The 60,948-nt window shown below is 42.3% G+C and overlaps 1 protein-coding gene across 1 annotated transcript; it reads left to right on the top strand.

The window, feature by feature from the left end:
* Positions 1-219: 219 nt before the first annotated feature.
* DCAF12 (DDB1 and CUL4 associated factor 12) lies at positions 220-23,188 on the top strand. Its single transcript, XM_054398255.1, has 9 exons — positions 220-297; positions 1,101-1,355; positions 9,065-9,271; positions 10,903-10,963; positions 14,376-14,569; positions 15,571-15,636; positions 16,355-16,517; positions 21,503-21,687; positions 22,457-23,188. Exons 1-9 carry the CDS (start codon positions 220-222, stop codon positions 22,613-22,615), a joined length of 1,368 nt encoding a protein of 455 aa, XP_054254230.1. The 3' UTR covers positions 22,616-23,188.
* The last annotated feature ends 37,760 nt before the right edge of the window (positions 23,189-60,948 follow it).

Here is a 60,948-nt window from a genome sequence, read left to right as displayed (position 1 = left end):
GGGAGCTACCGTAAAGCTGCGACGCTACTGTCGTTAAGAAAGGGGAAAATGTCGTGACGCGCGGTCGGCCGAGCCTGCTCCGGAGAGAGTGACCGGGCCCAGCTTCCCGCAGTTATATGCCCCGTCCCCCGGCGGCCGCATACCCCTTCTGCTCCATGTGGGGCTCGGGCCGGGCTCACGGCCTCTCCTCCTCCTCTTCTTCCTCCTTCTCCTTCTACTATGTCCCGGAAAACAGTTAGCAGGAAGCGGAAGGCGGCGGCTGCCGCCGAGGGGCCCGAGGGGCTCGAAGGAGAGCAGGTAGGCAAAGAGGGCAAGTAACAGGTGTGCGGTAGGGCGTGGGAGGGAAACCCTTGTCGCTCTTACGGGGGCGAGGGAATGAGCCAATGCCTGGGGAAGGAGGTGACCCTTGGCGGGGGTTGCCGTGTCCCGGTGCCTGATTGGGGCGGGGAAGGAGAGCAAGGGTCGTCATGGTGCCTAGGGAAGATATATGGATGGGGAAGAGTAGTCCTCAGCCTAGTGGTGGGAGTTGGCTCAGTGCGATACACCGAGCAGCATCCTCTCACTTCCGCAAGTCCGTAAGCCGGGGGTGTCGGAGGCTCTTCCACGTTCCTGCCGTTCTCCCACGCGCTCTGCCCGGAGCGTTGGCTTCAGCCGTTTGGCCCTTAACAGCCTGGCCACTGCCTCCCCCGGGCTGAGCGATGCAACGAGGCCACCCCATGCCGAGCAGCGATGAGGTCGGTATCAGGAGGCCTTCACGGCATAACCCCAAACCTGCCGGGCGCACAGTGGGGGCTGTCGGGACTGCCCTCTCCTTTTGAAAGTCTTTGGTTTCTTTTTGTTTTTGTAAGTTTCTGGCATTTCAGCGGTGCCGAACCAGTGGGGACTGTTTGAAAATCATTGTAGTCTTACTTCTTTAGTAAATAGTTACTTTTAATTTTACATTACTAGAGGCTGTATTGGCGTTTCCAAGTTGATCTTTGCATGGGTGGTTTGGAAAACTTTGATATTTTGCTGGGGATATCTTTGAATTTGGAAGGATTGTGACTGAAGTTTGTTCTAGTTCTTTACCTAACCCCATCTCTGTCTTTTTTTTTCTACAGTGTGGATGGGATCACCATGTTCGCAAAAGGAAAAGACTGACCCCAGTGAAAAGGTCTATGGTGTACTACCTGAAAGGCAGAGAAATCAGGATGCAGAATGAGTCCAGCTATAGCCGTGTGTTGCATGGATATGCAGCCCAGCAGCTACCCAACCTCCTGAAAGAGAGACAGTTTCATCTTGGAACCCTTAATAAAGTGTTTGCCTCCCAGTGGCTCAACCACCGACAAGTGGTGTGCGGGACAAAATGCAACACAGTAAGTGCTACCTCTCTGTTTCTCTTTCCTCTCTTAATTATTCCACCCCCCTACCCTGAAATGATGCTTACTGTAACTGAAATATATAGACTGCCAAGGAAAATATTAGGAAGTAATTAGGAGCAAAATCTCACACAACTAATTTTGAATGAAGGTAATGCTTAATGATGAGCCACTGTCATCTGAATATGTGGCACTTCACAGATGGCTGCTAACAGTGCCTGGATGCAGCATCTGTCTAATCTGCACAGAGCAATTTACAAATATTTGTGGGAGGGAGAGCAGCAGTGGGGTCAGATCTTTCTTCTTGTCCTGCAAGTGGAAAGTTAATGAACAGTGCTATTATTGCTAGATGGCCACTTTCATGCCTGGCAGGATTATTCTTTGCTTGTTGAGTAGTTTTTCACTGTTTTCAGTGTTCAAATTACTTATTTGTTTATGCACTTTTTTTATACACAATTTTTTCAGACTCAAAGTGATTATTTGTATTTGAAATCTAGGAGAATATTAAAATAACGTCATATGGGATTAATAAATGGAGGGGATCATGCTTCTTAGGTAATACTCTCTACAACAGTTAGTAGCCCAACTTTCTTGGCTGAGGTTGCAATTTCACATATGACCGAATTACTGAAAAGATGCCAAATTTATTCTTGGCAAGTTGTTTTGTACCACAGAAATGAATGAAGTGTTGGAAGGAATGTATAGATCAATCAAATCTTAAACCTCCAAGTCTCTTAGTTGGTTTGACGGCTTCTTTGGCTTAAGATTTTTTATTTTTTAATTTTTTTGTACAATGATCTAACTTGCAAGGGGCAATGTTGGTTTTTTTTTATTTCAGATATTCTGGTGTTCATAGTTGCACAGTGGGAGGCTTTCATGCAGTTGATATTAAGAAGAGAGGCATAACTGTGTAGACAAAAGAGGCTTTTGAACAGGAATAAGCCTGAAAGAGAACCTTTCTGCTTTCTTTCTCCATGTGTGTTCGTTGTCTTGGTCTATTAGCAGCCAGCACTGTTCACACAAAAACTTACAGGAGGCAAAACTCCTGCTGAAACAGAAGCTCTCAAAAATCTTGCTTACTCTAGCAAGATGACTGCATGTTTTATAGAGCTGTAATGGTTTTGCTGTGTTCTGTAACTTCTGTAGTTCCAGTGCTGCTGCAGCAAAGATAAATGGGCAAGTGAGTTGTTCATGCAACCTTGCAGAAAATTGTTTGGGAGCATACAGTCACAGAACTGAACAGGGATTCAGCCATGTTTTTGTTACTACTTTGCACGCTGCAACAAAGTTTGTATTTCTATAGCTAGACTCTGCAATTCAGTTGGTTCTCATCAAATATTAGGCAAAATACATCAATGGCAAAAGATGTCACTTCAGCATTGTGAAAGGTTGTATATGAATTATGAATGCTGTAATAGTTTTAGCTTGGTTGCTTTCTGTTCAGATTTGAACAAGTAGAGTGTTAAACTCTACAGTCTTGACTATGAGATTTTTCTGAGTATGTGAACTAAAAAAGAAGAATTCCTTTGTCGGTTTTCATATACTGAAGTTGTGGCACTCAACTTGGGAGTAAACCAAGTAGAACAACTTGGTTCACCCTTGTGGGTTTTGCTGCATTGGAGTTGCATGTAATTAAAGTTAATGCAGCACAAAATTATAAACCATCACAGTTATTTTAATCAAAGCTTGAATATGACACTGCAAGCTTTTAGCATTTAATTTATGAATTGCCTTTAGCTATGCTGTGCCAGAAGGATTCACTATTTTTAATAACAAAACAAAAATACACCACTGTCACAGAGTAGGTTTGCATTTAGTCACTTGACAGTACTAGTCACTACTAGCACAAAAGAGAATATGGAGCTCTCTGTAAATTGCTCATTTTTGATCAAGATTGTGATTTGTTTGTTTATTTTGGGTAGTCTTTTATCCTTAAAAATATCCCTAGGTATTGTTACATACCTGAAATAGCTTTATTGTTCTCCAGTAGATCCTGGTGCTCAGTTAGCTGTATGTGAATCAAATATTTGAGTTTCTTGAAGGTGCACATTTGTTTTGCGTTGGTTTTTTTCCTTGTAGATTTAGATGTATGGACCCCATAAAAGCGTTTTAAGTGTCTAAAAATTTAAACCTAATCACCTGGGTTTTTCTGAGGCAGGATGTCTGCAAGGATGTCCTTGGTCTAGTATGTGGCAAACTTCTTAATGTTTTTCAAATTGAAATGAAGGAGTGGGCAAACCTCTGATAGGTGCAGGCATTTAGGATGTGTCACCACAGCATCTAAATTACCAAAGGCTGATACTGAGAAGTCTCAGAAGAAAGTACTGTCTGTAATGAGTGTCTTTTGTTCAAGCTTCTTGGGTAAACTTTAAGAGTTAGATAGGAGACAAGTTTATGATAAATGAAAACCCTGAACATGAGATTGTTGAAGTTTGGGGTTTTTTTTACTGTTTCAGGAAATTAGTAAATGGCTTCTAAAAAGCAGTTCCTTCCAGTTATCATTTTGCAGCTTCTTTTTTTCCAGTAGTGCTGTCCAGGATGTAATTCTTTTGCTAACTGTGAAGTTAAGGATGAAAAAATACAAGACCTGTAAATGACTGCCAAAAGACAAGGCGCTTATTATTTTCTAGTTGCTTGAGAACATGTAACTGTCTCAAATCTAATATTTTTGTTTGTCTGATTTTTTTTTTCCCCCCCCTTCTTTTCGAGGCAGGTGTGATAAAGTACATTTATGTTTAAAAATTCTTTACTGAATGCTCTCTTCTGGTTTCTCAGGTGGCTTTTCCAAGACATGAATGAGTTGCTTTCTGAATGACAGCATGATCCATTTTCTCTTTGGTAGATATACATGTTGCCTTGGATGCCCTGCTGTAAATCACCACCTTTTGTATCTTAGAGACTTTTCATTTGTTCAAGAGATCCCATGCCTGTTCTGTGCATCTCATACAGTTAACATTTAATCTCTTAGTTCTAGGGGTGTAGTGGTGAGAATGCAAAGCGCAGTTAATCTTTCATCTGTCAGTGTGGACTCTCTATGGGGAAATTATTTCTACTTGCTTTTCAAGCTAAGTTATCTTCTGGCTTAGCACATGTAATGAAGAACCAAGAAGACTGCTGATTTCTGATTCGAGGGAGGAAATGATAAGTCATGGTCTCACAGTTTGTAACTGTACTCAACAATGATCAAAACTGAGTGTAAGTAAGTTTCCAATGCCTGTCATTGACACTTCCTATGTTTTTGTGGCTTGCAATTATGTAGCTGGGTGTTGCTTCTTGTCTTGCGTATTTGATTGACAGTCAGCTAGTCAACTGCATGTAATACCCATGTCTGTCCTCAGAGTCTGGTAATTTCCATGCCAGTTATGGTGTGGGTGGTAGAGATGCCCTTTAGCAGGCAAAGTCTCTCACTTCTCCATCCTTTGCCATCTGTTGACATGTGTTAACTGTCTGCCAGCCTCCTGAAATAAAACACAGAGGGCACGACACAAACTGGCAAATGTGATTTTGGCAGTGAAGAAAATCAGTAACATCGACATGCGTGCCCATTGACTGATGGTGCTTCAGAGTTTCACAGCACAGTGGAGTGAGTACCTGATTGTATAATCTTGTCTTTGGAAATGTGAATTCAGAATCACTCAGCTTGCTGGCTGCTCTTACCTGTGCTCACTTCTCAGATGTTTTCTTTATATTTTGGATTGTTTCTCTTTGGACCATTTCAAGGAGAATGTGTAAGGCCATTACCTGCTTGTGTCACTTGTACTGCACAATTGGTGAGTAGGTTTTGTGCTAGTATTAGTGAATGTTCTGATCTCTACTGGAAAGGAGGCATGCCAGTTTGATAGCTTAGTCTTTAACGAGCCCATGCTTCTTTGGGGCTTAGCATATTTTAGTATATCTGTATTGCCACAGAATAGAAGAACGTTACACTGAGTGTTTTATGAACATGGAAAAGAGAGATGTTTACAAATCTAAATGAAAGGCAAGACTGGGAACTTGGAAAAAAAACAAGCTGTGCTACTCAGTGTGATCAGTCATGGTGTTTGTATAATGTGTCTGTAAGCATTGTCTTTTGCTGTTTTGTCAGCAAAAAACAAATTTGAGGGAGGACAATTATGTAGTTTTTCAGCTTGGCAGAGAGTGGAATTTTTCAGATGAACTTTAGCTGATCTGGAGTTTTCTTGTTGTAAAAGGTTGTCCCACCTGTTTGCTCTTGCTGGTGCACACATGGCTTGGGGGCCAGCTTGTTGCTATATATTCAGATGGGTTTTCTTGCGGAGCTAGTTTTCACTGAAGGCAGCTGATCTGGCAGTTTACCTGAGCTTTAGTTACTGACACAAGGGTGGTGGGGTTGTTTGGGTGAGGAAGCAGCACATACATTCTCTAAAACAGGCTTCAGCCAATTGTGAAACCTCATTGTGACTGATTCTCCCTGAGTGACCCTTAGTGACTCCCTTAGTTTTTAGCAAGACAGTACATTTATCTGGGGTTTCTTTAAAATGTTAGTGTGAATTAAAAGAATGTCCCTGTAATTTCTGAGAGCAATATGTGAAGAGCTGGAGTAGAGAACATATGATGAGCACTTCTTGCTTGAAGAATAAGGAATCACTTTCATGCCTGGTCTTTGTGCCTTGTAAATCTACATCCATCCTGCCCCTGTAATACAAGCATGCTGTAGCTCAGGACATCACCCTTCTTGTTCCAATTGATTTTCACAATCAACTCAAAACCAGGGCTGTTGGTCCGTCTGCTGTTCTGTGTGATGTTAGCAGAGGAGGACATGAGAGAGAGTCTACCCACTGCCTTGAAATGGCTTTGATAGGCCTCATTTTTAATTTGGCTGTGTGAAGTCAGTGCTTTCAGTTAAAGATGCATGGGAAGGGGACTTTTTTCCCTCCCCTTCTTTTTTCCTTTTTTCCCCTCCCCTTCTTTTTTCCTTTTTTCCCCCTCCCCTTCTTTTTTCCTTTTTTTCCCCCTCCCCTTCTTTTTTCCTTTTTTTCCCCCTCCCCTTCTTTTTTCCTTTTTTTCCCCCTCCCCTTCTTTTTTCCTTTTTTTCCCCCTCCCCTTCTTTTTTCCTTTTTTTCCCCCTCCCCTTCTTTTTTCCTTTTTTTCCCCCTCCCCTTCTTTTTTCCTTTTTTTCCCCCTCCCCTTCTTTTTTCCTTTTTTTCCCCCTCCCCTTCTTTTTTCCTTTTTTTCCCCCTCCCCTTCTTTTTTCCTTTTTTTCCCCCTCCCCTTCTTTTTTCCTTTTTTTCCCCCTCCCCTTCTTTTTTCCTTTTTTTCCCCCTCCCCTTCTTTTTTCCTTTTTTTCCCCCTCCCCTTCTTTTTTCCTTTTTTTCCCCCTCCCCTTCTTTTTTCCTTTTTTTCCCCCTCCCCTTCTTTTTTCCTTTTTTTCCCCCTCCCCTTCTTTTTTCCTTTTTTTCCCCCTCCCCTTCTTTTTTCCTTTTTTTCCCCCTCCCCTTCTTTTTTCCTTTTTTTCCCCCTCCCCTTCTTTTTTCCTTTTTTTCCCCCTCCCCTTCTTTTTTCCTTTTTTTCCCCCTCCCCTTCTTTTTTCCTTTTTTTCCCCCTCCCCTTCTTTTTTCCTTTTTTTCCCCCTCCCCTTCTTTTTTCCTTTTTTTCCCAGTAGAGTTCCTAGAAGTCTTAAAACAGTGTTCAGTTTTTCTGTATTCACAGCTGGGTGCTTATCTTGTTTCTTAACATTTCTCTTTTTGGCTTTAGAAGTCTTAACTGTTTGACTTCTCTTGACTTCTGTTTGCTGGATCTGTGGGAAAGCTTGTGAGTATGAGCTTCTGGCTTCCTGTTCTGCTGCAGGTGATGCAAGAGTCGTGGCATACACAGGCAGTGCTTGTTTATTTTATTCTAGGGAGGTGGTGGTTGTTATTAAACTACTCACAGTGTGCTGGGTTTCATAACAAGCAAAGGGAAAACTTTTTGCTTAGAACTTAGCAGATGAAACTACAAATCCAGTCTCTTCACTGTGTGCAGTTTCTTGTGCTGAGAGGGGGTACTGTTCTTGCTATGGTAATACTGTATAGCTAAGGGAGGAAAGTGAGGGAATGACAATGCAATTCTTCAAGGGCTGATGATGGATTAGAGTGATGTGCAAGCAGGTGAAAGCATGATATATGTCCTCTTGTTGTTTCTAAGACTTGATTTGGAAACTTCTTACAGGGAAATGATGTGGAGGTTGACAATCCAAGGCAGCAGGTGAGGATCTGATGAGTCAACATTTTCAAGTTTTTTTTCAGTTCAATTAATTTAGCTAAAGGAATTCAGCACTAGAGTAAGTATTAACCTTGTATCACACAAGGATATAACAGCAGTGTGGGACTGGAGAATGTGAAGGGTTTTTAATTTAAGCCCTCCTAGCTGTTGAAATGCTCTTCAAAGTATGAAATCTCTTACATCTGAAGCATGATTGATTTTCCCAAGTCTGTGGACATCCTGAGTTGTGGATGTGTTTTCCTAATTAGCATTTCTGGTGCCAGCTTTAGGACCTGCAGATGACACTTTAATCCTAGGTTGTGGAGGGGGTTTTGTTTGTTTGGCTGGTTGTTTCTTAGTGTTTTTTCTCTCAGTAGTTGAAGAAGGCAGGGGGAATTGGGTGTTTCTGCTGGAAGGAAATACTGAGGAGGAAAAGTGAACATGCACTCACAGAGGAAGGACAAGGGAAGATAAGAGAAGAGGTCATTACTGATCCTGATTCTGCAGTGTAGGTGTTAATTTCCAGGGGAGTGGTTAGGGCAGAGGTGTTGCTATCTGCCTGAAGTTTTTGCCAGCTGTCTCAGGTAGTGAACTATGTTGTAAGGCTTGGGATAAGAGAAGATGGCTTCCCACCTACCCAGCTACACTTCAAGTGCTGCCTGACCTCACACCTGTATGCAAAATGAAGACCTGCAAATGAAAATTCAGACCCTGAAGGAGCAGTCATCTGTTTGTAGAGGCTTTGAGCCTGGAAGCATTCAAAACCAGGTTGGGTGGTGCCTTGAGCAACCTGGTATAATAGGAGATGGGGTTTGGTTGATCTTTAATCCAAAACCATTCTATGATATCTGAGTTTTCTGCCAAAGGAAGAGGGACAGCTCCAACTTCTAGTCTTTTTGCAGGATGGAGTACGTATCTAGGTAATTTTTTTAGGTGTTCATGCTGGCAGTACTATGTTTAGTTACTAATCTCTGCATGTCACCAGAAAATAAATTCCAATTATATGAATTTATAAATCATCAATTTGTCAAACCCAAAACTTCATGGTAAGTATCTCATCTGGGAGGCCAGAGGCATGTGCTAAGCTCCCTGAGGTTTGTTGGCTGTTTTCAGGTGGGTCTCTTTCTCACTGTGACACAGGGGAATTGGAAAACAAAGTTGTTCTGTCATGACATTGAATCTAAACTTCTTTCTCCTGTTGTGGCAGTTTAGGCTGGGTCCCCCTGCCAAACCACCACACCTGTTCAAAGTTTTATTAAATTATCCCATGATAAGTTTCTCTTTCTTCCATTGCTACGAAAACCCAGTGGGATGATTGAAATAAAACCCACTATAATTAAGTTTGTTTACTTGTTTTAAGAAGAAATGTATGCATTCTTCAGCCGTGCTTTCAGCATTTATGGATTCCAACTTGAATGTAAACTCATAACAGGGAGCATAATTGATCATCTTGTTCTGATCTGTTAGATGGTGACTTGCATCACCTGTTTTTTTTTTTTTTTCCCCAGTTGTTTGTAGTAGATATCCAGACTGGTCAAATCACCAAGATTCCTATTCTGAAAGATCGTGAACCTGGCGTGGTGAACCAGCAGGGATGTGGTATTCATGCCATTGAGCTCAATGCCTCAAGGACCCTTCTGGCCACAGGTGGAGACAACCCAAACAGTCTTGCAATTTATCGTCTGCCTACACTCGACCCTGTCTGTGTGGGAGATGTAAGTGCAAGTATTGGGGGAAAGTTTTTTTCTGGGACAAGAATTACTACTTTGAAGTGCTGAATGTCAGAGCAAGGTTAACAGAAGTGAATTTATGAGAGGTTGAAAACATTTCTGATTAAGGTGTCTCTTTTAACAAAAATCCTTTCAGTATGAGTGAATACATAAATGTGAGAGAGTTCTTGGCTTTCTGAGTCTGGTTTCTTCTTCCTCACTGTCATTCAGGCCTACTTAAGATTACTTTTGAGCACTGAAAGTGTATCACAAAATCCTGAACGTTAAAGTCTAATTGTCGCAATGCTCTGAAACTTAATTTTTGCGAAGAAGCTCTTTTGAGAAATGGGAAAGATGATGCGAGATGTTGAAGCAGGGAGACTTACTAATTCTTTTCCTTAGTTAGAAGCTCTGCCAGTAGTTGAGAGATTAGCCTCTAGGCTTCCAGGCATAAATAATGGTGAGGCCTTGAGCTGGGTAGAGTGAAGAAGATAAGACACAGCTGCAGAGAACAAAGGGGCTAAAATGATAAAGATTCACACACTGAGAAGTTGGCCAGAACATTAATGAGAGACTGAGGTGCTGTTGGAAGATCAGAAAGTGACGGCACAGACCAAGTGAAAGGGCTTTATTTCCCAGAAATTGAATGAATATGTATGACTGTAACTGCATATAAAGCATGTAGAGAGCATCTTTGTTTATGTGAACTAGAAGGGCTACCCCTTTGCATATGGTGTTGTTAATAAAGGCAATACCTGGCAACACCAGTTATCGGCTGTTAGGTTTTGATTGGTCCTCCCTGTGTCATTCAGATTTTCCCCCTCTCCAGAGCAGCTTTATATATGTGTTATTCTAAAGGTGGAACTTGGCTTTGAGGATTAGTTCTAATCTAGTGCCTTATGGCAGTTTGATACACTCTGCTACTCCTTATATTTCTGAAACATCATGAGATCTTTTGAAAAGAGCCAGTCCTAGAAAGAAAAAAGGCTGAAATGAGTGTAGTGATGTCCTGTAAACACTTCTCTCATTTCTCCTTTTTATTCAGGACTTCACAGAGATGTTAACTACAACAGCAGAGGTCAGGTCAGAGTTGCTGCAGTAGCAGATAAGCAGCTTCAGAAAGGCTCAGCTCTGAAGATTTTTATGACCTGCTATGCATTTGTATGTTGCTATGACTTTGCAGGTTTTCAAATAGAACTAGAGTGTTACAGTCTTTCCCCCCTTTTTTCCATAGATTTCACACTTGTTAAAACATTCTCAAAGTAAGAGTCTTGAAACGTTAATCTGTAGGTCATGTGTTGTAAATACAGTGTTTTGGTTACTTCTTGTAGTAGGGATGTGCATTTGAGGACATGAAAGTATGTAGCTACTTCAGAGAAGTAAAGGGTGCTGCTTTAAAAATGGAAAATTTTAAGTCCTTAGAACTGATACTAATTTCTCCTTGATGAGAGACCTGTTTTTCCATCATCTAACTGCTCCCTTATTAATTATACACTTCAAAATAGATAAAGTTAAAATTAATGTTAGGTTCTTAGTCTGTTCCATCTGGATACTGGAATATTGCCTGTATGTTTTACTCATCTACTTGAGAATACTTGAGTATAATGGCCAGAAAAATATGTATTTTTTCTGTTTAGGATGGACATAAGGACTGGATATTTTCAATTGCATGGATCAGTGATACTATGGCTGTTTCAGGTAAAGTCGATTTTTTTTTTTTTTTCTCTCCTTGTTTTACTTTCTCTTCTCCTTTCCAGAATTTTATATTGATGTAGAGCACTTGATAGGTCTTAGGGAAGTACCTATATCAGAGCATTTGAAACCACTTTGAACTAATTTGGCTCTCTACACCCTTCTTGGTCTTAGTACAGTGTTTTAGTTGTAGAGCATTAGTATATATTGATTTTTCTAGTATTAGAGGAAATTTTGTATTTCTAGTAGGTGTTGCCATGAGAGGATTTCTAAACACAGTGAGCTACATGGGAGGATTCCACATAGGAAGTAAAACTTCAAGAGGGGTGTTATTTATCAGTTAATAACTTTGCAATACAGCAGAGCAGTAGCAGTTTCCTGAAATACTATGAAAGACTCATGAAAACTCAAGTTTGTCAAGCTGTCAGCACAGTTGTGTGTTTAGGTATATGCACGTACACTATGGCAGTTAACACAGAAGTCTCTAATAGAAAAGGTCAGTTACTGACTTTTTAATAACTAGTTGGATAATCATTGTAACTTCAGAGTATTACTTAGGTAAAAGCAGCAATACTAATACACTGTTGCATTGATTTAGTTTACTGCTTTCTGTGCTGACCTCTGTACAAGGAGGTGTCCAACTGTAGATGACAGAATTGTACCTAATATTGCTGAGGTTAGGCCTGGGCCAGCCAGTAAACAAGTGGCAGACACTTTTTTGAACCCTTCTCTCTTTTCAAACCACTCAGCTTGAAGGAAAATAACAATAAAATGAAAAGTGTACAAATGTGTGCAAAACCAATTATTATACCCAGCACCTCTAATGGCAGTTACGTCACTGTCACTACTAATGCTATGGGTGGGCATGGGGGAAGTCTCAGACTGAACTCTGCAGCAAATGGGAAACAGATTCAGGAGCCAGATTTTGGAACTGGGTTCAAGAACACTTGGATTGGGATTGAAGGCAGCATTCTCCTTGAATGCTTGCCTTTGAGGAAAAGAGCTTGATCCTCACAATCCTTTAGCTTTGTACTGAACATGATGTATCTGGAATGAACTCCCTTGTTGGTACGTTTAGGGTCCCTTGTCCTGTCCATTCCTCTCTGCAGGAGTGACCTTTTACTTTCTGTCCCACCCTGGTGTGGTATACAAGATTCAGCAGTGACCTTGGTCTGCAAACCAGTCCTTGGTACTAACTATAAACCTTGAGTGTTATCAGCTTTAGAAGCAGACACTGCTGCGAAAACATGTTGTTAACTTGAAGAGGACAGAAATGATTACAGATGTCCAAGGGAAAGATAATGACCCACTCTGATAGAGGCACAGTATATGAGATTGAATTGTGTTGCTCTCAGTGTTTCTGCATGCTGAGGGTTGGAGGTGTGAGCAGATTGCCGTATTCCCTGTTGTGCGATGCTTAAGCAGGATGTAGTCTCTAAGCTCCAAAGGCCAGAGAAGACTTCCTGAAAGCAATTAGCAAGTCTGATTGAGAAGAACTTCTCTCATGACCCTAATCAGGAGAAAACAGACAACTAACTCCTGATGTTGAAATTTCACAGTTTTCTATTACATATGTATCTGAAAGTATGGAACAGAAATATTTGCACTCCAGATATTGAGCACATACCTTCAGATGAATTTCACAAAAAGTTTCATTTAGTTTCTACTTTTGGGGCAAGTTAAGTGCCACAGAATAAAAAAAATTAAAAAATTAAAAAAAAAAAAACAACAAAACCAAACAAACCAACATTTGGTTTCATGGCTGACCACAGTTGTCATATAGCTGAGGTTAGAGACTTGGCAGTATACTTCCTCACTATCTTCAGAACTGTTGAGAGAGTACAGAGGACCCTCAGAGGCTTGATAATTCTGTTGCTTGTGTTAACTTCAACAAGATGGCTTCTAAAATCTGCAGTAGTGTATTTCAGTACTCCATAAGCATAAAGTTAAACTCTTGACTAAGCATCCATAACTGAGGGAAAATTCACTCAGTTGTACTGGCTGGTCAAAACAATTTCCATGGCAAAAGCTTCAGAAAGAATGAATAATTCTCAGGACAGCATAAAGCTAGGGTAACAAATTATTCTCCTTGCCATCAGGGCTGACCAACTGAACAACATGCTTCGATTTTTTTTTTTTTTTTTTTTTTTTTTTTTGCCCCATTAGGGCTGTTTAAAAGGGATAGCTTCCTCCTAAAGTATGTCAAGTGTTTAGAAATTCTACTAAGTGTTCAGCTTCCATAGAAGACAAGATTAGGTGCCATTAAAAACCATCAGCATGTAAATTGAGTGGCAGGATGTTGTGTGCTGTGCTGCTGTGCAAGTGTGACTAGGAAGTTTCTTCTGTATTTGGCTGTAGTAGGTCATAGTGGCAAATGGCTGAATCGTTTTGTGAGGGGGCAAAGCGATCTTTGCTCTGCCACTTGTATTGCGGCAAGATGTTTTGCTTAACTGTTTTGCAGCTTGTTCTTTATGATGTACCAAAGCTTATACATTTATCAGACTGATGTAGATACTTAGTCTTTTCAGGCATCTTCATTACACATTCTGTGTGAGAGGAAGAACATTTTTCACATTGTGAGGGAAGAAAACAAGGCAGATATCCAATATGTCAGAGTTGACTTAGGTGGAAGTGAGTTGCCTGAACACCAGAAGGGATAGCTGTAGGGCTTTGAGTTAACTCTATATACAGACCAAAGACACTCAGCTTTTTACATCCAGTATTGTTACTCTTCCTGATTCACATTTTGGATTTGAAGTCTTAACATTCAGCAGAAAACTAAAATGAGTTCTTGTTTGTTCAGCCTTAATTTCTACAGTGCCTACTTTAAACAAGTTGCACAGCAGAATGTTTTAAATGGATTTCATCCAAATTAGCTTAAATTGTGTAAAATAGCTGTTTCTGATCAGTTCATGAACATGTGTACATATCCCTGAGCATACTGGTAGAAATCAAATTAACTCAAATTGGCATAAACTCAACCAAGTTTTCTTTGAGTTTTTTTTTTTTTGTTTGGCTTTACAGACTGTCCCTCTCTGCATTGGTAAGCCAGACTGCACACAGAGGCTGTTCAATCACCTCGGAGTTTATTCTATGTGTGACTCTGTAATGGCCATTGTTGTACAGGATTGTGTTTTCTGATGCATCATCAGTTTGCAAACAGATGAGGTGATCTGTATGCTTGGAAACTATGTATACAAACCAGTTGACAATGAGTTCACAATGTTATGAACTTTACAGCTCAGTGAAATATAATTTTTTTTAATAGTAATTTATATATAGGCACCAAGAGTGTGTTCAGTTACATTAATAATATATTTTCCTTCTTTGAGACTCTGTTGTTTATTCCCTTTCTTTTTTTTTAAGGTGAGTTGTGTATATGTGAGATGGACGATTTATGTATGGACTATTTACTTAGGTTCCCGGGATGGTTCGATGGGCCTTTGGGAAATCACAGAGGATGTGTTGTCCAAAAGTGATGCCAGGCATAATCTCTCTCAAGTTCCTGTCTATGCCCACATAACACACAGGGCTCTGAAGGATATCCCCAAGGAGAACAACAATCCTGACAACTGCAAAGTCCGAGCACTGGCTTTCAACAATAAGAACAAGGTCAGTAAGAAAAGGAAGACAGGTGAGAATTCCTAAGGCAGTCTACCTGTAGTAGAGAAAAAAAAGTAATCTAAAAAATGCCACAGAAGCAACCTCTTTTTTTCCCTGATCCTTTTGCATCGTTATTAAGACTTGGTCATCTTCTTCTGCCCATGTCTGCTTCTCCCTAAAGGGAATGCAGTACTGTAGGGGGGTGAAATTATGTTTTCTTGAGTGTTTACAAGAAGCAGACAAAGCACCAAAATACCTCTTGCAGCTTCAATCCCACCTTGAGTGCTCTTGCTCCTTTCACTCCCTTTTCATGAAGGCCAGCAAACATTCAGGCAGTTCCGGTTTTGATGACTGAGTTGCTCAGCAAATGAGTTAACTGACCCAGGGCAGGCACTAGTGCTTAAATGGTGTTATTTTGTTGGCTTTTCACAAACAGTAAATGTTCACCTCCCTCATGTTGATCTCTTCTTCATACTAGTGGAAGTAGCAATTCATCCTACTTCTTGTGGGTTTTTTTGTATGTGTGGGTTTTTTTCTGCTCTTAAAGAAGGTCTGAAGCAAAGGTGGGTGTGCTTTCACAAACACTGTGCTCCTGTGGACTTTATATTTCACTGTAGCTGTTAATTACTTCTCTGTGGTGGAGATTTAATATGGGTTTTTCAATAGAGTAATGGCTGGAAGAAAATGTTTGCATCAGGGTCAGAATTGGTGTGGGAACTGCTGAAGAGAATTTTAAACTCTAGCTTGTACTGTCTAACTGTTATTTGACTGTCTAGCAGGATCTATACTTTTGAAAGCTATTTTTGGTTGTTGACTGTTCTAGTATTTTTCTTCCTACCTGGCACTTTTGAGCTGTATCGCATTCTACCAAGGTCAGTATACAATGAAAATCTGTCTTGGTAAGTATGTACAGGATTATGGAAGAGTTCAGTACAGAGTATGCAGCCTTCCTGTTAAGAGTTTGTAAGGACATCTATAATACAGAAAGTAACTTCTTTTATTTCTAATAGGAGCTGGGAGCTGTGTCCCTAGATGGGTATTTTCATCTCTGGAAAGCAGAGCACACACTGTCAAAGGTGCTTTTCTGTTTGTTGGTGAAAAATTTCAAAAAATGCCTAGCACTTGAAGTTGTTCACTATTCTCCCTCTCTTTTTAAATGACTGAATAAAGAGCAGTACTGTTTGTATAACACTGACAAGCTTTATGTAAAGTGAAATGTCCTAAAAACTACCATCTGGGAAGAGAAACCTTCCATTTACCTTATTTTAGAGGGTGAGAGTTACTCTTTCTGCCAGTTCAAGGTGAGCTCAAGTGAACCATTGTGCAGAGTGAGATAGATACTTGATTGGCAAAGTTCATGAAGGAATTTTCTTTAAGTATAAAGTAGATCAAATACAGGTGTATATGCTACTGTATGAGGTAAGCTGTTACAGCTGAAAGCTTTAATCTCTTTACAGTTGCTGAAGAAATAACAGTAGCTTAGATTTAAAATAATTTGCCAAAATACCTGTTATTCTTTGTATAATATTTGGCTTCAGCCTTTGTAAATCTCAGTTTGGTTCAGATAAGGCAACCCATCTCCTTAAGTTGTTGTTGTTGTTGTTTGTTTGTTTCTTTACTGGGTCAGGTTGTTGCTTTTCTCTTAAAGTTCTGCTTTTGTGGTAAATATTTTTTAGCTCCATTTTGTTTTGGTGTTCTTTTTTACTGCAACTTCTTTGAACAGATCTTACAGAATTGTTATATTAATATCCTGCTATTTTCTAATTAGTTGATTTTAATTTCATCTGTTTCCAGTTACTTTCCACGAAGTTGCCATACTGCCAGGAGAATGTGTGTTTGGCTTATGGTCAGGAGTGGTCAGTGTATGCAGTGGGATCACAGGGACATGTCTCCTTTCTGGATCCCAGGCAGCCTCCTCACAGTGTTAAATCCATCTGTTCCAAAGAACGAGGCAGTGGTAAGAAACTTGTCAAAGGGTGCTTCAATTGGTATGCATGCAGAAGTAGCTGTTAAGACTGCAGTAACATAAGCTTCTAATAAATAAGAAGGTTATTTCACTGTGGTAGACTAAATCATTAATAGTATATGCAGGGTTTGCTGTTATGGCAGTATTCCTTGAACAGCCAACAAACCAAATGTAAAAGCAGCTCTGAAATCTAATGATAGACAACATTAATGCTTTCATTATCAGCTAAATTATACATCATTCAAGTACTACTAAACTTCTAAAAGTGTGCATTTTACTTCTTGGTTTTACTATATCTTCATCTGTTTTAATTCAACTCAAAGTAAATGCAGTCTTTGTACCACTATTAATACTGTCTATTCTTGCATTCTTCTCTGAGAATGAAAGAAAAAAGCATGTTGTCTGCTGTGTGCTACCATACTGGACATCTATGCTGTGAATGTATGCTTGCTTTGTAATTTTAAAGCCACGAGTGAGACTCTTAATTTTCAGTGTATATTTATTTGTTTCAAGTCTACAAAAGCTTGCCCTTAAAAAAAAAACAAAACCAAAACAAAAAAAACTTTTGCAGAGTGCTGTTTTGTTTTTCTGATGTAGATGCAATTTGTTCATTTGAATCTTACATCAGGGCCGAGTCTGAGGGCTTGCAATGTGCATGGACCTACAGGCTTTTTCCCATAGCCTGTATTGTCAAGCATGAGAAGCACTGTGCTGTGCTGAATATTTAAAGTATGTTAAGTGCAGGCTAATAAATTGCAGTCCTTTCTTAGCTTGGCTCTCTAAGCATCCATCTCTTCATTGGGTAACTTACAAAAGAGAATGAATGTGGGTAAGGACTAGGGAAGCTGTACTCATGTGGTTATTGGAGTTTGAAGGGTGCTGTCCACTTAAATGTCATAGTCCGCTTCTTTATATAATACGAGAAAAGGTGCTTCACCAGCTTGGGTTGACACCTGAACGTCTGTAATGGGTTAACACACCCCTGCATGACCTGCCTGCTTCCCCAAAGCAGAAGTGAGGGAAAAGTAGCACAAAAAACTCAGTGTTGAGATAAAGAGATAAGAGCTTAATATAACGTAAGATACCACAGACAATGCATAATTACCTTAGCTTAGCCTACTTGCAGGAAAAAGAATAACATAAAAAGATCATAGAATCAGTCAGGGTTGGAAGGGACCTCAAGGATCACCTTGTTCCAACCCCCCTACCATGGGCAGGGACACTTCACACTACATCAGGCTGGCCAGAGCCTCATCCAGCTTGGCCTTAAACACCTCCAGGGATGGGGCCTCAACCACCTCCCTGGACAACCCATTCCAGGCTCTCACCACTCTCATGGGGAAGAACTTCTTCCTCACGTCCAGCCTGAATCTCCCCACTTCCAGCTTTATTCCTTTCCCCTTAGTCCTATCACTACCTGATATCCTAAGAAGTCCCTCACCAGCTTTCTTGTAGGCCCCCTTCAGATACTGGAAGGCCACAAGAAGGTCACCTCGGAGCCGTCTCCTCTCCAGACTGAACAGCCCCAACTCTTTCAGTCTGTCCTCATAGGAGAGGTGCTCCAGCCCTCTGATCATCCTGGTGGCCTTTCTCTGGACACGTTCCAGCATGTCCATATCCCTCTTGTAGTAGGGGCGCCAGAACTGGACACAGTACTCCAGGTGGGGTCTCACCAGAGCTGAGTAGAGGGGGAGAATTACCAGCCAGTCCCTGCCCAGCCTGGATTTGTGCTTGGGATTGCCCCGACCCAAATGCAGGACCCTGCACTTGGTCTTGTTGAACCTCAGGAGGTTGGCTTGTGCCCACCTCTCCAGCCTGTCAAGGTCCCTCTGGATGCCATCCCTTCCCTCCAGCATGTCTGCTGCACCACACAGCTTGGTGTCATCAGCAAACTTGCTGAGGGTGCACTCAATGCCACTGTCCATGGCACCAACAAAGATGTTGAACAAGACTGGTCCCAGGACTGATCCCTGAGGGACTCCGCTTGTCGCTGGCCTCCACTGGGACATGGAGCCATTGACAGCCACTCTTTGGGTGAGGCCATCAAGCCAGTTCTTCATCCATCTCGTGGTCCACCCATCAAACCCATGTGTCACCAGTTTGGAGACCAGGATGTGGTGTGGGACAGTGTCGAAGGCTTTGCTCAGGTCCAGGTAAATGACATCAGTTGCTCTCCCCTCATCTATTAATGTTATCACCTGTTCATAGAAGGCCACCAGGTTTGTCAGGCAGGATTGGCCCTTGGCGAAGCCATGCTGACTGTACCCAATCACCTCTTCACTATTCTTCTGTCTCAGTAGTGCGTCCAGGAGGATCTTTTCCATAATCTTACGGGGCACAGAGGTGAGACTGACTGACCTGTAGTTCCCTGGTTCTTCCTTCTTGCCCTTTTTGAAAATGGGAGTAATGTTTCCCCTTTTCCAGTCAATGGGGACTTCCCCAGACTGCCAGGACTTTTGGAAAATAGTAGAGAGGGGTTTAGCAACCTCACCAGCCAGTTCTCTCACCACCTGGTGGTGGGTGTATCCTGTCGGGTCCCATGGACTTGAACACTTTCAGGTTCTTCAGGTGATCACAAACCTGATCTTCACTTATGATGGGCAGTTCTTCCTCCCGGTCCCTGCCATTATCTTCCATGACTCCAGGAGCGTGGCTGGAGGCCTTTGCAGTGAAGACTGAGGTAAAGAAGTCATTGAGAACCTCAGCCTTTTCCATGTCACTTTTGGGTGGGTTTTGAAAGTCTCTGGAGAAGGAGACTTCCCAACCTCTCTGGGCAACCTATTCCATTTCTTACAGTAAAGAAGTTTTTCCTCATGTTGAGGTGGATTTTCCTGTGTTCCAGTTTCTATCTATTGCCCCTCATCCTATCACTTGGCTGTGACTGTCTCCTTCTTACTGACAACCCACCCTTGATGTATGTATGAACATTGATCAGATCCCCTCTCAGCCATCTCTTCTCCAAGCTGAAGATCCCTAGGTCCTAATCATCCACGTCCACAGGTGGTGGTGTCAGTTGTTATATAGTCCAGGTTCAGAGGCTGCAGTGCTGGTTATGTTTGGAGGGCTTACTGTGATCAGTTCTAGGCACAGGTTGTGCTTTCAGTTTGCTGGGGATGATTAATCTCGGTACTTCAGCCTCTTGGGAGTCAATTTGAAGTGCTCCTCTTGAAAGCCTGTTCTATACAGCTTCATGTAAGTGGGAACATCACAGATCCTTCATTCTTTTAATTAGAGAAACAGTTGTTTTGCATTCTACACCTTTTTACTAATACATTCAGTTGAAAGGTATCTGCCATGTGCTTTCATAATCCATCACCTGTTTCTCTTAAGTGCTCTGCTGGGTTGCTCATCAAGGTCATTTGGAGCAAAAATAAGAGGAGGTCCCATCTTGTACCTTTCTCCTCTTGCTGAGTGACTGCCCTTGCTAACTGCGGAGGGCTTAAAATCTTATGTGTTTGCCAGAACCAGGACCTTGTAAGGTATGCGGAGAGAGGAGAGGTCTCCATCTCACTCAGATGCATTTGTTGTTCTCTGAATTAAAGTGGAGATTCTTACATGAATCTGGTAAATCTAATTCAGTACATGTGAGACATGCACAGTGGTTTCCTACCTATGAAGCTTGCAATCAAGAATTCACCTCACATCTGCAGCATGACAGTGTGGCCTTCCCTGTTTTAAGTGTGTGTCACAGATGCTGGTGGCTGTGGGTGTACAGCAGGATGCAGAGGTGGAAGGATGAACATGTGTTTCTGGTTAGGAGCCTGTACAAAGGGGAAGGGGAAACTCCCTGGCTGCATCCACATCTCCTGGCCGTCTGCTGTCATGTGTACTGTTAAGTGTATTCCAGTATGTTATAAAAGTTTTGTGATTGTCAGTCCCTCTTGGTATGGTGACAACAGTTGGCACATGGATGTGGCTGTCACAGCTCACTCTTCCCCTCCTGTTTGAATGCTTCTTTAGGCTGTAATTTTGTGGTACTTCAAAGAGGGCTTAAGAAGCCCTAGGGTTTGCAACCTGCTGTCATGTTGTGCAGGAGGGAAAAATGTAGATATGGTGGGGTTTCATCAGCATAGGAGAGTTGCTTGGGGCAGAACTTAGAACAATAAAGAGATGAAATGACAGGAAATTCTTGCATACAGGCTCCTCACAAGACTAGTTCCAAGGGATCCTTGTTTAGCTAAAATTTCAGAATTAGATTTTGTGGAAATAGAACACACTTTTAACTCAATCTAGCAGTGTAATTAAATGGCTAGAATGTTTTGTTTGGACTAGACACTTGAAGTAGCTTGCCATGAACTGGTGGATCTCAGTGTTGTTTGGGTTGAAGGATTCCTGGTCTGCTTTATTTTCTGGGTGAAAAGCTAAAAGTCCCAGCTACAAAGAGTGAAGTCTTTGTGTGAGAGTATTTGGGTGGAGGTTGCTTAAAAATTAAGAGCCTGGTTTGACTGGGCAGCAAAGTGAATACTGATTGTTATGGTTACACATGCTTACAGCTAACCTGCTTATCTGCAAAATACAGCTGGGGCTGTATTTTTTTGATCTAGCTGGTAGCTACATAGAGGGTGTGAGCTTCTAGAGGAAACCAATGCAATGTTCTTTTTCCTCTGCTGCCACGTACTCACTTATGTCATGTTCACATAGATGCTTGTGTCAGAACAAAGCTGCTCTTGATCCTAAATGGCTTATGATCTTTGCTTATCTGTCAGAGCTGGGACCTGTTGAGAATGAAGCTTCTTGCTATGCACCATCAGTGTAGCTGATGGCCTCAGAGGAGAAGGGAAGTAGTATGTGTAGTACTCGTAATCGAAGCTTCTGTTTCAGTGGTATCAATGGGATTTGTCTGCCCTGCTCCATAGTAGTGGGGAAACTTAAGTGTTGTGGTGAATACTAGTAGGCGGTTCCTCTTGAAGAAAATATTAGACAGCAAGCAGCAGCTTCTGTCTTCCTTACTGCATTGTATGTCCCTTTTCTGACAGGTATTCGATCAGTGAGCTTCTATGAGCACATCATCACAGTGGGAACAGGGCAAGGTTCCTTATTGTTTTATGACATCAGAGCCCAGAGGTTCCTGGATGAAAAGCCCCCACGTGTCTGCTACAAACAGAATGAGGAATTGGGAGGAAGTGAAATTCTCAAGTTGACTACTGGGAAAGGCTGGCTGGTGAGTAGCTCAAAGGTGGAGGAGACCCTTTACACAGGAGTGCCATTGGGCTCAAGAACCAGTTCCTTTTACAGTAAAGGGAGTTGTTGTATGAAATGTCCCAGCAAAACAGTGATCATGTAACCAGTAACTGTAATCATGAAGATGAAGAAATGCTGCAGAACTGCTTTCTACAAAAGTTTTACTAAAGGATATTGAAAGTGGTTTCTTGAGTCTGAGGCATACTGACTACTGTTCGCATCACTGATTCATAAATTAAGTAGATTTTACATCTTCCTATTTTTTAATGTAATCTAACCTTTAGTTTTCAGAACCTCAAACACAAAATACATTGTCTTCCTGTACGAATGTACTACCCTAACATGGTACTCTAAGAGATTTAGTTGTGTACAGTTCTAGACACTGGTTTTCCAAGGTGATACCATGGCAGGAGCTTGGTTCATTTTCCTGTATGTTATTGTAAAGCAGTTAGTAGCTTTGTCTAACATCTCTCCGTTGTCTTTTTTATCGTGGTGATTAACTTTAGAGACCAACAGAACTTTTTTTATCTTCTCTACCCTTCACATTCCCTTCTCCAGTGTTTGGCCCAAATGGCCTTAGAAAAAGCTTCAGGACAACATTAGTATCATCACATTTGAGCTGCCTGAATCTGCAGGCATTATTAATGGAAAAGATCCCTTTCTAGGCTCTGGAAGCTACCTTTTGCTTTTGTGAAACGAGGTTTGGGGTTTGTTTGGTAACAATAACAATTTAAACTTTCCTTTAACAGAATCATGACGAAACCTGGAGGAATTATTTTTCTGACATAAATTTCTTCCCAAATGCTGTTTACTCCCACTGCTACGACTCGTCTGGAACGAAACTCTTTGTGGCAGGAGGCCCTCTTCCATCAGGACTTCATGGGAATTATGCTGGTGTCTGGAGCTAATAACTCTTTATAAATGCTGATCTTTACCCAGATTTCCACTTTTCTTTTCCTTTTGTAACAACAAAGTTGTGTGATGCTATTGATTTCTGATTTAAATGCAAGTTATTTTTTGGCAGAGTTCTCTGTTGGTCTCCAACAGTTTTGTACATCTTTTTGAACCAATTTTTTGCTTTAGCCTTCTTTATCCTTTATATGAAGGGTTTTTGAAATCCCTTTTTACTGTATTTACTCCAAATGACTCTTCCCCCAGATTTAGGCTATCATGGCCATGTGCCCCCTGCCCTACTTTGCTGTGAGGTAGGATTCCTTTCTTATAGAGTGGTTGCTTCTGGGCTTTCTGTGAAAGTCTAGGGGCTGTGTGTGTGCAGGTACTTTGTGTCAGTTACATTACCTGAAGTGAGAACTACTTGTAAGTAAAAAATATAAAAAATATTTATAAGAGATAAGCTACTACTTTATCTGCAGAACCTGGCCCAGGCCTGGGTTGATCTTATTTTTTAAAAGTACAAGTCGAATGACACTGTTTATACATAGAGGATTACGATAACTTTAAGCTGTACTTAGTAGAGCCTAGGGCCGGATTCCTGGGGATATTGCCCACCAAGCCAAATTGCAGAAGTTCTCAAAAGTGCATTTGTATTTGAATTGCAGTTTTCAGCAGTGCCAGGAGCAAAATGCTGTTCCATCCCTGCCTGTTCCAGGTATCAGCTTCCACAACTGGAGTTTGTGCAGACTTGTTTGGCAGTGTGGCTCTTGCAGGGTGCAATTACTGAGGCCTGCAGAATTTCTGGGAGGAAATCGGGGGAAGAGACATGAGTGTTCGTTGTTACTCAAAATGAGCTAAATCTACCCCTTTTCCAGATGAACCAAGGTTCCTGAGTATGCTGCTGCAGTAGCTCATGGGTTCTTCATAAACTGCCTAAAACTCAGGACCCTTTTTGTCCCAGGTTGTTGGTGATCTCTAAAAAGCCAGTGGAATAAAGAAGCTTTTATTGCAAAGTTAAAAGAGTACATCATGGACTTTAACACAAGATAGAAGCTTTCCATGTAGCAAGATAAATTGCTTTTAGTTCATGTTGCACTAGCATCTGCTGTTGCCCTGCTTGCTATGTGAGAGCCTCCATCTTTTCTCCAAATCCCCTGCTGCCTTCTGCATTCAAACTCCCTCAAATTTGTGTGGGATTGGGTGAGGACAGAAAGTGTGATGCTTTTCCAGTCTCACTATAAAGCATGTGCATTCCAGGGTGATGGTCTTATCTCAGCTAAAATGTAAGACTCCAGGGTGTTCTTCCTCGTCTTCTGACAGGTACCAAACTCTCAGCTTGTTGCTCAGAAGGCGATCTCAAATTTTGTGTAGAATTGTTCAGTGTTTTTTAAAGCTGTTGTAATGGTACCTGTGTTGTTCTGTGGTGGCAACATACAGCTTTGGTTGCTTTAGGGATTTTGAAAAGTGGAAGTATACAGGAAAAAAAGTCTTGGTAAAGAATGGCAGGATGTCTATTTCTAGGATTAGTCCTCCAGCTACTGTGTAAGATCACATTGTCATAGGGGATATGTTCTACTTAGCTTTTTCATTTGGACATGGTTTGAAGTGCTGCTTTGTTTGTTTGTTTTGCTTTTAAAGGAACTATAAACACTTGAGTCTACTTGAGTGTCCTCCAGTTCTGCTGAAATGGCAGTTACTAGTTAGGTACTCAGTGTCACTAGTGCCAAAGGAAAACTTCTGGTCTGGAAAACCTAGCCCTGATCTTGATCTATTAATTGAAGCATATTTCAAGTCTGGATAAGGGGGCAAGAAGGCTATTTGTATGGACTGAGCTCTTTTCAGAGTTTCTAGGTTACTTGTGATGATACAGTTACTGAAGAGGCACCCCTGAAAAGTGTCACTCTCTGCTGACTCTTACCTCCCTGAAGTCTTCAGTTGTCCTCAAGCTTAGTGGTGTGAGTGCCCTTTTCCTCCTGTGGTTTTGGTTGGTGTTTTAGTTTGTTTGTTTGTGTTGGTGGTTTTTTTTCCCCCAAGGTTTTTATTTATTGTTTTTTGTTTGGCTTGTGGTTTTTTGTTTTTTTTTTTGTGGTTGGTCCTGTGCTGCTTTTGGTCTAGTCAGAGATAGAAATTGAGACGAAAAAAGGTGATTTTATGCCAACTGTCCAAAGATAAGTGATAGAAGAAATAGGAGAAAAAGCCAGGTTTTCTTACTTGATTTGATTTTGCTGCCCTGTTTGGCAAGGTATTGGAATTGAAATCCAGGGTCATGGTGAGAAATGCAGTTTCCCATTGAAGTGTAGGAATGACTGTACAGCAGGGTATCTCCAGGCTCTGCATGGTAGTGATTTGGGTGCCCTCCATTGTTCACATGATGTAGACATTGATGGAGTTCAATCTGGTGACTGCACTTCAGTAGATTCTTGAATAGCTTACTGCTCTGCTGAGACCTAGTTGCGTGCACGTTTTCAGATTGTCTTTTGTGATGTCCTAACAGTTTCCCTCCCTTGCTTTTTCCTGCCCTCCAGAATGGTCTCTTTGGAGTAGCTGCCTCCACCACAAACCATCCCAGCCTTTACTGTAGCAATATTGTACTTGCAGAGGTGACATCTGTCAAGCAGATATGGGCTTGCTGGCATTTTGTGAAGCCATGCTTGAAGTTTGCTTTACTTTAAACTCAACAGACCTTTGGGGCTGGCTCAGATACTGGAACTGTGCAGTTGTCCTTGTACATGTTTGACTGATGGGATTACAGAGTAACATTCTGTTCCTGGAGGAAGGGAACAGGCTCTGGTTTATCTTGCATTGGGTACTTGATGGAGAGAAAGACCTTTAACCATAAAAGACCTTCAGGTTTTTCTTCCTGCTACTGATTTCTCAGTCATACGGGGTCTTTAGTGCTGCTGGAAGGCGTAGGAAGGAGTTCATGTTACCTCTCAGCTCTTTTCAGTTGACTATCATGTTAATTTGGGCATCTCGGGGTATTATATTTTCAGTATTCATATTGACAGGTAATCAAACTAGTGACTTAATTATGGGCTTGGTGGTTTTGATAGCCAGCTTGTAAGTACTGGGTAGCAATCCCTCACTAACAATTAGGTGTTATATGATGGATACTTCTAAGGAAGCAGAAGCTACTTTGCCATGTCGGCTTGAGCATAGCAAGGAGGGTATTGCTCACCCTCTTTACCAAGCACCTTATTCCTGGGCATTCCTGCAGCTTTCTCCCTTGTACGCTCAAGTCAGGTCAGCCATGGAGAATTGCTAGTGCTCTCTTCTCAGGTGCTTTCTGGGATTATGGTAAAAAACTGAGCCCATTTGTTTGATTCCCTCATCAGCGCTGCCAGTATTAGTCCAAGGTGAGTTAATTACCAAAGAATATTTAATAGGTGTTTGTTTTCAGTCGCTGTTGTTCATTTTCCACATAAAGGCATTTTTAAGATTCATTGCAGGAGTGCCCAGTGATCTTACTAGACATAGTCTGTCCATAAAGGTTACATTCACAATGTGGGTGACTTGTGACTCCTTTAATGTGGGGGACTTCTGAATTTCATAATGGGGATATATTTGCTGCCTCCTTTTCAAGTCTTTGACATGTTTTTGTATCTTAAGGTTTAAGACACTTATGCATCAGTTAATCTTCTCTAGAATTTCATCCTCTTCCTTCACCTGAGCATTTGTTCTGTAAGTAGCTTGCAGCTGCAGAGTTAACAGATTAAAGTTAATGCTCCAGCTACATCTAGTGGTGGTTTGGTGTCTTAATTTCTGCTCCTTGGTTGAGAGGCATTTACTGACCTTGTGACCTAATGTCCCTCACCTGGTGCAGGTGTGAAATAAAGCAGGCTTGTGTACACCCTGCATGGAGGTCACCTGTTTTGTTTCTATGCAAGAAGCAGAACAAGTGGGCTGTCAGTTGCTGCATCTTGGCAAAAGAGCAGCATCTTTTGGCAGCCAGTTGGAAGCTCTGAGTATGTGGTGATCTGATACTCATATTTTCCATACACCATCTTTTCAAAGGTGTCTGGGAGGTTTTTAATTATGTTTTGCTGCAGTTGCTTCTATTGACTACTGAGCTGCAGTACAGCTTATTCTTAGGAACACTGTTGCAGAGCTTTGTGTGATGAGGTAGAGCTGATCCTCTGCCCAGCCCATTCTGAGCCCTGGACTCATGTGCTAGCCAGGCACACAGCTGTCTAGCTCAAAAAACAAGTGAATATCCCTGTGTGCACCACCAGCCACCTAACAGCCAGAGCCTATGCTGTGACCTCAACTTAAAATGTATTTCTGAGTGGTGCAGTACCTTCTGTAACTTGTCTCTGAAGCACAGACACCAGGAATTGCAGACAAGGGAGAGTGAAAAGGAGAACACAGCCACATCTTGTCTGAAAGGGCATTTGGGGGTCCCTTCCAAAGAAGACCATTCCATGATTCTGTGCTTCTCCATATGCTCTCCCATGCTTCTGCAAGTGGGCGCTTCAGTGTGTGACAAGGATTGGCAAGGGGGCACAAGAAGAAAAGGTTAAAGTTTAGCTGTTTGGTATGGCTCTCAGGACTCCTGAGGAATTTAAAAACATAGAGGGGATACTTGTTCATTGCTCAGGAGGTACTTGTGAAAGGGCTGAAACAGAAACATTTTTAGAGCAATCAAGCAGATACTCCTGTCACTCTTCCTTCTCCACGTTAATTTTCAAGGACTTAAATTAGGAAGCATCTTTCTGCTTGTCATGCTGGGTTTCTTTGTCAGAACCATGTGGTACTTGGTTAATAAAAATAATGCTTTTGAGAGAAAGGAATCTTCCCAATTAAAAACTGAGTATCATTTTCTAGTATCCTGATGGGAGAGAGATGGTCTAAAAAAGGACACACAGATCTAAAACAGGGTGCCATATTGTCAGTGTGGGAGAATGTGGGCTGCCTGACCAATTTTTTACCGAGAAAAACGTTAAGCAAAACACTTGACTCTTGTCACTGGACTGAAATGGAGAGGGTGTGTAAAAATCCTTGCAACATAAGTGTGATGTCTCTGTAGTCTTAGATGTGGATTTTTAATTTTTTTTTTTAATCTCAGAACAAAGGTCTAGGAGTCAATACATTGTTTTCTTAGAACTGCTTTTCTAGAATCCCTTATTAATAAGGGAAAATTCAGGTGCTGAATCTTGAAGTCCATTAAACTTGTACTTTGTCCATTCACATGGTCTTCTTTCCTTGACAAGGCCTCCCACAGTCTCAGGGTTTATAAATCACTATGACTCATCCAAATAATACTGAAACAGACCAATCAGAGGTTAATGTGCCTTCCTCTTCTGGTACCTTGATCTTTGTAAAGTTTTCTCACAACTTTGTCACTGTCTTAAGGCTGGGTCTGTGCTTTGTCTTTTTCTAAGATGTATGTGTTGAAGTTGCAACAGGTTTGTGCTGTTACTTGTGACTTTTTCCATGTGTTCTTAGGATGAGGTATAGACACTGGTTTGCACTTGGCATCAGGCTTACCTGTGACATCTGTCAGTGCTTGCTTGTATGTTAATGTGTACACAAATGCCAGATCTTCCCTGTTGCCTATGATGTACTTCTATATGCAAGGTGTTTTAAAATGTGCAGTGATCACAAGTTGTTGCCTGTGGGTAGGATGTCTTACTGTAAACTGATTTTTATGTCTTGGGCTCTTTCCAAATACATGTAACATCCAAAGCTTTGAGGAAAAAAAAATACGACTTGCCGATACTTTTTGGATTTTCTTCTGAATCCAGAATCTGATGTTTAATAACAATTCTTGCAATTCCACCCATTTAACAGAGCCGTTCTCAGCTTGCTATTTCTGTGGTGATCTGTCAGAAATAGCATTGGATCCTCAACCACCATAAAAGCTCTGAAGTGAAGTAGTAAGAGCTTTCTTCAGATGTTACAGTGCACATTGCAGACTGCATGTTAAAACTGTTCTAAATTATTGATGCAGCTTGCAAATGGAACAGTGGGAAATTTACACAGTAAGTATGTCTGTACATAGGGCTCAGTGTTCTGTTACCTTGAATATTGTTTCTCTTCTCTGAAAAGTGATTCTTCCCTGCCCTCCAATACAGAGACATTACACATTTGGCTTTGTTTTCTGAATTAGCAAAGGATATTATTGTTCTTAGACTTCTGGATTTTGAGCTGAGTGTCTATCTCTTATGCAGATAGGGAGGATGGTGTCATTGACACAAGATGTCCCTTCCCAGCTGTAAGTTTAATTTGATCATAAGAACATGGAACACTTCTTAACTCACTGTGGCCTTCACTGGGCAAGCATATATCCAAAATTAACTGAAGTACAGTACTGCACTCTATTGATCCATGAGGCTCCTTTGTATTTTGAATCAGTACTTTTTAATTAATGTCAGTGTACTGTCCTTAATACATGGTCAAGGAGATATAATGTGTGTGTATTTCCTGTGCTAACTGTATCTATTCTCTCTGTACTCCAGTGCACACTTCATCAAGAGTTCTCTTTATTTCTTACTAACTTAGAGTTTCATCAGATTCAGCTAGGTCCTGTTTTTATCACAGACGCTTCAGAGTAGAATACATGAGTTTAACTTTGTTTTCTAATCATTAGCATTTTCCTTTTCTGTTTCTTCCTACTTTGCCTTTTAACAATCAGTTCAAAGCTGCTTGCCTAGTCTGAAAAATAGTGTAGCCCACTGTAGAAAGATCAATCTGTGCTTTTACCAGAAAATGTCTGTGGTTGAGTGGCTGCCTTGGATGTAGAGATTCCACTCCTATGCATTCTATGGAAGCTGATCAGTGGTGGTTTAGTCAGCCAGAGAACTGGCATTTTTGGCTGCTATTCAATGTCATAACTGAAGATTTTATGAGGGCAAGGCCAGGAGGGTACACCGCTGACTTTTTGCTGACTTGATCCCATTTAAAGGCCTTCCTCACACATTTTTTTTCCTTTGCATATTTAGTGGATTATTTTAAAAAAAATGTTATAGTAGGAGTGTGATCTGAGCTCTAACCTGGCATTCAAAAGGCAAAACTTTATATAGTGAGCTGTGGCCAGCAGTCTGCTACAGTCAAAGATGAGCTGATAATGGATCATTTGAGCAATAGAAGCCTTGAGGGTTTGCTCCATCATGCCTTGTGCTTACACAACTGCAGATGAGTTGTTCCCAGAGCTTGCAAAATTACTGGTCATCCCTCTTCAGATGAGATGTGAAGATGACATACAGGAGAACCACTTTCTTCAATGGTCACTTGCTCTCATCCTCCTTGCTAAAGGTTACCAATCTGTTTGCCTCTTTGTTTTCATGACTCAGTGAAGAGTGTCAGCTGCCACCAGCCACCTCCATGTGCTTCCTGCCCAGATGATGTCATGAAATGGCCTTGTTTGCAGCTCCCTCCACCTGGCTGGTTGTTGACAGTGCATGAGTGTAATGAGCCAGCTGAGATTTACTGCCTCAATTGGCTGCTCTGGACTTCTCATTGCAGGTGTGATAGTGGGACCATTGAAAAGATCTGTCTAACTCATATCTAATGAGCTGTCACTCTTGTTCAAAATGCTGTCCCTTCCTTCTTAGGTGCTCTCCCCAGCCTCACTCCTGTCTTGCCACCCCCTGCCCCTGGGGACTTGAGCAAGTTCCCTGTCTTCTCATATTCAGGTAGCAGTTTTGCAAAGCTTGAGGACACCTGTTAAAGCCCTACTGTGGTCCTAGGCTTCTGTGCTCATTTAGGCAGTACATTGCTGAATCAGGGCCTTGCTCATAGGCTCCCTGTTTGTTTGCCTCAGCCTTGCATGTCTGCCTGGACTGGTATTCCTCATTCAGTGTGAAAGGCTGCTCCAAACTCAGTCCTATTCTGTAAAGGAGTCCTTTCCTGTAGTGATGGCTGTTTGAATTTGGTGGCCTTCATTTGTCTTTTTATTCTGGGGCTCACTGCATGTGCACAAAATCATACATTCTTAACTCTCCTGATCATAGTAGAGGGGCTTACCCTGTGAAGCATCAGAATTATTTGCTTGCTTCCATGGTGCACAGAAAAAAAGGAGCTCTTACACAAGTTTTAGGGAGGAAAAGCAGTTGCACATACCCAAGTGAAAAGGTATGTCTGGGTAGAATAGGCTAAGAAGTGAGTTTTAGAATTCTAAATAAAAGAATAGTAACTGAGTGTTTTGGTTTCTTTTAAAAAAAAAGCTTTAACAGGAAGTTTGTGTTCTAATTCACAGCAAGTTGCAATGTAAACTGGGGGTTTCTGCTCATCCATGCAAAATGTACCTCTCAACTATAATGCAAAAGCCAGTCTCTGTCTCTCTTTGCAGCTGAAGTTTAACTGAAGGGTGATTTAATCTGTTTTGTTTTTTTTTTTTTTTCTCTTGTGTGTATTCATCCACACAGCAGTCATTGCTGGTCTTTCCCAAGGACCACACAGCACTGTCCCTGTTTAAAAGCAACACGGGGGTTACTTTGAGCAGAGTAGCCTGATGAACTTGGTTTGAGAAGCACTGGAGAGAAGAGTCCAGGTTCCATGTGTTCTCAATACAGCTTTGAACTAATGCAACTGCTCTCTCAGATCAGCACCACTTCCTTACCTTTCTCTCCATTTAGATGGGAATTCAGAAGCAAACTCAGCAATACATGATCCAGTTGACATGCTTGCAGGTGGAAAATGGTGTGAGGTTTTTTTGAGGATTAGGAGTTCTATTGAGGAACAATTCAGTGTGGGTGCGATAGTTTGGATCTTGGATTACAGTTCCTCTGCCAGCTTGCTAAATGCAATCAAGTACTCTGGACTCCTCTGAAGAAGACTGCAGTAGAAGAGCTATGAAGCTGTAAGTTGGAGCTGATCATTTTAGGTCATCTGTGTGTCACTTGCCTACATGGACAATACAATAGTGATTTTTACAGATCACGTTCCATATGTCAGTCACAAATTTATTTTGTCATTTGGATGAAGTTTATTAAGAGATACGTTTCCAGATCAAATTAAGAGCCTAATTTTCCATCTTCCATTAACCGAGTTACTGTGTTCACATGCCAGAAAGATGTTGCTCTTTGAAAAAGTGTGTTCGTGCATGTGGCTATCACCCATGCACTTTTTTAGTACCTAGATCTCTCCATTCTCATCTGAATATCATTAAACATGCTGTAGTCTGCCAAATGGATCTTCTACTACTGCCCTATTATATAGATAATTGTAATTGATTGCAGTTTGTTTTTTCCACTACTTGAAGTCATGTGATCTGAAAACTGGTGAACAAAAAGTATTTGTGGATCTTACTGTGGGTATCTCTAAATAAAATGTATTTGTATAGTGTGCTGATTTGGTTGATGGTTTCCTTCATTTGCTAATCATCCTGCCACAAGTAAATACAGGGCGTTTTGAGAGCAAGTGGGCTTGGGTTTCACTCAGTAACAGTCACCCTGACTCAAAGTAGATGAAGTGAATTGTTGTTTTCCCTTGATGAGTGAGTAGATTGATATTCCAAAGGCAGGTTCTCAGCTTATTCTTGTTTTCCATGGCTTAAATATCAGTCCTGCTCTCTGTACATCTGCAGTAACATTCCTTGCTTCTATAAGAAATGTATCTAATGGTAGAGTTGGGACTGTCACTAGCAGAAAAAAACAAGTCTCCCTCCTGTTCTCTTCTGGTACCTCATTTGTTTGAAGCCAAGAGTTTCCTTTCAACCACCTTCTTCTTCTAACAAGCAAAGACCTCATAGGAAGTGTTGGACAGTACAGAATCCTCCAAGTGGGGACAGTTAGATACAGCACTAATGAGCGCAGGAAGACCTTACTTACCAAACCTGCATCTGTAGCACTTGATCTTTCACATATTTTCATTGTACAGGAAAATGAAGCTTCTGTCCACCTGACCTATTTTCCTGCCTCTTCTTGGCTGCCTGGAATTGAGGTTATTTTTTAGAGGAGGAATGGTCTTAGGATATCTAAGCTGTTATGTCAAGGGTTAAAGTTGTGTGTTTAGAACCAGCTCCTGCATCTTTGTATTTGTCATCACACTGAGGTGCTGGTTTTTGTATGCAAAGTATGGGAGACCATGACTCCAGCTGCACCATCTCTGCTCCCCAGAGTACTGTTGTAAGCATTAGTGATGCTTGTGGATGCCAAAAGAGGAAAAGGAATCTAAAAAGGCATATGAACACTATACTGTCATCCTGATGAGCATTATGCCAAAACTGTTTTGAGTAGTGAGAGATGAAAAAAAAACATCCCTGGGCCTAGAGATGTGCAGGAGATAATGACTTAGAAAGGGGTCAGGCAATATAGGTTACTAACTCCCCACTTTCACTGGATGCTCCATCAAGTACAGCATTCAGATGGGACCTGTCATGGACTTGCAGGACTATGAAGGACCTCAGGAAGTACCAAGAGAGTGCTCACCAAGCTTCTAGAGGAGTTGACCAGCTTAAATCTCAGCAGTAGTGAGTCCAAATCTTCCCCAGCAGATAGTTCTAGTATTCAACTATTTTCTTCTATACTTTTTCCTGCAGGTTCTGTTGCTTTACTAATCAATGTGTTTTGTTGATGAAGCAGTTTACTCCCTTCTGTGATGGAGCTCTTCTCTTTTTGAAGGGATTTCTGTTTCACAGCCATGGTCTTCCCTCCTTACACTGAACAGACTAGCTTCCCTCAGTGTTTTGTCAGAGGCTGTTCACAGCTCATGCCTGTGTGGCCATCATTTCTGTCTGTGGAACCATGGTAAGATCCATTTCACTCCTTGGCCTGGAGCTTACAGCAGGTCTTTGCTGCCATCAACTTGCTTTTATTGCACACTACAAACACAGTGGCAGTGCACACTATCACTTTCAGCACTGAATCTGTTGCCTGCCTCCAACTCCCACCCCAGATGCTGCAGGTTTGCTTGGCTGTTGCCACTTCCTTCCTTGGGAGTATTTGTTTTCTGATCTTTGTGACTTGGAATCAATCTCAGCCCTGGCCAGCTGTTGGCAACACTTGCAGAACGTGGAAGCCAAATCAGGACAGGACTGTGGGAATAGTTTCATGCTGGTTCTGTTAGTTTTTCTAGCCATAGCTGTACTCATCTAATCTGCTTCTGGATGGAGGATCAGGACAGTCTTTTCCATTGCAAAGTGATTTCAAGATTGAGTAAATGGGTTAATAAATTACAAGAGGCCAGGAACGCAGTACTTGAATGGTTCTTTGGGCAAAGGCAGCCCATTCTTTCAAGGATTAGAAAGTGAGCAAGTTCCCAGTATATTGGAAAACAAGAACCTTTCTGATTTGCCTCCCAACTTTCTCAGTTCCCCTCAAGCCTTCTCCTTTGGAAGAACAAAATATCAGGATAGCTTCAGCCCCCTGCAAGACTCAAGGGACCATGCAGCCAATGTGGCATTTGGGTGCTACTGTCAGCTGCTCCGACATACCGTGCTGCACGTAGTGTCTTATCTTCCTTCTTCATTAAGGTGTATGACCAGGTTGAAGAGGAAAGAGAGAAGCCATAGGTCTTAAGTGCAGAGCTGTGGTCAAAAAGGTCAGCTAGACAGTGTCTCGGAAGTCTGAGTAGAAAGATTTGTAGGATGTGTAATTGGTGTTTGTGGGTTCATTCCTGTTGTCAAGTGTTTTGTCAAGTATTATGGTCACAAGTGACCTGGAAAAGGCTGAGGTTCTCAATGATTTCTTTACCTCAGTCTTCACTGTAAAGGCCTCCAGCCACGCTCCTGGAATAGTCATGGAAGATAATGGCAAGAACCAGAAGGAAGAACTGCCCATCATAAGTGAAGATCAGGTTGGTGATCACCTGAAGAACCTGAAAGTGTTCAAGTCCATGGGACCCGACAGGATACACCCACAGGTACTGAGAGAACTGGCAGATGAGGTTTCTAAACCCCTCTCTATTATTTTCCAAAAGTCCTGGCAGTCTGGGGAAGTCCCCACTGACTGGAAAAGGGGAAACATTACTCCCATTTTCAAAAAGGGCAAGAAGGAAGAACCAGGGAACTACAGGCCAGTCAGTCTCACCTCTGTGCCTGGTAAGATCATGGAGCACATTCTCCTGGAGGCACTACTGAGACAGAAGAATAGTGAAGAGGTGATTGGGTACAGTCAGCATGGCTTCACCAAGGGCCAATCCTGCCTGACAAACCTGGTGGCCTTCTATGACAAGATCACAACATTAATAGATGAGGGGAGAGCAACTGATGTCATTTACCTGGACCTGAACAAAGCCTTCGACACTGTCCCACACCACATCCTGGTCTCCAAACTGGTGACACATGGGTTTGATGGGTGGACCACGAGGTGGATAAAGAACTGGCTTGATGGCCTCACCTAAAGAGTGGCTGTCAATGGCTCCATGTCCCAGTGGAGGCCAGTGACAAGCAGAGTCCCTCAGGGATCAGTCCTGGGACCAGTCTTGTTCAACATCTTTGTTGGTGACATGGACAGTGGCATTGAGTGCACCCTCAGCAAGTTTGCTGATGACACCAAGCTGTGTGGTGCAGCAGACACGCTGGAGGGAAGGGATGGCATCCAGAGGGACCTTGACAGGCTGGAGAGGTGGGCACAAGCCAACCTCCTGAGGTTCAACAAGACCAAGTGCAGGGTCCTGCATCTGGGTCGGGGCAATCCCAAGCACAAATCCAGGCTGGGCAGGGACTGGCTGGAGAGCAGCCCTGAGGAGAGGGACTTGGGGGTGTTGGTGGACGAGAAGCTCAACATGAGCTGTCAATGTGCACTTGCAGCCCAGAAAGCCAACCAGAGCCTGGGCTGCATCAAGAGAAGTGTGGCCAGCAGGTTGAGAGAGGTGATTCTCCCTCTCTGCTCAGCTCTGGTGAGACCCCACCTGGAGTACTGTGTCCAGTTCTGGAGTCCCTATTACAAGTGGGATATGGACATGCTGGAACGTGTCCAGAGAAGGGCCACCAGGATGATCAGAGGGCTGGAGCTCCTCTCCTATGAGGAGAGTGAAAGAGTTGGGGCTGTTCAGTCTGGAGAACAGAAGGCTCCGAGGTGACCTTATTGTGGCTTTCTAGTATCTGAAGGGGGCCTACAAGAAAGCTGGGGAGGGACTTTTTAGGCTATCAGGTAGTGACAGGACTAGGGGGAATGGAATAAAGCTGGAAGTGGGGAGATACAGGCTGGACGTGAGGAAGAAGTTCTTCCCCATGAGAGTGGTGAGAGCCTGGAATGGGTTGTCCAGGGAGGTGGTTGAGGCCCCATCTCTGGAGGTGTTTAAGGCCAGGCTGGATGAGGCTCTGGCCAGCCTGATCTAGTGTGAAGTGTCCCTGCCCATGGTAGGGGGGTTGGAACTAGTTGATCCTTGTGGTCCCTTCCAACCCTGACTGATTCTATGATTCTATGATTCTATTTTCCAGGGGTTTTCTCTCTCCATAGACCCATTGCAGTACCTGGTTCTTGTTGAACATTAGGCAGACAGACTCATCTACAATGGAACTTTTAAGGATTCTAGACAACTGTAAAGGATGTGACTAGATTTTAGGTTGTCTCTGTCCCCAGAGGGGACACCCAAAGTGAGACATAAGCTGGCAGTTTTGCTGTAAATCTCCCCCTATTTTCAAGGTAAGTATTTACCTAGAGAACAATGGTGGCCAATTTCTACATGTATATGAGCCCTAAAAGTGGTCCTGAAGACAAAAGAGTCTGGAACAGTTGATCAGCACTAAGATAAATACCTGGGAATGCATGATGCATTTTGTCACATTATGTGGTGGCAGCCTGACTCCTGCTGCTGGACACCACGCAATGAGGATGACAGTCGAAAGCTATTGACCTATAACAACTTCTCATCTTGTTCTCTGGTAAAGCCATTTCACAATGACTTTTTCAGGAATTAAATTTTAGGAGTAATGGTGACTTGCCATGTGTATTTATAGAAGCAGCTGTTTCCTTTTAATTGCAGAAAGCTAACTTCAGCCTTTAAAAACATTGTTGCCTCTATTATCTTAGTATATATACAATAGGCTCATGCTGAGGTACTTTAAGTGCATTTGGTTTGGGGAAAAGCTTTTAGGCCTGTGCCCTGGGCTACTCAGCCCTTTGCTTAAGGGGAAGGGAAACATCTGGAACTTGAATGTTCTGCACAAAGCAATAGAAAGTGACTATAAGGGAAAGCCTGGTTTGTATGACATGGATTTTCCTGTCACCTTTTTGTTGCTCAGTTTACTAACCTGCTCTTGGAATAAGAAATGGTCAAGAGGTCAGTGGGCAACACTGAGAAGTCTGGTTTCATCTTCTTTAGTCACTGCTGTGAGATAAGACACTGATAAGATGTCCCTGCTCCTCCCTTTCTTCAGGCTAAACAATTCCAGCTCTAATATCCATTCGAAACTTCCCCTGCCGCAGCTTGAGGCCTTTTCCTCTTGTCCTGTTTCCTTTTGTCTATCTGTTACCAGGCAGCTGTAGAGTGATAGAGTCTCCCCTCAGCCTCCTCTTCTCCAGACTAAACAATCCTAGTTCCCTCAGCCATTACTCATAAAACCTGCCCTCCAGACCCTTCACCAGCTCCACTGCCCTTCTCTGGACATGCTGCAGCAACTCAATGTCCTTCTTGTAGGGAAGGCCCCAAAACTGAACACAGTATTAAGGCATGAGGATGTTGATGCATCCCAATAGCTGAATTAGCTTCGGATTTCAGGACACTGCATCTGAACTAATCAGCCATCCCAGAATGCACTAGCTCTGCATGTAAACAACCGGTGTCTCTGGCTGATAAACTTTGAGTTGTCTGTAGCTTAGAAAAGGAACAGATAAAACAAAGTCCTCTACATTTCCTCTGGTATAAGCTGGTATACACTGCACTACCAAAAGGATTTTTTTGGTTCCCAAAAGAACAATCCTAGCAGTCATAGCGGCCCGCTTGTAGACAACTTTAAAAGAACTAACAGAAGATTATAAAAACAGAAGTGTTCCAAAAATTCTTTCTTTGTATTTCACTAAAAAGCAGGATACTCCAGTAGTGTCACATTGGGAAAGAAGTTATCTTTGGAGTGATGAGTGCAAAGTAACATTTTCAGTCACTGGCCCTGAGATGTCTAAATCCAGGAGTTCATAGAAACATAGACTGGTTTGGGTTACAAGGGACCTTGTGAGTTGGAAAGGAACTTCAATGATCAGCTAGTCCAACGCTGTCCCTCCAATTTCTGAAAGAGCTAACCAGGGAACCTTCTGGCTTCATATGAATAATTTAAATATTTGGAAAATGTAAGAGGCTGGAAGCATGCCACTATTTGAGTAGGATGCAGAAGGGTGACCATCTAGATACCTGCAGACTACTTTCCTTGATGTCACTATCAAAATCATAGAAAACTGGTAATCAATTTGATCAACAGTAAATTCAAAGCTAGATATACTGTTAATGCTGGGCAACAGGGTTGTGTGGAAAATAAGTGTTTAACAAAAGCTGGTTTAGTTATCAGAGCTTGTTTTGCTGATAAAGGTAACAGTGGGAACATCACAGAATTGAACTGGTGAGTATGAGAGAACAAACTCAGCACACACTAAACAGATGAACAATTGCATTCACGCTCCCCGAAACAGATATTTACAATGAGGTTCTGCAGAGTTACTGTCAGGGTCAGATGTGTAGAACTCTTTCAGCAATCTGAGAATAAGTACAAAGTCACTGCAGATAAAATGTTTTGTGAAAAAGGTCGGAAAATGGAAAATAACAATGGGGTTAAGGTGATTTTACAGAGCAATTTCAGATTCTGGTGACATGAAAATGCATCACTACAACTAGAAAGAATTCATGATTCTCTGCAAACTTAACTCAAACCTGAAAGTCAAGCTTGGTTTCTTCAGGAAGAACCTTTCCCATACAGAATCTGGCTGTGACTGGATTACACTGTCTCTCTGAGGCAACTGGACTATGTTTTTGAGAACAGCAGCGCTGTGGATGCAGGCATCATAGGTTAAGGCTCTAAGAACAGTTTGCAAAGAAGAACCGTATTTTTATTAGACCATGTGATGTAACTGGGGGAAAAGTAGGCACAAGAAAAATAAAAACTTCAGAGCAAATAGTGAAAAAAATGCTCAGAGCTTCAGCTCAGTTGGACTAATTGTCCAATTGGTCTGAGAGGCAAAGGAAGCAAAAGAGAGCATTAGCAAAAGAGAAGGCACACTGCAGCCTGAAATGGTGAAGAATACATAGTTTTCATCTCTCATCTGTATTACAGAAGCAGAACAGACTCCTGAGTAGTAACAGGGTGATATTCTTAACACAAATGGTTTCCTTCCATGTTCAAATGTGACTGGCAAGGAGAATGCAAAAGCACCAGAATTTTAAGTATGTGGACTTCAGCCTAATTGAGAAACCTGTGATAGGTGACTGAGAAAAGCACTCCTAAAGTAAACTTAAACATACAGTCTGGTGGGATTTTCACCTTCACTGGATTATTCTTTAGTAATTGGAAAACCAAAATGGTCACAAATCCATGTAACAGCAGCAGATAAAGCCCTGATACTAACATCAGGCAGAATTTGCCTGCCACACCTGGTCAAACTTTCACTGTTTTTAGTGCAAGGTCTCCTCTTCAAGCCTGATGTATTTATTTGGAGTCAACCTCCATCAATCTATTCCTCTAGCTCTCCTCTGGAAGCTTTGTCAATAAAATACATCACTTCTCATTTATATTTATTTCATGTACAGCAGAGAGGCATCTAAAATGCTTTTGTCCTGGTATCCTTGTTTGATTTTCTTCTATTCCAAATGCTCCTGGCCTGGATCCTGTGTGATATTGGGAGACACGCTCCAGCTGGCACTGAACTGACTACAGTATCCCAAGAGCTCTTCAGCTTTTGTTGTTGCATATTGCACATCAAATATCCATCTTGATTAACAAGGGATTGCCAAGTCATGATGAAAGAGCGCTACTAATATTGACTAAATCTGCACAGATTATGGAGCTGCAGACATGTTTGTCACAAAGCTTGCAAAAGTTTTTTAGAACTGCAATTAATACCCTCCCCCAGTAGTAATAAACCAAGATATGAACAGCTGCCTCAAGAAAATCAACACTACCCATGCACTCTTTGGCCTGAACTTCAATTTAGTGCTAAAGGACTCTCTGTCTTGTTGAGAAAACATGGGAATAGGAAGGTCTTGCTGCTGCTGAACAGTAGGAACTCTCATAGCTCCTGCTTATCTATGTAACAAGTACCAAGGTCTGACTAGGACACTGCTGCTTAAATTTGTATACTCTGTCTAAGCAGAGAAGGCAGCAGCATGAACAGCAGTGATACATTTTCAGATGTTGTTTAGGGTAAAATGAGATTTGATGCTCTCTTTCCATATATGGAGATTATCGGGTCAAGGAACAGAGTATGAGCAAACAGTAGTAAAGAAAATATGACCAACCACAGAAAGGGTCAAAACCCATGACATATCACTGGAGGCACCAGGGCATGAACAGTCTACTATCTGGTCCCCTGTCACCCTCATCAATCCTTGCATCGTCAGCAAAGCACCAAGCAGAGGCCATTTTCCACACAGGCATGGCAAACCCTGCCTTAAAATGCCACGCCTTACAAAGAAGGGATTCCAGAAGGCTACAATTGCTACATTTTTGGCAGCCAGAGGAGCATACAGAGTGGTGGGGGAGAGGGATGGAGGTGAGGAGGAAGAGCAGGAAAAAGCCTAAAGCGAAGAAGTTTGGGTGTTTTCCTGGCTCAAAACCTGGAACACCTCTTCCTGGGGAGTCAAGCAACCTTCCTTTCTTGCCATCAGTCCTGTCTCAGTTCAGTTAAGGCTCCCAGAAGCTGCACCAAGTGTTCTGACATACTTCTGCTGTGCCACTCCTTGCCGTTCTCCATTTGTCCCTAGCACACTTTCCCAGAACTTTTCCTCTTGTGGTGCAGCTATTCTTTGTGCTGGGATTCCTTCATGACAATGGGGTGCTTCCAGGTGTCCTGCCTGGCCAGAGTGTAACACTTAAATTAATGTAAGCACAGATTTGGTTCCAATTGCCTGACCACTCAAGCACTGATCTCAGCAACTGTGGAAGGAAAACATGAAGGAGCCTTTTGATTGTCTAGTCATGTGGATTGTTTGAGGCATCAGTTACATCTGGGATAAAGCTCCCAGGAGAACAATAACTAGAGAAGGAACAAAGGAGCTCTAAAAAGCTCAGAGCCCATTTCAGCTCAGCTTGAAAGCTGTCTGGGACTGAGGCATCAAATATCATGAACATAATTTAGCAACCCAAACAGGATTTAATCTGTGACATAAACCACCCATAATCACTCTTGCCAAAATCTTTTAGGGCATAAAAGTCACCTTAAAATAAGAAGTAAAATATAAAAAAATCCAAACCAAACAACAAAAATAACCCCACCCAACAAAACCCAAAAAAACACCCTGCTTCAAACTGCTCCTTCTTCCCAATGAGAACAAGTGAGGGATATCAAGGATAACAATAAAATCTTCTGGCAAGGGAGGTCAAGGACAACAAGAACAGCTTCTTCAAATACACTGTAAGTAAAAAGAAGACTAGAGGAAATATGGGCCTACTAATGAATGAAGTGGGTGCCCTGGTGATGCATGATACAGAGAAGGTGGAGTTACTGAATGCTGCCTTTGCCTTGGTCTTCATTGCTAAGGCCAGCCCTCAGGAGTCCCAGACCTTTGAGACTACAGAGACAATCAAAAGAAAGACTGCTTCAGCTGAAGAGAATTGGGTTAGAGATCAGTCAAGTAAACTGGCCATCCACAAATCTATGGGATTCACCTATAGTGCTGAGGGAGGTGGCAGAAGTCATTGTTAAGCCACTCTCCCTCATCTTTGAAAACTCCTGGAGACCAGCAGAGGTGGCCAAGAACTAGAGGAAAGTCAGCATCACTCCAGTCTTCAAAAAGGGCAAGAAGGAGGACCCAAGTAATTATAGATTGGTTAGCCTCACCTCCATTCCTGGAAAGGTGGTAGAACAGCTTGTTCTATGTGCTTTGTCAAAGCACATCAAAGAAGAGTGGATTATCAGGAATAGTTATCCCCTCCTACAGGGGAGGTCATGCTTGGGCAAAGTGATAGCCTTTTATGATGACATAACTGGCAAAATGGGATAGAAGAGGGCAGTGGATGTGGTCTACCTTGACTTCATCAAGGCCTCAAGACTGGGGATTGGATGATTGGTCAGTGAAATGGAGTGACAGCTTGCTGAAGGACAGAGTTCAGAGGGTTGTGATCAGTGGGCCAGAGTCTAGTTGGAGGCCTGTGGCTAGTGGTGTTTCCTGGAAATCGGTATGTCCAGTCTTGTACGACACATCTGGCAATGACCTGGATGAAGGGACAGAGTATACTCTCAGCGAGTTTGCTGACGATACAAAACTGGGAGTAGTGACACACCACTAGGCTGTGCTGCAATTCAGGAAGGCCTGAACAAGATGGAGAGTTGGGCAGAGAGAAACTCAATGAAATTCCAGACGGGCAAGTGTAGAGTCCTGCACCTAGGCAAGAACAACCCTATACACCAGTAGAGGCTAGGGACTGACCAGCTCCAGGGAAAGGGACCTGGGAGTCCTGGTGGCAACAGGCTGACCACGAACCAACAATGTGCCCTTGTGGACAAGCATGCCAATGGCATTCTAGAGTGTATTAAGAAGAGTGTGGGAAACAGGTGAAGGGTGGTTCTTCTTTGTCTCTACTCTGCCCTGGTGAGATCTCCTCTGGAGTACTGTACCCAGTTCCAGTTTCCCCAGTTCAGGAACTTCTGGAGAGTCCAGCACAGGGCCACTATGATGATTAGAGGACTGAAACATTTGCATGATGATGAAAGGCTGAGAGATCTGGGACTCTTCACTTTGGAGGAAGCTAAGAATCTCATTAATACTTACAAACATTTAAAGAGCTAATGTCAGGAGGATGGAGCCAAATTAACTCAATGGTGTTCAGTGATGGGACAAGGAGTAATGAACACAGAAGCGGAACACAAGATTCTCAATATAAGCACCCTTTGAGGGTGACAGAGCACTGGAACAAGCCACCCAGAGAGGTAGTATCTCAAAGTCTTTGGAAGCCTCCTTCCCTAAAGGCATTCAAAACCTGCATGGATGTGTACCTGTGTAATTTACTCTAGGCAATCTTTCTCCAACAAGGGGGTTGGACTAGATGGCTGTAAGAGGTCCCTAACAATCTGTGATTCTGTGAGAGAGGCACTGACCACATTTCTGACTGTTCCCTCTATTCCTAAAGCCACCGGGTGTGGGCCCACGCAGCGCCCAGGGGTGCTGGCCTTAGCACCCCCGCAGCCTTGGCAGAGCGCTGAGGCGGGGCCAGCCCCTCTCCGCAATGCCCTTCACGCTGGCGGGAGAAGCTTCCGCCGAAGGACCCTACACAGGGTATGCCCGCAGCAACAACCTAGCGCTAATGGCCGCCCGGGGACGGGAAAAGCTCTCGCACCGCCCTCCCACACGGCACTGCCATGGGCGGGGCTAACCGTCCCTGGCCGCTGCGCGCGCGGGGTCCCCTGTCACGTGACGGGGAAGAAGCAGGCGTTCCTCCCGCCCTGTTCAGGTGGTACCGGGTCAGGCGGAAGGGCCGGTGGATGGGTGCGCGCTGGTGGTGTGTGAGGGACGAGGCGCGCGGGAGAAGGGGGAGGGGCGGGTGGGGAGGTGTCGGAAGGCGAGCGCCTCGCGTCACGTCACGTCACGTGGCGGGGGAGCGGCCTCGCGCGCGCGTGGATTAGGAGGAGGAGGAGGAGGAGAGAGGGAACGACCGAAGCAGGCGCGGGGTAGTCACGTGACGGTGGTGGGCGCTTCTGTTGCTGCTGCTGCTTTGTGAGCATTGGGCAAGTATTGCGCGCGAGGAGGGGGAGCCGCGGTCGCGCGCGCCAGGCGGGTGAGCAGGGGGCTCGGGACCGGGGACTACGCGTCTCCCTCCCGGTGGTGATGGCGGTGGGGTGGTGGGCCCTCGCCCCCCCTCCCGCGCCCAGCCGTCCGGGAGCGTCCGTTGCTCCCTCAGCGGCCTCAGGTTCCGGGATAAGCCCGTCGGACAGCCCCGGCCCCCCTCACTCTCCGCCGAGACGGGCTCATCCTGGGGCCGGTTTCTCATCCTTGTGGGAGCTTTTGTCCGTCGGTGGTTGTCTGTTGGAGCTGACCCTCTACTCCGGGCCTGCCGCCCCTTCTCGGCCGAGGAAGGTTGACGGGGGTCTCGGAGTGTGAGGGGTGTAGGCTCTGTCCTACTTTTCCTGACGGCCGCCCGGGGGAAGCTTCGCCCTGCCCTAGATTGTTGCCCTCCCTCCCCCCGTCAGGGGCGCGAGTAGGGGCTGCTGAGTAGGCCGCAGTTGTGTGCAGCTCCCGCCCTTCACAGGCCTGCGTTTGTGTAAAAAGGGGGAGCCCACCCGACTCCGGGCAGGTGCCTGGAGAGGTGAGTTAACCTTCGGCCCTCTGCCGTTGTGGGGCGGGGTCCTGCACCCCATCCTAATTGCTTCTTATCCCCTTACGGCTTGGGGTTCCTCTCTTGATGGGTTCGTATTTCTCCTGGCTCTGTGAGAGGGGGTTGCTGAGGAAATGGGTGCAGCTGGACTCGTCAAGGGAGAAGTTGGGCTGGTGGAGGGGGTGTGCCTTTGGGCCCTTTCCTAATCTCCAGTCATCTCAAAGGAAGGGAACAAGTGGGTGAATAGCTATGGATTAGAGTTTGTGTAGGACTCACTTCCATGTTGCCGTTCCCTGTCTCCTTCCCGGATGTTCCCTCGTTAGTGGGGTTGGACGGGGTAGGGCAGCCGTGTCACAGCCACAGAATTCACTGGCATTAACATATCGGCAGCAGCAGTAGGTTACTTGAGGACATGGCAATGTATGAACTGTTCTCCCCCTCAACCTTCTCTGCCTAGGCTTTCTTCACCCCTGATTATGTGCGGTTGCTGAGAATTGAAAGCAGACAGGGCTTTGCTATTGGGATGGCTTCTATTGCATCTAAAAACTGAAGAGAAGCCTGTTCTGTCCTTGCTGTTATTGCTGAAGAATATTGCAGCAGGGTAGTGAACTGGCAGAAACCTTTCCACAAGAAGCTGGATGTAGAAAGGGACCTGGTGCACGTTTGAACCTGATGGCAAAGATCTGAACTGTGTCAACTGAAGGAGATTTAAAAATATGTACTGAAATGTCTGCAGTGCTGTTGATTGCCATCTGGGAACTCCTCAGGTTGAGCCTGTCTTGAAGCTTCTGTCATTTAGGTGTGCTAACATCAGAAGCACAGACGTGCAGAGCCTTCTTGGTTGTGCTCAGAGGAACGCAGAGTTGTGGAGCAGAAACTTTGGGTTTGGTGGTGGAGCTATGCCAGGGGAAGCTTATAAAGGCCAGCCTGCATTGTTTCTGGCTACCAAATAGCAATTGGTCCCTAGTCGTTTCAGTTTGAGTACATTCTGAATGTTTGTAATACAACAGTAGATCAACCAATAACCTCTGGGATGGTGATGGCTGGTGAAATGGAGGGCCGTCCTGGTGTGAGAGCAGCTGTTTTTTCAAGGAGAGAAATTGGAGCTGAATGTGTGAAAGAAAAGGAGGGGGAGGACTTGCTGTTGAAATGGAGCCATTTACAACAAATGTCAGTCACTTGGTCTTCTGAGGCTTTGCTTTTTTAATATTTACCAGGTCCTTTTAGCAATTCCCTAGCTTATACCATGTCTTTTAGTGGAATCTGAGTTTGGATTCCTATTTGCCTGACTCAGTATTTATACCTGGGCTCAATCTCTCTGTGGTGGTTTCACATAACTTGTTTAAAGAATTTATTTTTAACCTTAGACTAGGTAATTTGAGAGCAAGCAAGGATGAATGACTTTGTAGCATTAATGATGTTTTGGGACTCCTTGAGGGTTACATGGAGAAACTGGATTAACTGGTGTAAATCAGTTTTGATGCAGAGTCTGCTAAATGAGCCAGCCTTTGTGTTTGTAACCTCAGGAATCTTGGTAATTTGGGGTAGGGAGCAGTGAGAATTGGGTAAACTGTAATCTGTTTTCCTCTCGTTGCAGTATTGTCACTGCATTGATTAAAAAATATGTATATATTTATAGTAAATGTCGGGGGGTGTGGAACTAGATGATACTTAAGGTTCCTTCCAACCTAAACCATTCTGTGAATCTAATAAAGATATGGAAATTCAGAGATGGAGGCTTAATTATTTGTGTTGGTTTGGCCAGTCCTCAAAAGAGCTCCTGGTGGCATGACTTGCAAAAGGGTTTGATCATTCGAGGGGACTTTGGAATTACAGATTTGGCACTAAAATGTAAAGAAGCTAAGGGAAAACCTATCAGAAAGATCTTGTCTGTTACCAGAATCTGTTATTGTAAAATCATTTACTTTTTTAGTTCTTACAGTTCTGAAGCTACCACTTTAGAACTTAGAAGGAGAATTTCGATGTTTTGTGTTTCTTTCACAGACTTGTATGTGCTGCTCTTCTCAGAGTGCTGTTTTTGAGTATGTTTTATATTTGTTGCTGGAGTCCCCCTAGTGACACTGATCATAGCAGAATAGTGTGCTGATTAATAGTACTTGGGAAATGTGTGTGTCATAGACCCCTAGTACACTGTTAGTAATTAGTATTGATAGTATTACTATTAATAGTAAATTTTACTTGCAGTTTCATTGATGTTTAGTACCAGTACTTGAAATAGTTTTTCATGAAAGAATGGGAATACAACTTTCTATCTTTTATTAATATTTGTTATTTATCTTTGTCCCTTACTTTGGTTAAAGTAAATGAGCAGGGCTCTGAAAACCTGTGTTCCATCCTCAGGTTTGCAACAGCCTCATATGACCTTGATAAAAGAGAAGTGAAGTAACCAGCCCCATTTTTAAGCTGACAGATTAAAGAAATTCAGTGTTGTATTTGTATTTCAGAAGTATTGAATGTAAGGTGCTGAAGGAAGTAAAGTAATACCCACTCCAGTGTTGTTATTCTGCTGGAGTTTTGTGTTGAATTTTGTTTTTCTGATGTGATCTGCTCACTGTAACCTATTGCATCTTCCCTGTTGTTTTTGGAGAAGACCTAGTTTGGACTTGTACTGTTTTTCATACAGCTTCCCTAAGCAGTTTATAATCATTAAAGCAAGAGCCAGGATGAAAGGCTGTACCTCCTTTGCAGTTATTTAAGATTCATATTTTACAAAAATTGTACAAAGGGTTTCTTCGTTTTGCTCTAACATGAAAGCCCACACTTTAATTTTGGCCATCTAAACTGGGAGTTTATCCTAACTCCCAGTCCACCTGGGAGCATAGCATAGCCCCACCTGTAGCTCCTGCAGTCCCTTTCACAGGTGTGGTGCCTTCAGCACTTTCACCCCACTGCTTCTCAGCACTGCAGACAGTAGACAGTGGCTCAAGACAGATAGATTAGAGGTGATACAGTCTGATGCCTGTGATCTCATGGCTTTTACTACATCACAACTTTTGCTGAGTGTGTTGGTTTTTTATGCTCTTTCTACAGTGTAAAATTTGTAAGGTGGGTTATGTGAACTGCTTTGTGCAGTTCCCATGGATGAAGTTGTTTCCTCTCGTAGTTCTCTTGAAATTTATCAACTGTTTTTTTTTGGCCAGCTGTCTTTGTAAAAGCTGCAAGATGCTCTGGCTTCTTTTGAAGGTCAGCTTGTTGAGCTTTTTCCTCCTCCCTTCCCAGATTCTTAAATCCATCTTCCAACATGTGAGCTTGGAGGAGTCCTTACCTTGTTCACATGTTAATTAAAAACAATGAAATGTTTCCCATACTGAGCTTTATCTTTCTTGAGTCTCAAGGTTTGCCCAAAGTAGTACTTATATGGTGAAGTTTTTGGTTTTTTTTCTTTATCATACAGGAAACACAGTTTATTTCAGATCTGCAGAAGATGCAGGTTTAGTGGAATTTTTACTGCAGAAATATTTAATTTTTCAATGTGAATTTAAATGAAGACAAAATTTTTTTTTAACCTTCAGACTTGAATGATTAGGTTGCCCTTTTTTTAGCCTGGTTTACTGGAGGGGGGGGGAAAATCCAGTTGAAGGTGTGAAATTCAGTAGTTATAGTCATACTCCTAAGTATTTTTAGTATTTAGTTGTAGAGAGAGAAAGTATTTTGTGTGTTTTAGAGACTGTGTTGAGAAAGCCTTTGAACAATGAAAACAGTGTTTTTTCTAATATATTAGTAAAGTATTTTGAGAGTGGTGGTTATAGTACAGAATGAAACTTATGGTTTCTGAAAACTTTTTGTTTCCTCTTTCGATTTGGTTTTAAATGTTAACTAATCCACAGTTATTTTATGGGAAACATTTGACTGCTGTCTTCCATTATCCCATTGCCCTTTCCCCTGCTGTATTTAAAGGTTATTGCTGCTGTCTTTCTTTTTTCCTTTCTGTGTTTGTTCTTCCTCCATTTTCAGACCTGTGCGTTGTCTTAGATGCACTTTCAGCAACATGAAACTGAAAGGAATTCTGGTGCCAAACCCTGATCTGCTGTCAGGCTGAACACAGTATATGCTATCTGAAATTCTTACCCATGCTTTTCATAGGTTGTACCCCAAGGTACAGATGTCTTCTGTTACTGTACTTTTATTTCATGTTTCTTCTTGGGTTCTTTAGATTCCAGGGATCCATTTTGAGACTGGTGTAAGGGTGACCCAAGTTACGAATGTTACCTTGGGGTTACTAAATGTGATGAGAGGGAGCTGTACCGCGCTTCCCTGTTTTGTGCTTCCCCTTTTATTAGCTGCTGAATTAATTTGGATGTGGGGTGTGTGCCAACTCTAAAAGTTCAATTTAGAGAACGGTTGGATTAGTGTTAAGAGCTTGATGAAGGCAGGTTGATGAATGTGGAAGTGAGTTGTATTTTTTTGTTTCAATGTTGGAGAAATCCTTGTGCTTATGATATGCATCCTCAATCTGTTGGGTTTCTTTGCTGCTGTGTGATGTCCATATAGCAGCCATGTTTAGGAACATTTCCTAGGAAAAAACACTTTTTCTTGAGTGGCTTTATGTTATGACTGCAAGTATAGAACTCCTTGCAACTTTATATCTGTACTTCAGTTTTCATTGTTCACCAGTTTATCTGTTGATGTAGTAATGTATGTTGCTGCACTTTAAAAGTGACTCTTACCCTGCCTGATGTAACCAAACATAGATATCCTCTTGATTATGTTAATGTGACTGCCTGAGTAGAAACGCTAGAGCTTGAGTTGTCCGTAATGAAACTTCTGTGGCATTTTTGTTGTAGGATTTCCTTCCCTCTTTACTTGACCTAATCACAGAATGACTGAGGTTAGCAAGGACCTCGAGGTTATAATTTCTGTGCCACCTACAGTAGGTTGCCCAGGACCATGTCTGAACATCTTTTGAAATTATCCAGGGTTAGAGACTCCACCACCTCACTGTGGAGGAGCACTGAGGAGCACTGTGGCACCTGTGCCAGTGCTCTATAACCCTGACAGTAAAAAAAAAAAAACATTTCCTGATGTTCAGACAGAGCCTCCTGAGTTTGTCTGCTGTTGCCTCTTATCCTGTCACAGCTGAAAAGAGCTTGGCTTCGTCTGTGCACCTTTGTTTCAGTTATTTATATGCATTGATGAGACATGGTACGATCCCAGTCTCCCCTGCAAAAAAGAACCCCAACATTTTCCTTAGGTTAGGCTACTTGATATAGTTAAAATCTGTGTCCTTCAGGCAGACTAAAGGTTGTGTGTCCTTGCAGACTTTCGAGAAGAAGGTGGATGAGGGACTGAATTTTAGTAGGGGTGCTGCTAAAAGTAATTTGACTCTTGATAGCGGAAGTGGGTTGGTTTGGGATATGCTTTTAGAGAAACTGCTGTGAAAATATAATAAGATGCATATTTAAAATCAAATAATTTGCTTGCAAATGGAGAGTAGTGGGCTGTTTTGTATATAGCTGAACTGTGAACTATAATTCAGCAGTTCTGTGAGAGAAGAAACAGTTCAAACATTTGATTTTCTGGTAGCAATAAAATGGCCCAAGTCCTCTGTATGTTCGGTCTAGGAGCTGTGTGCATTGTAAACCGTGATTTAATGTACATGCAATGTTTAGGAGGGACGAGTTCTTACTCTGTTTTCTTCATGTTAACCAGGTCACTTTATCAAGATGTGTGCATCAAAATTATTTTTAAAAGTAGTTTTATTGATAGTAAACCCTAAACTTTGCAAAATTCCTTGTGTCCTGGTGAATTAGAATTGAACTGTCCCTATTTTTCCTGTTTCTGCAAATCCAGCCCTTTTCTCCCAAATCCCCAGGATCCCTACAACTGCAGACAGGGTAAATTAGATGGTTAAAGTTACTTTGTAGTGGGGATACTGAATCTGAGAAGTGCTGGGATGGCTGTTAGTGCAGTACTCTGAAAGGAAAATCAGTGAGATGTAGTTTCTGCTAAGAAACCTACCTTAAATATTTCTATGACTTGTCACCTTTGCTGATTCTGTTGATTTCCAGGGAGTGCTTTTGAGCACCTCAGTCACAGGAGAGAGAGAAGCAAAAACGCACCACTTCTATGTTTCTTCTTGTTAAACAAATACATTAAAATAACTGCAAAAGGTATCCTAAACATTTCACTAATGATTAAGTGACCCACCTATTATAAAATGCAATAAATCCTAGGGCAGGAAGCCACAGAATGTTGGTTGATTTTCAATTGATTTTAATAACTAAGCAAAAATTCATAACAAAAACACTGAGTGAGGCATCTTACCTTGCAGGCCAGAACAAGCAGGTCTTGAACACTGAATCAGACTGTGGTAACTAAAACCTTTTAGACTTAGCAGAAAAGATGTAGTGTTGGGATTGGGGTTCAGTGTAGCAGAGAACAAATGTAAGAGTTTAGCAGCTGGAGTCGGCATGGTCTTCCTCACCTGGATGTTAAGAAATAGTGAGTGGCCAGGAACTGGTTTCATGGTTGTAGGTCCTCTTGTTGACAGACCTTCATTGCAAAGCAGACATGCGATTCTTCCCTCTTTCTAGTTAGGCCATGGTGTTACAGAAAAATTTAGATCAGTTGGTAGCATGTTCTTTTGAAGGTACATTCTCTCCCTGACTCAGTAGGCAGCTCCCAATACAGTGAGTAGAGGGAGAGGGGCAGGTTTAGGTGGTTTAGGGCTAGTTAGAAGACAGGTTTGGGCTGGAGGAAGAAAGGGAAGAAGTTTTGTATTCTTGATCACTGATATGATGGATTGCTACTTTGATTTTTGTTTGTTGAAATTATTCAGCTGAAGTCAGATTGTTAATGCTGGCAAACCTTAGGTGTGTCTTCAAAAACAAACAGAATTCCTGCTTTGATGAACTGCGTAGTGTGTAGCTGCTGGGGATTCAGTAAAGCTGTGACATTGTTTTACATTTTACTTCTGGTATTCCTATAAATGCATTTTTGTTCTGCATTTATGGGTATATAAAGAAACAATGCAGTGAAATACTGTTAAGTTGGTTTTTTTAATATAATTTTTTTTTTAGGGAGAAATGTTGAAGGAGAAGGGGATAAGCTATCTCTTCTGTCACTCTAATGGTGGTTAATGTTAGCTCTGTTTAGAGACTCACATAGGCCTGTTGAATAAAAGACCATTAACACCTCTTACAGTTCTTGAAAAATCTCATCTTCAAGCCAGCCCCTTGAGCCTGAAGACAGGGATAGAGAACAGGAGGAGACCTCCATAATCCAAGAGGAAATGGTGAGTGATTGCTGAGCCATGTAGACATACAGAAGTCTATATGGGGCCACATGGGTTACCCTCATGAGTGCTGAAAAAGTTGGCAGGTGTGCTTACCAAGCCACTCTTAATGATTTTTTACTAGTCTTGACTAACTGTGGAGGTCCCAATGGACTGGAGATCAGCAAATATGATGCCCATCTACAAGGAGGGATGGAAAGAATATCTTTAGTGCTGTAACATTTATTGGACAGAGACATAATTAGGCCCAGACAGCAGGGGTTCATGAAGCGCAGGTCCTGCTTAGAGGGTTACCTGCTTGGTGGATGAGGGAGAGGCTGTGGATGTTGCTTACTTCTTTAGCTGTTGCTTTGGTTCCCCACAGCATCCTCATGAAAGAGCTGGCTGTCTTAGGCTGGAATGGGCATATATTCTGCTGGATCAAACTGCCTGGAGCACCACATCCAGGGAGTGTCAGTGAATGGAGTTAAATCCAGTTGGTGGCTGGTCACAAGTCGTATTCCCCAGGCCTCAGTGCTCCTGTTGAACATATTTATCAATGATCTTCACAAGGAGATTGAGATCACCCTCAGTAAGTTTGCAGATGACACCGAGTTAGGTGGAATCACTGAAAGGTAGGAAGGCTCTTCAGAGGCATCTAGATAGGCTGTATTCATTGACTGAGGTCAGTCATATGGGCTTCAGCTGGGACAAGTGTGGGGTCCTGTACTTGGGCTGCAACAACTCCAGGTGATACTACAGGCTGGGAGCAGAGTGTCTGGAAAGCTGCTTGGCATAAAGGGGCCTGAAGGTGTTGATTGACAACCTGCTGAACATGAGCCAGCAGTGTTCTCAGGTGGCCAAGGATAATAGCATCTTGTCCTTTATCGGGAATAGTGTGGCCAGTGGGGCTAGAGAGGTGATTGTCCTGTACTTGGGGCTGGTGAGGCTACACCTTGAGTATTGTGTTCAGTTTTGGGTGCCACAGTATAAGAGAGACACTGAGGTGCTGGAGTGTTTCTGGAGAAGGGCAATGGAGCTGGTGAAGACTTTTAATAGTGAGTTTTGTGATGAGCAGCTGAAGGAGCTAGGGTTGTTTAGTCTGAAAAAACGGAGGCTGAGGGGAGACCATGCTATCTATGAGGAGATAGCAGAGAAGTGGGTATTGGTTTCTTCTAACAAGTCATAGGACAAAGAGGAATGGCATCAAATTATGCCAGGGGAAGTTTAGGTTAGACATTAAGAAAAATGTCTATACTGAAAGGGTTTTGAAAGACTGGAACTGGCTGCCCAGGGAAGAAGTTGAATCACCATGACTGGATGTATTTTAAAACCATCTAGATAGGTGCTCAAGGAGTTCGTGCAGTAGTGGCTCCAGTAGAGTTAGATGATAGTTGGACTTGAATATTAAAGGAATTTCCCAACTGTAGTGATTTTGTAATTCTTTTAACATTTTGTTTTCTGTTGGTTACAGCTTTGGGCAAATGCTGTCCTCTTAACTGTATGTCTTGGATGTTCTGCTCTTATTGGAGGATGCATGTAGAATGACAAGCTGCATTTTTTTCCTTTTATGTTTAATTGTTTTGATTCAGAGCAAATTAATGAGGTGGGAATTATAAACATGGTTATCTTTATTTTCCTGAAAACCCCACCCCAAAATTATGTACAAAAGTGGTTAAATTTCATTTACAGGTTCTATTTGATCGTGAATTCTACAAGGATGCTTATAGGCAACTTTAGTACAGAATTCAGAAAATGGAAAAGGCTAAGCCACAAAATAGCTTTACCCCACGTATAAAATTAGAGGCAGGAAAGCCGGTGCATTGAATTTTACTCACAGGGATGGAGTAGGAATTTAGAGATGGTCCCTGGATCTCTCCATGCGGCAACCTCCAGAACTGCAAGCGTTATAATCCAGTTTGGAAATCATGCGGCATAAATATGAAGGAAAGGGGACCTGCCAAAGTTAGTGTCCTTAGACTCTGCTCCCACGAGGTAAATCTCATGGAGCAGCGCTGTCGGAGCAGCGCTGTCTGAGCAGCGCAAGAGGAGCCGCACTGCTGGTATGTTTTCAGCGAACAGCCGCTGTTTATGGCAGGCAGGGTCGCAGGTTTGGGACGAAGCCAGGTCTGGGTGCTGTAGGCTAATGTCATCGCTAATCTAGTGAATCCCAGCACGAATCCCAGGAAACCAAGTCCTGAGCGAGTCCAAGACTGCTTTCTGGTCACTGTAGTTAAGATTTCCTTAGGCAACGTGTCCAGCCAATCACAATTCCATGGTGCCTTTTTTTTTACCTTTCCCGCTCAAGCCGCCAGCGGGAGGGGAAGGCAATTTTGCGCCTTTGTCTTCCCCCATTTAACCTCCGCAGATAGAGGTGGGGGAAGGGAGGTTCGGAGTACCCTGCAACAGTTTGATTTCCACTTTATTCTAGTCAATCAGGCCGTTCTTACTAGTTTTTTAAGAAAACCTGTTTTGGACAGGGTATTAATTATTCTTTAAAAACAGTCTTCATGTTTTAAATTGAGAATATGGATGTATTCTGAATGTTCTGCATTTTAAACTTGACCCAGTTTAGTTAGTGTTGTCTTGGCTTTTACAGCAACTGTGCTTAAGAGTTCTCTCTTGTGCTAGAATTTTCAAGGACATTCTGTAAATGGCTGAAAATTATAATTGTGATTAAAAAGCTTGTCCTTAAGTTTATAATGCATTTTTTCGAATTTAGTATTTTATCTTGGTTATCTCTTGCTTATCCTTTGCTTGGCTTCTGTGTAAATACACCTTTTTTGTTTGGTGAAAATTTGTTTATAACATATCTGCCGGAATAGTTTGGCAATGGCTGTCTTCAAAACCATTTGTTCAGTGAAGTTCTTGTAGTGCAGTATTGTAGTAGTTTCAGCTGGGACAGAGCTAATTGTACTCTCAGTGGCTAGAGAAGTGCTATGGTTGTATTCAGTATAGAGTTTGGTATGAGAAGACCACTGATAGCATATTGAATGTTTTTAGTTGTTATTAAGAAATCAAGGACATACCAACTTGCTAGTGTGCAGAAGTACCAGAAGCTGGGAGGGAGCCAGAGTGACAGACTTGAATTGGTCAGTGGAATATTCCATGTTGTATGACATCATGCTTAGTGTATGGATGATGGCTGTCTGGGAAGCAAGGGCTCTTTCTTCTGTGATTGCGATTTTCTGATTTTCTTCTCTGGGATCTCTCGCCAGGAACAGGCTGGGCTTGGCCTTCGTTGGTGGGTGGTGAGCAATTGCATTGTGTTACCCATTTGTATATTCTATTTTTGCTATTATTACAGTTATTAATTCAGATTATCAAATTCTTTTCATCTCAACTTATCCAAAATCTTTACCTTCTCTAACTTTTTTTCTCATTCCCTGGGGAAGGGGAATGAGTGGCTATGGGGTGTTTGGCTCCCAGTCAAGTTTAAACTACAAGTACGATTTCTAAAGCTGATATCTGTAATATTTTAGAGCTGTTGCTTGAGTTGGATGCCACAGTTAGCAAAATGTGTAGTCCATGCTGTCTCAGAATTCACACATGTATTGAGAGTGAGGTGCTGCAATTAATATAAGTAACAGAAACTAAGATGCGAAGAGTGCAAGCCCTGTTTCTTTTGAAAGTGAGTAACTTCATCTTGCAGCAGAGTGCTTGATCTTTTAGACTGGTGGTAGAATAGACATGTGACTAATAACCTCTTGGGATGTTTCAGAAAACAGATATTCTACTTAGGCATTTTAAAACTGCCTTGCCTGATATAAAACCCCTGCATACCTCTGTGGAACCAGGAGCTGTCATCCATTACTATGCTATACTAAACTAACTCATCAGAATACAAAAATATGTTTCAAAGGAAATGTAAGCTTTAAGCAAATAAGTGAATTAAATTATGTAAAAAGGCATTTCTTAATGGTTTATCTAGGAAGGAAGTTTTGAAGAAAAACTTCATATGCTCATTCAGATGTTGCAAACTTAAAAAGCATTTTTTGCACTTATCTTCAATTTTATTATAAGCTAGTCTGGCTTGGAAAGATATGGTGGAGGAGAGTGAGTACCTCCTTTGGAGACAGAAAATGCGTAGCAGTCAAACAACATTTAAGTGAGTCCAGACTTGGAGGAAAATGTAAAGATGGGGAGGATGGAACAGTGATGGAACAGTGGATCTGAGAAGAAGCCTCTTGGTAGTTTACCCAAACATGTTTGAGAGATGATAAATACTGAATTAAGTGCAATTTGACATCATATGTGAGCACCTTGTCTCTTTGGTTTCTTTAAATAGGAAGCTAAGAAGCGGGAGATAAATTTCTTGTTGCCTTTTGAGTATTAAACACATGAGGAGCCTGGATTTGAATTCTATGTAGAGGTTTTTTAATTTATCTGCTCCTTTCTAGTGTGTTGTACATTTGAAGTTGTATCTTTTGGTATGCGTTTGGTGCAGATCCTGTAAACTTCTGGAATGATGGGACAAGATTAAGTGAATTTACATGTGACACCAACTTGAAGTTGTGATCATGAGGAAAATAATGCTCAAAGTCAAGCTTAGGTTAAACCCAAATTTTCTGACTGAAGCAAATCAAAATAAGGATTAGTATCAAAGGAAACTAAATTAGGCCCACCTTGTTTAAACCTGGACAAATGGCTAACAATGGCTGTGATCATAGAGTAATCCAGAGCTGTCAGAGAAATAAAAGTGATCTCCTATGGCTTTCAGTTCTCAAGGCTGTTTCTGTGGCTGCTTGTCCCTGAGCACCTGACAGTAAGTTTGAAACAAGTCTCAGCTTCTTGCGTTTGGAAAGCTAAACAGTGCCAAGTGGCCATGAGTTTTCATTGAGCTTTTATGCGCAGTAAAAGCATAAAATTGAAAGGGAAGCAAACTTTTAATACTGCCATACTTCCTTAGAATGTATTGTTTGGTTTCTTCCTTCTGGAACTTTATGTCATTTGTGGCTTGTAATTATCCATTGTTTTTTGGTTGTGAGTTGTAGTGAGATCTAATGAGTGTCACTAATCTGAATCAATCCCATCTGCCAAAACTTTTTTTAATGGTGGTACTTTCAACTTTGTTATTCATTGTTCATTCTATTCATTCTAGTGTGAATTTACTAGGTACTCTTTTTTGGATACAGTTGAATATATTGCTGCCAGTATGAGAGTGCAACAAATGTCTCTGGTCTTGCTGTGCTATTTTTAGTCCTGTTGCTCGTATCTGTTTCTATTCAAAGAATTCCTCTGGAAGCTGTTCCAGGAGAGTGTAGTTCAGTAACATGGGAGGGAGTTGAAGGGGGCAGGGAGAGCATGAGTGATGAGCATGTTCATAATCCAGGGGCAAGATGTCCAATGGCGACTGCCTCTTCCTGTGTGCTGTCTTGTTTACAAGAACCCAGCTCAATGCAAATTCCCCCTTCTGAGTGTTGTCTTGGCTATGCCGCTTCCAGCTTGTTAGCTATTTCTTTATGGCATTTGGAGTACCTGAGTTTCAATTTTAGTCTTCTTACTTGGTTTGTTTTTCTGTGTAAACCACAATTAATTTTAGGTGCTCTTTAGGTATGGGCTGTTACATCACAGCGTGTAGCTGAAATATACATTTCTACAGCTTACTAGCCAAAGGGGGCACTTCACAGTACTTGTCTTTTTGGCTGCTCCTTTTACAATTCAGCTTTTTTTTTTTTTTTTTTTTGGTTCTGATACCAGTTTAACTTGCATTAGTTTTTCTACTAAGCTTTAAAAAAAGTTAACAGCTCTGTGCTCCTTTTTTTTTTCCCTGTTGCACGAATTACTTACCTGCTAACTGTTTATTTTAATAGTAATGATTGGTAGGCTGGTTGGTGAACCTCAAGCCTGAAGTGTCCATGATACATGCGTGTAGCTCATGTTGTATGTACTGACAGAGCTATTTTGAATGTGTCCTACTCACATTGCCATGAGAGGTGTGGGAAATACTGGTTTTGAAACAAGTTGGTCACCGTTAATACAGGAAGGTCACATGTCCTGTGCAGCTTTAGTGCTGCACTTCAGTCTTATCTGGGATGCTTTGGCTACTTAAATATTTTCATCTTCTTGTATTGATAGCTTGACGACAGTGTGACCTGAGATGATACGTCTTTCCATATGTTCTTTGAAGAAAGTATCTCTAACTTGTTTGGTTTGTGCTCTGCAGCTGTTTCCTCACCCACATATATATCCATGTGTGTGCCCTGAGCTCACCTAGGCTTCTCGCTGACCCCTGAGTTCATCTTCGATAGGCTGGAAAGCTGTGAAAATTGTATGCAGAGGCTTTGCTTTGCCATTTTTTTTGGGTGGAGGGAGCCATCTGAAGGACTCCTGGAGGAGTCTGTCTGAATTTCCTCACATGCACTGCTGTGAGTTTTAATGAGCTGGCAGAGGGAACAAGCCTTTTCAAGGTTGAACTTCTGATAGGGAAAGAGTTCATGTTTAAATGTATTGTTCCTAGGAAAGTGAAATTAAAAACTGACTAGCAGAAACATTGAATACCTAGTTGTGTGTACAAAGTTATTGCAGGTTGCTTCTGGTGGCTTCAGTGTAATTTCAGTCTATACTTCAATTTGCAAAACTCAATGTAGACAGGTACTTCTAGTCAGGGGGAAGGGACTGTATTCTGGAATACCATGGAATGTGTTGCGTAGGCTGTCCTAATACTGCTTGAGTATAGCCTTCTCTTGTCTAGATAGAAGCACCTGCAAATTTATCTAAGTCTGTTCTTTATCTCAAGTTACAGAATGATAACAAGTATCCCAGAGGCTGAACATTAAGGAGAGTTCCTTGCTAAGTGTTACAAGTGTCTGTTTTCCCACTGCTGATCAAAAGACTATTTACGTCAGAAGATGCAGATACATTCAAGGCCACTCTGCTATCAGTCCCTTCCTGAGACTGTGGCTTTTTGTGGTTTTCAAAATGCCTTGAAGGCATTTTAAATTTCGTTGTTGTTGCAGGTGAGGGCCTGACCAGGACCAAGTCTTGCTATATTGGATTCCAGGAAAACAAAATGTGAAGCCTCACATTTTGCTTATAATGGTGCATGGCCGCTGAAATGCAACTTCACGCTTTCCTCTTGAACTTACTCTATTCCTTGTGTCAGATTCAGCAGTTTTATAGCCACATAGTTTTCCACTGGATAACCTTATTCAACTGACTCACTGCTTGTTTTAGAGAATTTGGTTCACTCTTGGATCAGCTCACTGAACTTTCTCCCTCTGCAGCTGTACAATCATTAGTCTTACTGAAGGCAAGCTCAATATTATGTAGTTAAAGAGTAGGGGAGCAGAAACGCCATTTCTAGTGACAGCTTGCAGATGTGTGGTATTAAGTGTGAGCTGAAACTGGATTTTAATGGAATAAACTGTTTGGGTTCTACGTGTACCGTGGATTGAATGGGAACTAAAACTCTTGTCACTTTTTTTGGTCCCAAACTCTTCAGCTGTCCTGCCTTTCAGAAAGGCTGTGTTAGTTCTGGCTGCAGAGGGTAATGATTTGCAGCCCTGAAAAACCTGCTAGTTGAGGTTTTGTCCTTGTCTGCAATAAACCTTTCATTTTGTGAAGTACTAGTTAATGTTTTTTACAAGTCTTTTGGTTAATGCAAGTATATAATCCAATCCGAGTATCTGTTGCAGGACGTGACTAGTTGCATTTCTGATAGCTGCTGCTTGTTGAAAGTTCTAGACACTGTACTGGTCTTTAACTGAATGCTACTTGAGAAAACACTGAGGACTTTATTTTTTCTGGCTTGCTTTGTTGGTTGTTCCTTCTTCAAGGGAGGACAAACCCAGAGAAACAGGTCTGAAGAGGAGATTTGCAATACTGATGGTTCTTCACTGACCATAGCAGTGATGGAATAAACAAAGTATTCTGTGTATTGACTTGGCTAGTATTTTTATCTCCTTAGAAAAAGGGTCCACCCCCCCGCAGTAAGTGGGGGCATCCTCAAGTAGACCAGGTTGCCCAGAGCCCTCTTGAGCCTCATCTTGAATATCTCCAGGGATGTGGGACCTCAACCATCTTCCTGGGCAATCTGTTCCAGTACTCCACCACCCTCATGGTAAAGAATCCTAACATCCAATCCAAATCTGCTGTTCTTTAGTTTGAAATCATTACCCCTAATCCGAGATACTGGAGTCAGTTGACAGTTCAGGACAGCATACAGTATGGTCAGTGATGGGAATACATTATTTCTTTTACTATAGTGGCTTCTCTAGTAGCTTTTGGAGAGGTTTCACATAAGAAAAGCCTTTTCTATGTCAGAGGGCAAGAAGTGAGGTTCTTCCATCAACATGTATAACTTTTTCCTTCAGATATTGGCATTTGGGACAGGCAGAGCTTTTCTTAAAAATATTCCTCTGCAGACAAACACACTTCAAAAGTGATCTTGCTGCTGCCCTTTCTTCAGGGGATCCCATGATCGCTGCTTCTCAAGAGATTTCCCTTTTTTTTTTCTCTATGCTATATTTTTGTGGGGGCCAATGCAGCTTCTTTTTTCTCCTCCCCTTTCCCTAGTTCATGGCAACAGCTGTGGTCTAGTCTGTGTTATGGTCTAGTGACATCCTTTAGTGATTTAGCTAGTGATAGCCTGAGAGTGGTGCTTAGATAGAAAATAACATGCAGTTAGTCTGGGTGTCTGTGTAACTGGGTGTCTGTTACTTAAAGTTTCATTACAGTCAGTGATAAGTGCTGATAAGTTCATCTGGCGAGTCCTTGGAAACTTCGGCCTTGTAATTACTTAGGACATGGAGCAAGACTTCATGTGGAAGTCCAGCTGGTTGCTATCTAAAATAGTGTTCTTGTAGAAGGGCAGCAAAATATTAGAATAATGACTTTGTAGATACTGCTGTCTGAAACATAACGTCAAGTCCTTGAAATATTCTTGGACATTCACTGCCTTTTGATTGTCCAGCATCACTCAGGAACGTTGTCTTCTGATAGCAGTAGATTTTGAGAACCAGGTTTTCAGCAGTCTGAATATTGCCTTGCTTGTGTGAAAGATAAAGCCCAAAGCAGAAAGTGTTTAGGCTTGTCTGATGTTAGTGCAACTGTCTTTTTCTTTAAAATACTGATGCAAGTTGAATTTGTGAAATTTATATTCCTTCTTCAGAAATTTCTGTATGAATAATGGCACTTGTCTCTGAAGTTTGACTGTTTATAAAGAAATTGAGGGCAAGTTGACTGGGTGTTCATTTGGTATAGTTAGCAGCTTTTTTATATTTTTTTTCTTCCTTTTGGATAACATTGCTTATGAACACTACTGCTTGAAATGACACATTGTGTTGGTTTTTTTTTTTCCCTGTTAATAAGAAATTATTCCTTTGTGTAGGTAAGGGTATATTTTTGGCTAATTGTAGTTTGACTTGGCAAAATAGTACTTCCAACTAACAACCCAGTGGGTGTTAAGAAAGGTGGGTAAAAGTTTTCACTTGTTTATTTGCTTTAGTTTGCTAACACAACTGGAAGTATGTGTGTTAATTTGGTTGGTTGTGCTGGTACTCTCGCCACTCCCAGCAGTCATCTCTTTTCTTACTAAAGCATGAGAACATACAGGTAGTACAATTTCTCTCTCCTGTGGTGTTCTGGCAGTGATGCAGGTCTACTCCTGGCCATGAGTATTTTTCCTGTTTATTGCAGGAGATGAGACATGAAGCATCCCAGGGTCCATAAACTGAGGTTCAGTGTTGTTGGCTTGGGGCAGTGCAGACACTGAGTATCAGTGCTACTCCTGAGGGACATCTGATTCTTGCCAAGTCTTTTCCCTTTCAAGTAGT

The sequence above is a fragment of the Indicator indicator genome, chromosome Z (genome assembly GCF_027791375.1).
Source record: "Indicator indicator isolate 239-I01 chromosome Z, UM_Iind_1.1, whole genome shotgun sequence".
Lineage (NCBI taxonomy): Eukaryota > Metazoa > Chordata > Aves > Piciformes > Indicatoridae > Indicator > Indicator indicator.
The sequence above is the reverse complement of the archived record's forward strand: the minus strand, read 5'-3'. Positions and strand labels throughout refer to the sequence as shown.

Bases quoted from the DNA above. Each gene is read 5' to 3' on its own strand.
- DCAF12 (XM_054398255.1), top strand. From the start codon at position 220: ATGTCCCGGAAAACAGTTAGCAGGAAGCGGAAGGCGGCGGCTGCCGCC. The intron at 298-1,100 runs GTAGGCAAAGAG...TTTTTTCTACAG, and splicing joins AGGGGCTCGAAGGAGAGCAG to TGTGGATGGGATCACCATGT. The intron at 21,688-22,456 runs GTGAGTAGCTCA...TTCCTTTAACAG, and splicing joins CTACTGGGAAAGGCTGGCTG to AATCATGACGAAACCTGGAG.